The 60,948-nt window shown below is 39.8% G+C and overlaps 1 protein-coding gene across 3 annotated transcripts; it reads left to right on the forward strand.

Annotated features, from left to right (window-relative positions):
* Positions 1 to 23,182: 23,182 nt before the first annotated feature.
* Positions 23,183 to 60,281, forward strand: BOD1L1 (biorientation of chromosomes in cell division 1 like 1). Of its 3 annotated transcripts, XM_054202249.1 has the most exons (25): positions 23,187 to 23,626; positions 24,101 to 24,225; positions 25,501 to 25,691; positions 26,922 to 27,554; positions 28,049 to 28,198; positions 29,581 to 29,750; positions 30,809 to 30,932; positions 31,290 to 31,434; positions 32,157 to 32,232; positions 33,116 to 39,254; positions 40,930 to 40,997; positions 42,160 to 42,229; positions 44,588 to 44,631; positions 45,564 to 45,648; positions 46,736 to 46,809; positions 47,512 to 47,596; positions 48,619 to 48,704; positions 50,022 to 50,097; positions 50,179 to 50,213; positions 52,077 to 52,122; positions 55,034 to 55,068; positions 55,183 to 55,267; positions 55,714 to 55,867; positions 57,540 to 57,683; positions 58,878 to 60,281. In XM_054202249.1, the coding sequence occupies exons 1-25, from the start codon at positions 23,420 to 23,422 to the stop codon at positions 58,984 to 58,986; spliced, it is 9,156 nt and encodes a 3,051-aa protein (XP_054058224.1). In that variant the 5' UTR covers positions 23,187 to 23,419; the 3' UTR covers positions 58,987 to 60,281. The 3 variants fall into 3 exon arrangements, 1 of the variants encoding a protein (XP_054058224.1); XR_008466539.1 differs by lacking the exon at positions 58,878 to 60,281 and having other exon boundaries at positions 23,185 to 23,626; positions 55,668 to 55,867; positions 57,540 to 57,678; XR_008466540.1 differs by lacking the exons at positions 40,930 to 40,997; positions 46,736 to 46,809; positions 47,512 to 47,596; ... (7 more) ...; positions 57,540 to 57,683; positions 58,878 to 60,281 and having other exon boundaries at positions 23,183 to 23,626.
* The last annotated feature ends 667 nt before the right edge of the window (positions 60,282 to 60,948 follow it).

Below are 60,948 nucleotides of genomic sequence, written 5' to 3' on the forward strand. Positions count from 1 at the left end.
TGAGAGCACACCAAAGGTGCAGCCCTGTTTACGAGCCCTTTCACGGCACTTCGCGAATAAAAATTACAGTTAGATGGAAAGGAAAAAGAAAATAGAGATCACCCTGTGCCATATTAACAACAGCAGTGTGTTTTTTCAAGGATAAGCAGAATCTGAAATCTGCCGTGCTTTTTAAAGACAAGGAGAAAGAGCTAGGGCATCTGCACACATAAAACAGGTAGCTAATTTGGGAGTCCTTTTCCCTACCTGTATCTGGGAAAGACAAACATAAGTGTTCACAGTAGAAGCCCCATTTCGGAAGCTTTTCCCACCAGAAGGAAGGATGTCACAACACTATCTCATGGACACTAAACGCACATACGAGATGTGAAGAAGCTAGAGGAAATAGTTCAATTAGTTAGGAAAGCATACTGAGTTTAGCCACTCCCTGCATGACCCTGAATCCTCTTCAAAACATTAGGTAAGAGCACAAATAGTTAAACAATGGCACCTACTGACGCCTCAGGTGCTCAGCATGCTTGAGGGTGATATGGGAGAAACTATCTAGCCAACGGCCATTTATGCCTTCCTCCTGATCGACTGAACGTACTGAAATGTTTTTCCCCACTGATGAAGGCAGTTAGCCATGATTTTCCATGCACCTGCTTTGGGGACTTGCGCAGCTCTGTAACCAGTTCAGCTGCGCAGGGGGAAGGCTGTGAGAAACTTGGGTTTCATTGTTTAAAATTTTAAAGCATTCATCGGGGTAGGTGAGATCAGATCTCATCCTAAGAGAGAACGAGACCAAACAATGGTTGCTAAAAGATATGAGTATTTAGCAATAATAGACTTCTTCCTTACAAAGAGGAAAAGATACAGACAGAAACTGCTTTCTGCTGGAAAAAACGCACCACATATGCAAAATTGGAAGATGCCTAGGGGAAAAGACAAAGTTGATATCAGTGTGAGTGGCATCTTGGGGAAAACCCCAGCTGACAGAAGGAGGCTGCACAGAGGGAAGAGTGCTGGGAACTACTAGACGACTGACTGGCACATATGTGGTTTCTGGTGATTAAAATAAGCCATTTAAAAACAGACCTGCTTGAAAAGCAAAAAAAGTAAATGACATTATACTGGATGGAACAGCTACCAGATGGTCCGGTTACCAGCAGCTACTAGATTTTGGTTTTGGTTTTTTTAATACACACATGCACTCACACGAGCAAACGCTCATGGGCCAAACTGGACTGTAAAAAACCATCTGGCACTGCCTGTGTAAGTTTACTACACTGCAAAACCCCATTCTCTCTGACATTATTTGTGGTTAGAGGACTAATTCCAGTTTCAGCCAGGCAACTAGGCTGCAATCTGGAGCACGAGAATCAGAGGGCATGGAAACAAAGCAGGCAGCCATAGGGTGGATTCTCAGCTGTGAAGACACAACTTCCAAAAGGAAAATGAACTTTACTTTCTCTGTTCCTACCATGAGTAACGGGATAGTAAAAAGAAAATTCTTTGCTATAAATCAAGACCTATAAAAGCCTCCCCCCACCCTTTACACACAGCAGAGCTCCACCATCCTTTTCCAACTAGAACTTTGGTTTTTACAGTCATTCACTGCTTTCTTCTGTCTTCTACAACTCCTGTCCATTAGGACATCACAGCATTTGATGAGTTTCTATTCTCCATTCACTCATCGACTCCTAGTTCAATTCCAAGTCCCTGCTCAGGCACATTAAGGGGACTGTGATCATCTCCACCTGTATCCTAAAAATGAAGGAGACAGTATCAGCCACTATGCACAAATGACATTTGATATATCATCACAAAGCATTTATAAAATACTCTCATAGTACTCATCATATTATCATCTTCTGTATGTCTTTTTCTTAACTTTTAGGGAAGACAGTTAATATGTATTTCTCATTCTGGTAGATACTGGGAATTATTTCTATTGGAAAATTGGAAGCCTACATATCGTTGGACTAGAGACAATGCCCTTGCCCTGTGGTCTAATCTGGCGAGTGACTCAATACAGGCAGTATTCAGTTTAGTTTCATTAAATACTCTCCTTGGTTGCAAGGCAGAATTGGTTTTTGATATAAAGAACAAAGAAATGAAAGCAAACAACACCTTTCATACCTATAAACATGCATCAACGGTCAGGATAGAGCTAGTTTTCTAGCACATTAAAAGCTACATCTGCATCATACACATTAGGTACCTATTCCCTCCCAGCTGAGACCTGTATCTGAGGATGTTAAAACACCGTTGCTGGACCAAAGTCCAGGGCCCAAACGGAGGCTTAACACATGGTACAAACACAGCCCAGAGTAAATGGTTGGCCCATGTTTACCTTACAGTCCCTGAAATTCACTGGCAAAGCTTTGGATTGTGTGAACATGAACTAGCTCTGATCTACAGAGCGCCTTCACTAAGCTTAAAGCACTGCCATCAATGCCCAGGCTACTAACATTGCCATACAGCCCGCTTGTGAGGGCAGAGAGGCTCAGATTTACCGAATTTGTCTATATAGACTTGCCCTTGCTGTGCTTTGCCAAGAAAATTCAAGTCACTCAAATTGTGGCTGAGGGCATTTACACAGGGACTGGATACGGTTAGGTTTGTTTTCAATATTCTGAGATGGCAATTTAGAACTCTGAATTAGCAGGTTATAAAATTTATGAGTCTTCAATATAACAAGAAAAACACTTGTGAAGGAGATAGTGGAAGTTGCAAACTCCCCTCTGTAAGGCTGCTAACACTTTGTAACCAATTCAACCCAAAATGCTCCTAGGAGAGTGGCAAGTCAGGGAAAATGTTATAAAGGGCCAATTACTGCTATATAACCAATTCCAAAATTAATTCAAGTTACAAATAAAACCCAGAAATGCTCTGGTGACAGAAGATGACACGTGGAATGCTTCTTAGCCATTTTCCCCACAGAAACACTCAGGAAAAGTAAACCAAATAACTAATGTGAAGCTAGGATGGCTCACTATGATTTTCATAATCCCTTTGCCTCTCTCCCCCACCTTAAATGCATTGTTTTCGTGCTTGAAAACATCTGTTGAGGAGGCTGATGCACAGAGCTTCAGCCCAATTCTCTCCAGAGGTGAGGGACAATGGCTCAGCCCCACCTCTGATTATTGGCTATATATTTTAGACTAACTTTTAAAAGTAGATATCAGTATTTTGATGATAGTCATTTGACTGATTATAATCAGGCCGTCGGCTTTTCATTTTATGGTAGTGGAAACACGAAGCTTCTATTATGATAATTCTGTGGAATTTACAGAGAAAGATCCATCCCCCAAGGACCTGTGTAGAGAGCAGACATCTGAACTCTACAGGACAACCTGAAACCCACAAAGCCTTCACACTTACCTACAATGCCCTTAATGGAATTTCACTGATGGAAGATAGCTCTTCAAAACTTGTTGTTGGGCTAGAGAATGATAAACGTGTTTCTTTGCCTTAATTCCCAAGAAGCTGTTTACAAAAATGTTCATGAGTCAGACTGGAAATTCTCAGCCCTTTCCCAATCCCATTGCAAAAAAAAAAAAAAAAAATAGGCTGGAGGTCTCACTTCTTCAAGTTGTAATAACCATTCTACTTAAAAACAGTGGCACTAAAAAAAATACACCTTGTATCACATTTGGTATATTTTAATGATTTCTGGTTCATTTGAGCTCAGATGGAAAATGCAACTTTGCTGATGGTACTGGTCACAGTAACTAACCGACATTCTTTTGGATTTTTAACTAACCATTGGGCTGCATTACTAGACACGTCATTGGCAAACCCCACCAAAAGATGAGTTCTGTGAGGCTCTTCTCAAGGAGGACATAATCAAATGTGCCCTAGCACTGCGTGCTCTGTTCCTGTGCTCCGGGAATCCCGGGTTACTTGGTATATCACCTCCTATTTACAGGCAAGTGCTCCCACTAAAAGAAAACCCACACATGCACAGTTATCCCCACCCTTCTGTAGGCACCTGCCTTGCCTCTTCTGCTTGCAGTTACAGGGCATTTTCTGGAGGGGGAAGAAAGGGTTAAAAGAAAAACAGCCTAATCTCCATTCACACATTTGTCACCTTCCCCAAAATAGCTGCAGAATTTGAGCAGAGTATGCCATTTTCCTCCCTGACAGGTTAATCCATTTATTATTCATCCATTTAATGAAAATACTGTGTCTCCATGCTAAGAACAAAACAAAACCTCCAACAACACTGGTTCTCCTTAAATCATATTCATAATCTTGCACAATTTGATTTGTCTTTGAATTCAGCTTTATTTTTTAACTACAAGTTAGAAGCAGGAAATCTATTTCTTCGGATTTCGCATTGTTGCCTCTAGCCACATTTATGGAATGTTTTCTGGGTTTTGCAAAATTATCAGCATTTCATTACCTGCTTCTGCAACAGCCATGTATCTCCTGTGAAAAGGTCACCCAAAAGTTAATGAACCTCATGCTTAGCCAAACTGCTTTTCTCCTGTGGGACAGAAATTTTCATGAAATTCTGCAAGGCTCATCTTGCAAAGTTTCCTGAACTTGCTCCAAAAAAGGAATAGTTAGTAAGTCATGGAGCAAATCTGTTCCCTTTTCACAGGCAACTGGCTCTAATAAGCTTTCTGCAAAAACATGGGGCTTGAGTTCTCAATGGCATAATTTCTAAAGGAAAACTACAGCAATGTTTTGAACCAGTCACAGAAGTATTACAACCATGTAGCTATACAGAACAATCATAATCCCTTCCAGGCTTTAATTCTTCTAGAGAATTCCCTATCTCCACTGGAAGCACCTCTTTTGACGTACTACATACCATTTTTTCACAGATTCTTCATATTAGAAGACTGGAGTCTTCTAATTCAGGTTGTATGCCTAGATCTCTTCTTCAGGCATTTCCTCATGATAACTACCTTGAGTACAGAAGAATTACATAATATTGCATTTTGAACTACTGAATTTCATCCCACTCCTCTTACTCCAGTCCTCATTTCCATCTTATATCCCCTTTTATCTTTTTGGATGAACAGTGCCTCCCAACTCCAGTCAGCCAGCATGCTCCCCTATGTTCCAAAAAAAGTATTAATGAAGGTATGAAATAGGAAAAGCCTCATGAACAATATTTGATTCTCTCTCTGATACTTCCTTTCCCAGCACTGATGACTGTTGTCATATTCTCTACCTTCCGGTTCCCTCAGGGAGGCTCTACTCCAGCAGCTTCCACTTTGGGACCATACTAAATATTTGCTCTTACGAGGAGTGACATCAGAGAAGTCCAGCAGAATCTAGTCTGCCTGAGCCTGTTTTATTACCTCCCACTTCGCCTTTCTTAGGTCCAAATATCAGAGAAAAATCTGTGGCCATTTACTGCATATTTAGTTGGAGGTCACAACATCCTGAAACACCTTTGAGGAACCTGATGCTATCTCAAAAGTGAAACACTGCAGTTAAATAGATTTTGAATCTGATCTACTAGTTAGACAGAAAAACTGCATGAACAAACTGCTGGAAAAAAGATTACTAGATTATTATTGTTATTTTATTTAATGTTCTTGCACCAAGGAGTATATTCAAAAGGAAAATATATTAAAAAAAATGTGTATAAAACAAGGGCAGGTTTTTGGGATTGTTATGCTTTGCATTACAGGCAAATCGTTCCAACAAGAAAAGGGATGTTTTGTCTTTTTACTCTTAAAGGAAATGATTACAGCATTAAATGTCTGTAGGCGAACCAGAAATAGAGCAAGACTTGCATTTAAGGGATGTTAATTCAACTGAATGCAAAATCTGCTAGACTCTGTGGTGTCTGGATTCCATTCACTGATAACCAAAGTTGCTAGTTCAAGTGAACTGTGATATCCACCTACATCAGCCACACAGTTCAGACAATGCCATTCCCAAAAGAAAGAGACTATGTTGCCTAATGCTTTCAGCTCGTGATTAGGAGCTGGTGTTTTCCAACTAGATGAGGTTATGGCATGTTCTGATAAAAAAACAGATTAACAACAAGGAAAAGTTTTAATCGGACTATATTGTGTTGGGGGGAGAAACCCAAAGAAGTTGGTAGAAGCTGTTAAAACTTCTGGTAACCACTAGAAAAAGGCTAGGCAACTCTAGAATACCTAAAGGTCAGAAGATCTGTGGTGTGCGTCATTGGCCCAGAGTTGTTAACCTCGTCTCTTACATGTGCCACGATCACCCTTCCCAGCTGGTTATTCTTGATTCTGAAAAAAAGGTTTTTCTCTTTATCTTTCCTTTGAAATGTCCTGGTTTCACCCTAGTACAAAACAGGAAAGGAATGTGGGGTGGGAAAACAGGTCCTTCTCCAGCTGCATTAACAAATCCCGATCTCAGCCCTCCTGGAGGGCTTCCTGGGGCTTCACCCAGGGCCGCCTTTTCCATGGTTTCCCCAGCAGTAATATGAGATAACAGCTCACAGAACTACTGAAGGATAGCTGTTGTTTGAAGCACACCTTGGAAGTGAATAGTACTTGCAGAGGTGTAAGTCTTAGGGCCAGGACTTGTAGAGGCACAACAGGGCTTGACCAGGTTCAAGCCTTGAGGCAATGCAGCAGTCCATGTGCACGATCACAACCACGCAGGCTGGAGGGGACCTCCAGAGGGCTCAGGTCCGACCTCGTTATCAAAGCTGGGTCAGCTGTGAGATCAGACCAGGTTGCTCAGGGCTTTATCTAGTTGGGTCTTGAAAACCTCCGAGGATGGAGACTGCACAACCTCTCCAGCCAAAATGTGTATCTTAAAACATCTGTTGTTCAAGTGCTGCCTCAGAACAGCATGTTTTCCAGGCCTGAGTAGCTCACTGGTTTTAAGTCAGCAACCGTTCCTACTTATCTGTCTTGGCAGAAGTCGTCACCATGGCACCTAAGCACCTTGAACAATTACCTAAGGGATAATATGGAAATTGGAAGGCAGCTCCCATCACAGCTAAGAAGACTCAAGGGCAACGCAATGCCCAGTGCCTCTGCAGGCTGCCAGGGGATAATGGCACTCTTATTTCACCCTAAACCTGGGTGACTCTGCTCCGGCGTGAAACCTCCAGCTGCCTGCCTGTGGTGAAAGCAGATGGCCGCTACCCGGTGGATGCTCAGGTATCATCATGAGCAGCGCAGAAATACACCTGGGCATAGGCAGGTCATAAACAAAGTAGATGAGGGTCTTAAAAACAGCAACTCTCTTTGAAAGGTACGCTTGCAAATGTAATGACCTGCACTTTTGTCTTTACCTGTTACTGTAACTACCCCAATTCCACAAAACCATCACTGTACTTCTTAAACTGAACAAAAATAATGTTTCATACTCTGCTTTCGACCAACAGACATAATAAATCTGTGCAGGTTCATTTGTTCTGGTGGACTGCATGCCCTTAGCATAATTGTTTAACTTAGCTGTAACTTAACTTAATTTCCTAATAATACTGATCAAATTTCCTCAAGCTGTCAGAACACAGACCGTATTTAAATTGCAGATTCTAGGTATTATAGTCCAGAGCAAATGGCAGTTAGACAATTAAAAACTTATTTTTTTCTTGCCACTACCAATAGACAAGCAACCAACAAGGTATTTTAGCTTGCCTGTGTCTCTCAGGTAGCAAGGCTAAAACCAAAATACCTGTTGTGAAAAGACTTACATATGTATCTTTGATTTCAAAGAGATTTCAAATTTCCCACAAAGCTTAGGCAACCAAATCAGTATTCATTCCTTTTCATATGAAACCTTGCACTGCCATACATTTTGGTATGCAAAAGAGGTCTCGGAATGGGGCAGGGAGAGGGCATGTCAGTACTGAAATAGCCTTAGACACAGCTGCTTTGCAAGAGTGGCACTCACACAGCAGAGAGCCCAAGGACTTGCTGACCTTGGGTATGTTATTGGCCAATTGTTCCACAAGGAAAGGATGTTAGATTGCTTGGACCTAATAAGCGAGGCAAACACTTAACAACAGGCATGAAAATACCTGTATTTTTTTCTTATCCCATCATCTGTTTACAAGATTCATTTGAAATATTAATAAGTGACATTAAGTCCGGATGCAGGAACATGCAAGTTTATGAGGTCTGAGTACTGGCACGTTAATTAATGTGTATGGTTCACAGCAAAAGATATGATACACAACACTCCATTTATAGAGCTCAGTTTTGAGTTGTAGGAGTTTCTGTCTGTAATTGAGAGCTGGGGATGGGAAAGGAACCACTGTGACTTGTAAAGCAATAGGCTTTCTAAGTTCTGCTTTTAAAAATACTGTGATGACTAAGTAAGCGTTTAAACGTTAAGAGAGATTTGGAATGAGATCTCACCCAGCTCCCAGTCACAATAACCGATGCAAAGCAGAAACAGCCATTTGAATAAAAAGAAGAGTTTGTGCTGTGCACACAGAACTTTTCTGAAGTTCAGACGAAAAGTAGAGATTGCCACCTGCTGACAAAACGGAGGGTAGCAACGGGAATGGGAAAAAGAAGCACTTGCAGTGAAATCCAGGCTCTGCCGAAATCAACGGGGATTTTGCCACTGACTTCAGCAGAGTCCGGATCCCACCCTTGCTCTTAACTTGCCTCGCCAGCCAAACCAAGACTCATAAAACCCCAAAGCTGCCTACTTTATCTGCAGATGAAAGCAGCTGACTGATCAAGAAACCTACTCAGCCAGCAGGTCCCCTTTCTGTCGGCTTCAGCTGATGATGAGCTCATATTATCATAAAATCGTAGAATGGTTTGAGTTGGAAAGGATCTATAAATATCATCTAATTCCAACCCTCCTGCCATGGGCAGGGACACCTCCCACTAGACCAGGCTGCTCAAAGCCCCATCTAACCTGACTTAGAACACTTCCAGGGATGGGGCATCCACAGCTTTCCTGGACAACCTGTTCCAGTGTCTCACCACCCTGACAGTAAAGAATTTCTTCCTTATATCCAATCTAAACCTACCCTCTTTTAGTTTAAAATCATTGCCCCTTGTCCTGTCACTACACACCTTTGTAAAAAGTCTTTCTCCATCTTTCTTATAAGCCCCCTCTCTATATAGAAAAGCCACAATAAGATCTCAACCCCAACACACTCAGCCTGTCCTGACAGGAGAGATGCTCCAGCCCTCTGACCATTTTTGTGGGCCTCTTCTAGACCTCTCTTAACAGGCCCCTGTCTTTCTTGTGGTGGGGACCCCAAGCTGGACACAGTACTCCTGGTGGGGTCTTATGAGACAAGAGGGGGAGAATCACCTCCCTTGACCTGCTGGCCATGCTTCTTTCTGTGCAGCCCAGGATACAAGCGCACACTGCTGGCTCACAACCAATTTTTCATCCACTGATTGACCAAGTGAGATGGAATATCTGATCAATGAGGTCCCGCAGTGGTGTGAGGGCCTCATATGAGGTGGCTGGTGGAGACAGGAGGCAGTGCTGGACCACAGCCAGGGGCACACCACTGCTCCATCTCAGGCGAGAGTGGAGGCTCCTCACCACACCAGAGAGAGGGCTGCAAAGGCAGCCAGCGCAGCCATAGCCACCAGGAAACGCAAGGCCTGGGCTGCACCGCATTTCCCAATGAATAGAGGGACAGAGAGGGGAGAGGACCCGCTTTGTGCTCTAAGAGGAGTTGCAGCTTGTCACCCCTTATGAGCTACCAGATCTACATAGAATGGAGACCTTATAAATGCCTCAACCACAGAAGAAGCTTCACACCAGAGCTCACATCTTCTTAAACACCAAAGCTAACCATTTATGGGTAAATCTATAGGAAAGCAGACTATATCCAAGTAGTGCATGAGAACAATTTCTTACTTTACCAGGGGGAGCGGGCACCATTATGCTATATTGCTAATTCCTTTCCATATTGACAAGAGAGAATAAATAATCAAGGAAATACCTGCCTTGTTTTCTTTCTGAAACACGACAGTCTATTTCAACACGGCACGCATGGCACACACTACTAGATACATGTAAAAATATAAACGCTAAAATATAAATTTCAGCATGCTCTTCTTTTCAGATTTCGGAAATGTATTTTTCATTCAGGCTTGAATCAAAAGCAAAATGTAACAGTTTTCCACACAACTGAAAATCCAGCCTGATGTACTCAGGAGTTACTGCAAGAGGCCACTGGACACAGGACTGGGGCCATATGAGTTTCCCTGGCTCCTAGCACACCGCCAAAGCCACACAAAGAAAGTTAGAGCACATCTGGAGGGAAATTACTTTTGTACGGCCCCAAAAGACCTTGTGTGGGACTAGCACCGTGTCATTAGCACCTAACCTCTGCATTAAACCATGCTGCAGAAACTATGCCGAACTCCTAACTCTCCTAAGGAGTCCCTCCTTTTCTCCCACCTCTCAGCTGTATGTTCCCACTCCTGTGCCTGCAGCACCAACGCAGTTTTGCCTGGTGCAGATCCATACTGTAAATCGAATCAATAAACTGATCGAGGCTTCTTTCCTGCAGAAGGAGGGAAGACTTTTTTCACCTAGCTCAGTTCAGTAATTTGGCCTACACCAAAGACCCACTAATAGTTATGTGATGGCAGGTAAAACAGTGACGCCAATGTGGGAACGAGCAACCTGTGTTGGCAGGGATTCCTTAAATTGCTTAAGTCAGCATCAGTACCACAGTCAGAATATCATGGAATTACAGGATCAAAAAGTTGTGGCTGATGTCTGCTAATGTGGAGCAACACCAAGAGATTTGCCCCATACTTCGATCAGGAGTGCACGTAGGTAGAGGCTACTAACAAATTATTTCAGCAAAATGCTTTTAGGCTGCATATAAAGTAAATTGGATCAAGTTTGCATCAGTTACATGAACAAACACACCTCAAATCCAAAGGGATGTGAACTAGGCATTGCAATGCCATGAGCTTCACACACATTAAGCAAAAACAGGAGTTCCCAAATTGTCAGAAAACAATTTATTCTTGTAAAAAAAACATTGCTGCAATAATGCTACAAGTGAAAAGAACTTTTCTGTGCTGAAGGCACAAGTGTATGCACTGAATTATTCATTTACTCTCTTGCTTCCTCCTGCCCCACCAGCGAACAGACTTATCACCCACTAAACAAGCTGTTGATTCTTGTCTTGGGATTGCCATTTTGGAGCAAGTGGCAACCAAATCACAAATTGGCTATTATACATGGTTTTGAAGAGGGCCTAAAAATTCTGCCCGCTTCAGAGGCTAGCTAAAACGCGCAAGTCACACACCACTGCACAAACGGAGAGCTTTGTCGTGGAGGTGAATTTGGGCCTGAGGAAGGTTGGATGAGCTCTGTGGATTACTGCCTGCCTCTTGTCACAGGGAATGTGGGAACACTTCCCTCAACAACAAATTTCAGGTTTCTGGCTCAAAATATTCAGGCTACAGGAGGGAATGTGCCCCTTATATAAATACTGGAGAGCTTCTTCCTCTGAAGACCTAAGAAATTAGGTTCAAATATACATAGCTACTGAGTAGCATCAAGCATCCCCGTGGTAAGACTTTTTTGACACAGCATCTTGGAGAAGACATAAAGAGAAAAACCATAAAGGAACTGTTATCCTGGGGAAAAAAGTGATGACCACTGTTACAGACCAGAAGAAATGGAATTATGTGGTCCTTGTTTGGAAAATTTAGGTATTAGATTGAAACAAATATATATATATATATATCAGATCTAAGCCTGTATGTTGCCAGAAGAAATAAATAGACTTATAATAAATAGACATGTAAATACTATCAGGAGAGACACTAGTACATCTGAACTGTTTAAAGTTTGTTACTTTATGTCAAACTGAGGGAACTGTGAAAGGAGGGTTAAATGAGAAAGCACAAGGAAATAAACAATTGCAAAGTTTTAATGAGTTTTGCAGTCCTTTAAAAAACATGAAAGACCGCTGGAGATTTAACAACGAACAAAGGCAAGATAGAAAAGGAAATCAGGTGCATGTTAGCAGAGATAAGAGCAGCATGCAGCCAAATAGCACATACTTAACAAAAATTTTCACTTCATTATATTTAAACCTTGAAGAGAAACTTTGCTCTTTTACACTATCACAATATGAAGCCTAAAAGTAAAATTGTGCTTTGAGACTTTAAATAGATCATGTCTCCCTGGCAATTTTAATTAGCATGCTTCTGTTTATACAAATGTGTCTGCAGGGAGCTGGTTTGAAGAATGGAAGAATAAGCTTAGATGAGTATATAGAATAAATTTAGTATCCATAATTTAAGTTTCCTTTGTCTGCCCATGAGCAAAAGGATCCAAAAAAAGCATAAAATTAATATTTTTAAATTATCCAAAATCCCTGTTCATTTAATGTACTATTTACATTTTCCTAGCTTGCTCATATGCTAGTGCAAATAGCCATCCCAAATAGCATCAAAATTACACAGAGCAGTATTTCAATAAAATGCAATTGTGAGAAGTAAGTTCTAACTGCAGTTAAACCAGAGTTAAACAAGATGGAGGGAGGGAAGGAAGGAAGGAAGGAAGGAAGGAAGGAAGGGAGGGAGGGAGGGAGGGAGGGAGGGAGGAGGGAGGGAAGGAAGGAAGGAAGGAAGGAGGGAGGGAAGGAGGGAAGGAGGGAGGGAGGGAGGGAAGCAGGGAGGGAAGGAAGGAAGGAAGGAGGGAGGGAAGGAAGGAAGGAAGGAAGGAAGGAAGGAAGGAAGGAAGGAAGGAAGGAAGGAAGGAAGGAAGGAAGGAAGGAAGGAGGGAAGGAGGGAAGGAGGGAAGGAGGGAAGGAGGGAAGGAGGGAAGGAGGGAAGGAGGGAAGGAGGGAAGGAAGGAGGGAAGGATCTATCTTTGAAATTACAAGTCAGAAGACTTTTTGCTATTTTGTGAAAGGAAGAGAATCTGACAATAGCTCTGCAGAGGAAACAGATGTGGGAAGCCCCCCCCCCTCCCCGGCCCAGTTACTCTGACTGTTTTAATATCAGAGGAGTAATCTATAATATACATCCCAGGAGAATCTAGAAATACTTTCACCTGCCCCAGAGGTTTGGATTACTTGTCTAATAAATTATTTTAATCCGTCCCTCAGGCAAAGTGAGAAATTTGGCATATGGCAACTCTGTCCTTCCTTCTTCTGCTATATGGAAGGTAAAATCCCCCCCCGATTTACACGCAGTACTCTACCACTACAATTAATGGAACTGCGGCAGGGAAAGTCAAGGCATAATCTAGTGCTATAGATGTTTTTCGGGAATAGTAGATTTCACAGACTCACTATTACCAGCCTTTATTGAGTTCTGAAAGTTCATGTATCTCTCTCCTGATTCCCTTCCTCTCTTGAGATATTTTATTGCAGGCTTGTAAAGAAAGTTCTGTTATGCTGTATAGGATTTTAGTTTATGGGGAGTTTGCGTACATCGTATTTGCAATAATCTTGTCCCTTCAGACTCTTTTCTGTTGAAAAGCAGAGCAGTAAATCACAAATTTGGCTGAAACAAGCAAGTACAGAAGGATATTTTAAATGACAAAGGAACATTTCTAGATCTTGCCAGGGAGGTTTTCGTATTAGTTTTTAAATAAAGCTGATTTTAACAATCATTTAGTAATCAAAGATGAAAAAAATACCTCCCAAGTTCATGCCAGGAGAGAGCCACAGAGCAGGACACAGAGAGTTGTTCTGTTTGTATGCACAGACAGACTGTGGGACGATCTAACAGATTGGCTCGGAGGCAGGACTTTGTAGCACCAGCTCCTTTCCCCTTTAGCACTCTCAACAGCTACACAGCTTTATGGTCTCCCTCCTTGTTACTTTAGAAAGCAAGAAAAAAGAGACTACAGTATCCTTCTCCAGCGTGGGCAATTACTTATTCTGTCTCAGTGGAGGGAGAGTTGGAAGCCGGTGCTTTTTTCATTAATGGACAGAAGTAGATACAATCAAAACTCTGGAAAACTTCAGACTCTGCTTTCTCACAAGAGAAATCAAACAGTCCTGGGAAAGGACTTCAGACTTTAGGAGAGTCAAAGAAATAAATTTCCATCTGTACTCGACGTTCAGTCTGCGAAAACCGTAACCACTTTAGATCATTTCCTTTGATGCCAGCAGCCTTGGCAGGACTGGAATATTTTGTTATCAGTAACAAACACCGCAAAACATCCCACTGTGTGTATCACTTGAGGGCAGCAGTCTGAGGGCCACGGAGAGTTGTCCTCGTTTCTCAGGCGAGGCAACCCAGCTACCAGCCTCTGAACCTCAGACACATGCTTTCAGCAGGCCAAAAAACACCTTGACCCCTGCCACATGCAGAAGCACTTCCTTCCCTCTACAGAAACATCTACTGGCACTAGCTGGGAACAGGGGTGTTCCTGCAATGGTGAAAGACAGAGATGGAGAGCAGGTTCTTGCCCAAGAGTCCTCAGGAGAAGGAAGCAAGTAGAGCTCAGGCTGGGGAGGAGAGCAGAGGGTTACTGGCATACAGTTTGTATTTAATTCTCTAAACCTTTCATTGTCTTTCTAAACCTGCTTTCTTGAAGTTTCAACTGCTAAGACAGTTCGGAGAACCCTGAGCAAGCAGGTACTTTGGATGATGACGTTTCCTTTCATTGATCCACCACCACACAACGACCTACAGGAGAGAGGGTCATTGCCCAAAATTTTCCCAGCACCTTACTGATAAAAGTGAAGAATATGCCTTTTAACTCAGTGTATAATGAGAAAGAAATGAGAACTGCTTTTATGTAAAGCATACCATACAGCTGGTTAAAAGACCCTTCAGCAAATAGAGATAGCTTTAAGAAATTTCTAACTACAAAATAAATCCACCGAAGTGCAATGCTGCTCTCCTAAGAACTACTTTTAAAAAACAAGCTTCATGACATTAACAAAGCCAGTGAGGTGATGATCATTAACACACAGCAACAAAGACCACGGGATAAAATAAAAAAAGGACAGGTTTGTGATACCTGAGGCAATGTCTGGAGAAAAGGCTGCAGACAAAGCAGTCTTCCCCTCCATGCTCAGATGGGTCCAGCAGCTGTGTGACAGCAGCGCTGTGCTCTGGCCACTCGTCCTCCTTCCAGCCAGCCTAAAACAGGAGGAAAAGGCTCTTGCAAAGCTGTTTTCCTCCTTTACAGCCTCAATAGCTCCTTTTCACTGAGCACAAAAAATGTTCGATGTTTTTTTACAAATCCCATTGCTGGGGCAAACATCACACTTCTCCATTTCAGGAAGGTTTCAAACCTTGCTAGGAGCAAATAAAAGCTAAAAGTACCAATACATTCAGATTGCTTACTCTCGTACACATTTAAAAATGCTCTCTTCCTACTGTAGGATCAAACTCGGGATGCTTGAGTGTGTGGGACTGACATAGTTAATACTGTTAATACTTTTCCCTGACTTTCCATTTTCCTCCAGTTAAACAAATGAAATAGAAAACTCTGCATTTCTCACACTCCCTACCATGAGTGAGCGGGTGCACTAGTCTGGGATTGTTTCCCCTTGTCTGACTCCTACATCAGTTCCTATTCAGAGAGCAGCTGGTCTCCGAATATATTCAGAGCTGGTTATCTCCATATACAATTTATCCTAGCAGATCCAGGCTTCTATTCTTTTTTTTTTTTTTTTTGCCAGGAAACAATTATTTAGCCATTTGTCAGTCTTTCTCCAGCCCTTGCCCCATAACTGTTGAAACGGTTGGCCAATTTTAATGAAATCTGGCAGAAAAGCACAAATCTTAAAGACATTAAAATCCTATCATCTTTGTGCAAATCAATAGGTGAGGAGGAAAGATTTTGAAGGAGCATTATTATTTCTGCTGTTTCACTGAAGACTGTTTTCCCCATGTCCCACCTTCCGAAGGACCCCCAAGGGCTGCCCTTGGCCTTGAAGTGCAATAGTTTGGGGTAGGTAGGGAATCTCCGAGCTCCCTTTTAGGCATGCCACCTGGATTTACAGTGGGACCAGCCTCAGGTGTGGAATACTCTCCTCCTCTCTCCCTGCTCGATGAAGATCCAGGCAAGGATCCCAGGCACGCTGCTTGGGTATCCAGTGGGATCCGCAGTGGACTGGGAATGGGGGAACACCCTTGACTGCACCCAACCCACAGCCTCAATTCCCAGCCGGACCCAGCAGGGTGGTGCGTTCCACCTACACCTCCTTCAGACCAGCCCTTTCTCTGCACACTCATGCCTTACCAACGTCTTTGGGCAGCGTTCTGTAATTGCCCAGTGGTATGGGGAACCAAGCACAGAAAGTAGGTCAACAGCAACAAAATGACCCACCTTGCTCCCTCCCTCCACCCCACCTCTCCTAAAAGAATGCTGTTGGAAGGTGACTCAGCGTCCCTTTTCCTCTGAACGTGTGGCACCCTCAACACAAAAGCACAAGTCAAAAGCCCAAATTATCTTTTTCCTGGTTTTGATTTTATTTTCCTAAACCATGTTTTCAAAATTTTCCACAGAAAATACTACTTTTGTACTAGATACAATAACTCTAATTTTCACCTGAAGATTACAACCAAGGTTGCAAAAATCATGGCATGAGCAATTTTGAGCACCCTGTTATTTAGCAGCAAAGTCCTGCTTTGATCCATCTCCCTGCTGACTTCAATGGAACTACACTAGGTATAAATTAAAGCAAAATTCAGTCCATCAGCTCTACTTTAGGCTTCATGCATCCCATTTAAGCAATGCCTCCACCTTGATTTCACCTTGCTGCAGTCAGCAAAGAATGCTGATATAAAAGGTGTCGTGCTTTCGTGTATCCGCTCACTCTGCTTTCATGTTTAAGCTGTACCATTTTACCTTACCATTAAAACTACATTTAAGCAAAAGTGAAAGAGTGTATAATCTCTTGTGCTCTTTCTGGAAAACAAGCCTCCATTAAGTTTTCCTCTGTCTCCCTGTACACAAATAGCAAAAACATGTATTTTCCAGTCAAAAACAAACAGCAAAGTAAAAAGTCTATTACAGGGAGGACAGTCACTCATTCGGACATTTTTCATCTGAATGGAGAAATAAAGTGGTATTTCTCTAGCACGCAGGAACCTAACCTACATTTCAAAAAAGAAAAAAAAAAAAAAGGATATGCTGAGATCATCAATCACATTAGCGGGAATTACATGTCTGAACCCTTAGATGCCAATAACAATCCCAACCATATTGCATCAATTAGTCATTGATTGCTTGTGAAGAGGTAAAAAAGCTGTAGTGCCTCTCTCCCTTCCCTCATTACCATGGAAAAGGGACAAGATTGCAGCCCAAAGAGCTGTACCTGGAGTCACAGCCATGGCCACATGGATGGACTTTCCTCTCACAGGCAGGTCAAGGCTCCACCTGCCATTGAAAATTTCTTTCTGGTTACAGAAAAAAAAAAAAAATCAAGCCAGTCTATGGATTAAAGCTATTTGTGACAGTAATCTTTTTTTGCTCTCAAATGTCCTTCACTAAGCATGCTCTGCTCATCTTCTTGCAAAACTTGTCGATCCAGGAACTCATTCTTTGGCCTTGACAGAAATAAAAAATGAGAAAAAAGGGAAAAGAGGCATAGCTGTACCTTCAAAATAATGTACTTTAAAAGCATCATCTGCAAACGGGGTATCACATTGAAGTTCTGAAACTGCAAAAAATAATCCTAACCTTTCAGATAAAGTTACACTTTTACATGTAAAAGATAGATAAATAAAGATGAGTTCATTTCTCTGCACATCAATGAAAAATATTTAGAAAACGCAGTTTATTGAAAAGAGACTTAGAAGACTTTCCGAACTTTAACCAGTCAATCTTCCCAGCAAATACAACCAAAAGTATTGGCTGCTGAACATGAAAACTTTAGTGTTTTTAAAGAGCACTTCAGTGTATCTCTAACTAGCCACCCAATGGAGCTACCTACCATGTGCTGTCTCCGTTGTACTAAAGAAGGCATCACCCTGCTCAGCTCCGGTGGGAGAACCAGGATCTCACAGCACTTTCTAGTTTTGCTCCAGGAATCTCTTTTGAAGGGACCAAAAAATATTAGAGGTGTCAGCACAAGGTCACGACAGGCCAGTTTAAATAAAAGCTTTCCTTTCATCACTTTAAAACCTGTTGTCCAGTCACTGTTTTCATTTCTGCCAAGCCTTTTGCTTGCCAAAGGCTCGCCTGTGGAAAACACTTAGGACAGGCGGCCTCCTACTGAATGAAAATACATTTGCTGTTCCACCACTGGATAATACACTGAATCCATGAAGCATCACCTTTTACATAGGGCCTACTTGCCAGTGCCAAATGAAAAAAAAAATAATATATGTATGTATATACGTGCTTGAACAAATAAAAACACTAGTAACACCTGGAAAGAAACATGGTTGTAAAGCCAGGAAGAGCACTTCCTAAGCACTTATTAAGCAACAAACAGTTTAGCCAAATGTTCTTCATTTATTCAGAAAAGACGATAAAATCCTATCTTCCAGCCTTGGAAATCCAAGAGCATTTCACCCACCGCAACTGTTGCCACGTAAAGATATGGACATGGCTCCGATCCCATCCCAACTGAAGGTACAGCCACTCTCTCGGCTGCATTTTAGTCTTGCAACCAGAGCATTTCATGCCACAGCTCAGCTGAAGCCACATTTGCTGTTATCGACGAAGCATAAAACCTCAGCAATGCTGGCACCACTTCTCGGCTGTTTCAAAACAGGGTGGACTAGATTGTGATTACTGACATTTCTCCTAGGCATAATAATTTTGCCATTTTTGGAAAAAATCCGGTATCAGCAAACATCAGAAAATGTGAGACTTTCTTAAACTAGAGACAATCATAAAATACACTGTTTATGCACAGGGGCAAGCAAATGTGAAATACACATCAGGAGATGCACGTTTAGACAACAAACCAATTCACTGTTGATGGTTATGCGTTTTATTGTACCACAATAAACAATACATAAGCTACACACCAAAAGAACATAAGCCTTGGAGAGTGGAGCAACCGTGGTAAGACAGATGGTGCAAGGCACAGGATTTACCACATATGTAGAGGAAGAAACGAGCAATTCATTCAGGGCAGATCTCTAGCTGGTGTTGGGTAGCTTTAGAGCTTTTACTACGCAAGGATCTGCTCAGGCATTTCAATCAGTCCTGGTGAAGTCTTTGTTTTTTCCCAGAAAACTCAAATTGCTTCTAAACAGCTCCCCTTTCTGTTCACCCTCGTTTGTAAAAAACTACAGAGATTTAAGAGGAACGTTGTCTAAATAAAATTTTCAGCCCTGTAACTCAACACTGCCAGCAACACTTTGTCTTTAGAGAGGGCAGAACTTTGAACAGAGACCTCACCATGGAGAACGGGCGTCTCGTTTCAAAAACAAACTTGTTCAGATCAGTACTTCATGCCTATGCAGTGTGAAGAATTTTTACCTTCTTGCCTTCTTTTTACCTCCTTAATCCCGCAGTCACCTGGATTTCAGATACTTCATAAATTTAGACTCGTTATCAGCGTACACTGAATAAACAGGTTTTGGGATAGAGGGGAAAAAATGCACAAAAAAAGTGTTTTACTGGAAAAAACAGACAACATCAGCTAACCTGACAAGTTCTTTTATCAGCTACAGTATGAACTGACTTCAAGAGAATTTAATTTTATTAGCACCCATGAAATTAGTTGGGAGTGTTGGCCACTGGATTTGATGCTTGTGGTAAGCGCTCACAGAATAAGATTTCTGCAACACCGTCTGAAAAAGAAAGAGCTATTGCAGGTGCTTTATTTTGACTTACACTACTACCAGTATTTCCAAATTCAACATGTTATTTTATTACCATTTAGGAGCAGATTTTCTGCTTCGGAGGTGGCATAATTATTCCATTTATGACCCCAATTATTCAACCATAACCCAAGACAAAAAGATGTTAACCTGAAATCAGAAGTCACATGCCTAGCTGCCATAACAGCAGTGGCTGAAATGGGTCTGTCCAGCCCTACAGCCCTGTGTCTGATTCCAGGACCAAAAGCAAGCTAGGAAGCTAGACAGAGAATTAAATAGTCTCCCATGAAAGAGCTAGAAAGAGAATGAAATATTCTCCCAGCCCCAGCAGCACACAGTGCAGGTACATTTGCAGTGCAAGACATAAGCCAAACGGACACTATATGTAATTCAACTGTTTACATAAGTGAAAATGTAAGGAATTAGGTGAATATGGAAAAAGCAAAAGTTAAGGAGAAGTACTCTTAGGACTGTCTGGAAAAAGAACTGTTCCAAGCAAAAGGGAAGATATGAAACATGTGCAAATTCAAGTGATAAGAGAAATTTACGTTAGGAAAATTAACTGGGGCTATGAAGGTAAACAAGGAGATTACTCAACTCAGAAAGACAAAATACTGAAAAAAACAAACCTTTTGCATTCACACCAAGCTGTTTCTCTTAATTATCTGAGAAGTCTTTTTCAATCTATTATCTCACAAATAAAAAACATTTTACTAGCACTGGGTATCAGGCATCACTAAGTAACTACACCAAATGACAGCAATTACAGTAAACTGCAAGGATAAATAGTGAGTAAAAAATAAACAACTACAAGTACTGAATAGTTCTAGAACAACTGAAACAGTTACTTTTAAATACATAACTTCCTTTGTGAGTTCACTGAAAACAGCAAGATGGCTTAATACTCGGTCGTACATTCATAATACTTTGTATAGCTGTATATTATTTTTGAGGTTGGACTAGATGGTCTTTAAAGGTCCCTTCCAACAAAATGATTCTATGAGTATAGTGCAAACAACAGATAATGTATCTTTTTATTAGCATACAAGACTTCATGTAACCATATCTTAGCTAACATAAGACTGCAAAGCATCCTTAAACCAAACAGACAACAAAGGGCTGATATCATTCAAATTCATGTTTTGTTTATTTTCAGGAGGCTTCCAGTTTCCTTTAGAGCATCTCCCCATAAGACAATGTTCAGTTGGACCCGGATGACAAAAAAAGCCATTTTCTGTCAGTATTTAGGATAAAGATATTTTATTTGATAAATAAGATATCCAACGAGCCTGCAACACTCAGAAAGTTGCATGAAACATGGGATGGTACATAATTCAGAACACAGAACAACCTTTCACATTGAGCTGTTGAATCAATTATGCATGGACTGCTTCTTGCAATACTTTCAGACCACTGACCATAACTGATCCCTAGTAGCCCTTAAATTCCCAAATCTCATTAATGGATTCCTGCTCCCTAGTATGTTTCCTTCCCTGACACAGTCTGAGACAAAGGCCACAGTTATTCCAGGTTGTCCGTGACATCTTGTGTGTGAACAGTATATTATTCTGTGAGGCGACTACCTTGCTCATGCTGTTAAAATAAAGAAGAATTTTTTTCCTTATTTTCTGCACCACCCTTGATTGAGCAGGGGGAGACAAAAACAAAACAAAACAAAACCAAACCCTAACAAAAACCCCACGACACTGCAGTGTCTTTTCCTAACACAAAATTCTGAAAATGTTAACTTCCCAGTAAAGTCTGAAATTTTTGTTCGCTAGCACAGTAAGTCACGTACAATTTCCGAAAATCTAAAGATACATTTACCGACACCCTTCGCTTCTGCCGTTTCTTGCGTAGTGCTACATGATCTTTAGTCAGCAGTGAAGAAACTTTTCTGTATTGAGATGTCACAGAGTCTGCAGCCCCCACAGTAGTGGCTGTACCAGGCTCTGAGCAGCAGGTTCCCCACCCCTCTTAAACTTCGGTACTTTAATGCTTCTAGATATCCGTGTAGAAAATACTACACAAATAGAGGCCAGATTTTTAAAATTATTCTGATATCCAGAGATAAAAATCTCACAATACTTTTAAATACTTGTCATATTTGTTTCCTTCTGCAGAGCTCTAAATAGTCTAGGAGTAATTAACTTTACAGCAGGAAAACCAGGGGCAAGCTTAAGCTTTACACCTCTTTACGCTTCTAACCTGCTTTTAAGTCTGCAGTAACAATCCCGATGCTCTTGCCTTTATGATCAAACTGATTTTTAATGATTACTGCAGAGGGCAATTTCTAACATTTGTAGCTGGACAAGATCTCCACTCACAGTGCCAGAAAATTTGTGTGACCGAAACACTATTACTGCAAAGTCCCTTTTCTTTTGCCGTAAACCACTCATTCTTTCTATTTTTAAGTACATTTTTATACTTCCTTTCATCCTTACCCATCGTGTTTAGGACAGCAGCTCAAGTCACCTGGGCAAGGGACTGGAGAGCCAAACCATACCCAGTGACACAGCACTACCCCTCACTTATTGTCCCAACTATAATGAAATTAATTTATCTTTTTCCAGATTTTTTTTTGCTTACTGCCTCTGAGGTCCTGTTTTAGTCGTAACAGGTCAGCCTGGGAATGACCAGCCGGCAGGGAAGGTACTCAGAAGAGCTGCTGAGGAGACTTCAGGGTGGCATATTAAATAGTTGTGACAGTTAACACTGGGATAAATGAAGGAAGGGATTAATCTACTAAGAGCCAAACAAGACACGGCCTGAAAACACTTGTATTAGAAAAGCACGTGGGAATACATTGAAATCTAAAGGAAACACGCTTAAAACTCAAGTTATTTTCAGCATCATCACCCCGCTGCTTCAACCCAGGCCTCTCACGGAGAGCCCGAGGCAACACACAGGACCCCACGTAACGACCTAGGCCTTCCGCCAGCCTTGGGGTGGCGGCAGGCACCTCCCCCGAAGCAGAGGAGGGAGGGCCGGGGGGACGCGGCCTTCAGCGGCCGGTAACAGCGACCAGCGACCGGTAACAGCGACCGGCCGCCCTGAGGGGAGTCACCCCCCGCCCCCGGCTCCCTCACCCCCGCCCCGCGCGCTGCCGCCCCGCCCCGCCCCGCGCGGAGACCCCGCCCTCCCGCCGCCCCAGGGAGGAAGCGCGCGGCGCTGCCCCCACCATGATGGCGGCCAGCGCAGGAAGGGGCGGGGCGGGGCGCGAGGGCGGGGCGGCGGGGGCACCGCCGGGCAGTGCGGCGGCGGCGGCAGCAGCGCGGCGCCGGGCGGACGGCGCGGCGGGGCACCCCCCACACCGCCCTGCCCGCAGCGCACCGCCCCGCACCGCCGCCGACCGATGCGGGGGCCGGTTGGGGGGGGAAACCGGCGAGGCGGGCGGGGGCTGAGGGCCGCCGCGGCCGCCGCCTTCCCCGCTCCCCGCCGCCCCCCTCCCCGCCGCCGCCGGTTCGGGGCCCCACAGGCGCGGGCCGCGAGCGGCCCCGCCCCCCGCCGTCTCCTTAAAGGGCCCGCGGCGGCTGCGCGCCGCGCCGCCAGTGCTCGCCTCGCGCCGATGGCGCCGCTCTCGGCAGCGGCGGCGTCCCCCCTGCTTCCTTTCCCTTCCCGTCGCCCGCCGCTTCCTCCCTCCGTTCCCTTTCGCTTCCGGGGTCAGGTCTGCCGCCACCGCCGCTGCTCGGTAACCAGCCCCGTCGCGGGCTCCGGCCGGCAGAGCCGGCAGCCGCGCCCCGCGCAGGCCGCCCCGCGCCGCCCCCATGGCCAGCAACCCCCAGCCGCAGCCCCCGCCGCCGCCGCCCCCGCCGCCGCCCCCTCAGCAGCCACCGCCGCTGCCGGGGGCCGGGGCGGCCGTGGGGGGCGGCGCGGCCGAGCCCGAGCTGGTCTCCATGATCGTCAACCACCTCAAGAGCCAGGGGCTCTTCGACCAGTTCCGCCGCGACTGCCTGGCCGACGTGGACACCAAGGTGGGGGCGGACGGGCCCGGCGCCCCGGCGGTTGAGGGGGGAGTCCGGGCGCCCCGCCGGCGGGTTCCTCCTGGTGCTCCGGCAGGTCGGGGGCAGGCCGGGCCGGGCCCGGCCCGGGGGTGGCGGCGGAGTGCGCCCGGCGCTCGGCGCTGGGGGAGCGGCCGCCTGGGCCCGTGCGGGGCTGCGGCCGGGCCCGCGGAAGCCGGGCTGCGCTCGGCGGCCCCGGGGGCGAAGCTGGAGTGCCCGTCTGCAGGGGGGAGCGTGGGCCGGCCGGCGGTGGAGACACGGCGGGTTTGGGGGAGTGCTCCCAGCTATACGGGCGTGTTGAACACGCTGCCGTCGCCGCCAGGGAGCGGCGGCGCCTTCCCTGGGTTGGTGGGGTCCGACGGGCTCCCGGTGCCTCCAGCCCGGCCTCCGGGAGGCTGACGGCTTATCCAAACCCTCCCGTCCAACCTCTCTGTTGTTGCTTTCTAGCCCGCCTACCAGAATTTGAGGCAGCGCGTTGACAACTTTGTTTCCAATCATTTGGCAACTCATACCTGGAGTCCTCATCTCAACAAGAACCAGCTGAGAAATAACATTAGGCAGCAGGTTCTCAAGTAAGTGACAGCGAACGTGCTCACGTACCCTGAGAGGTGACAGGGGCTCTAGGTCAGTTGTCAAGTGTGTGCTTTCTTCACAGAAATTTCTGAAGAAGCTTTTTTTTTTTTTTTTTTACCATTTAAAATGTGATATTATTTCAGATAGCAACTCAACATCAGTATTAGTCAGAATTAGACTGCATATATTATTTCTTCTGATCCAAGTTGATGCAGGGGTAGAAAGCTTGTTTCTGGCTTGGGATGTAAAACTGTAGCTAAAGTCTATCTTTGCTATTATCATCAAGTTTTCAATTAAGTAAAATTAAAAGGGTTTGACAAACTAGGCTCGGTGAAGTACAAAGCTAAGCTCACAAAACAAAAAGCTGGATGTAAATCTAGCTAGACAGAGAAGAGGTTTTTCAGAGCTGCTGTTATGTTGAAATGATGTCAGACGCTTACCCGATGTTATGTTATTTCATGAGGGTTCCTCTAGTTTTTCTTCTAAAAAATTAGAGTCATAAGAAACATTAGGAAATTTCTTCAAAGTAGCATGAGTTTGGTCACTGATTTGATTCAAACAAGGGATTTGGGAACAAACTTACTCAGTTATGCTGTAGTGATGCCATTGATAACTGGTACTGAGGAGCTGTTTTGTTTGGGGGGGAGGGGAACGATTGTTGTTTGGGGGGTTTTGGTTCTTTTTAAAGAAACAATGAAGACAAGAGGCAATATATGTTCCACAAAAGATTACAGGAATCTAGAGAGAACCCAGAGGTACGAAGCTCTCTCTTACTTTTTTTTTTTATTTTACTGAAGATTAGGTGTGTTCTATAAAGCTGCAGAACTTTGAGGTGTCACACTGTATTGGGGAACTTTGAGTGATAATAACTGGTCTAGTAGTTTTCCCTCGTGCCATCTATAATTTGTCTGTTTTATGCCATGGGAATTGATAACATCAGGTTACTTCTTAATTCTTTTCCACAAATGTCGCTTTGACAGTTAGATAACATTTCTAAGCTGACCAGTAGTGATATAACAGGCTGTTTGTTCTGCTGATTCCATGCAGTTGGATTGCTTTTTTTCTCTATTTTTTTTTCTGAGTTCATAAGGTGTTCGGAGCTGTTGAAATACAGGCAGCTGGCTAAACACATACCTGAAGTGATGCTCAGAAAATGTTAATGCTTCCTTGGAGGCTCTTAAGAGTGTTTACGTGACATCTAAATGAGCATATTTCATTAAGATATTCTTGAAAAGTAATTTTTCTTATTACGTATTCATGTAACTTTGTTTCAGGTCTGGAATGTTGGAATCTGGAATTGACAGAATTATTTCTCAGGTTGTGGACCCAAAGATCAACCACACATTCAGACCTCAGGTGGAAAAAGCTGTCCATGAATTTTTAGCCACATTGAATCACAAAGAGGAGGCAGGCCCCAGTACAGCTCCAAGTGAGGAGAAAACAGATGCTTCTGTTACAGTGCAAGGTACTCTGCCATTTCTCTGAGCAGTCTGTTAACAAAAGTTTGTTTATCAAGAGAGAGGAAACACTCACTAGGTTTGCTGCCAGCACAAGATTGTTAGCATCAGTATTAACAAGCTGAGCGCCAGGCAGCATACCATAATACGTGTCTCTTACTGTATGTATAAAGGTAGAAGGCAAGAGCGATGTCTTCATGTACCACCATGTCACTTGGTCACTTCCACTTGAGATTAGAAGGGATCAGTTTACTACAGGGGAAAAAAGTTGGTCTCGGGGTTTGGCTATCTACGTATTATAGGATCAGATAAGACATAGCTGTAAGAGAATGATCCATGTTTTTTTTATGCGTTGGTAGATCGGGGAAAAAATTATCTATGAGACAGCTGACTTCATGCAGTTGCTGTGTGCCATAAAATGTGAATGGCTAAGGTCCTCTCAGGAACTTAAGTTCTGCTGTAAATCAGCCAATCTTTAGTTTGTTTATAAACACAGCTCTTTTGCTTTATGATTTTCATTTATGTTGCCTGGTATCAGCTTGTAAACACTCCTACAGGTAATTGTCCATTCTTTCCCTTTCTAAGAGACTCCACAGCAGTCCATCTATTTGTAACCAGACCCTTTATTTAAATCCTAGCCCTTTTCCTGTGAGGCCCACTTCCTTTAAAGTACATGGGTTAACAAGCCAGCTGCAGTTCTTAGTGCTAGTCCAGTTAACTCTTTCCCATCCATCTTCAAAGTTGCTTCTAAGGAGATGGAAAAGTGACAGGGTATTTCTTATAGTCTTGTTGTTACACAATTAATATGCTGAGTCCATTTTCTGTGTCATTTATGGAGATACCAGAGGTACAAAATACAGACTTTCAACTACAGTGTTTTATATTGTGCTTTGCCAGAGTCATCATCCAAATGGTAAAGTTGCTCAAGGATTGTGTTGAGAACATCCTTCCCATAGACAACCCCTGGGGTTTTTTTAGCTGATTTCAGGAACAGTAGTATGTCACAGTAAAATGAATCTCTGGTAATCTGATTACAATCACTGCAGGAATGCAACTTCTTGTTCCTTTTTTTTTTTTTTTTCTCTCTTTAAACCAAAATCTCTAGATGCTAAATCAATCAAACCTTTCAGTTTTTACTTATTTTAAATAATTATTCTTTTTCCTTTCACTTGCTTAAAATTCTGTCTGAACAGAATTACGGAAACTAAGGTGAACTATTTTCTTTCTTACTGTTCAAGGTGTCTCTGCTACAGCTCCTAGTGGCAATGTAGCTAGTGATGCAATGTCCATTTTGGAAACAATAACTTCTCTTAATCAAGAAGCAAGTGCTGCCAGGGCTTCAACAGAGAACTCAAATCCCAAAAACAATGACAGAGTTGCAAAAAGACTCTCATCTCAGCAGAGTGTGGATGGTAGCACAGAGAGAGAGAGAAACGTGGAGGACTTGCCAGACAGAGAGAGAGCAGTTTGTGATCTTCCTGGAGAAGGGTCTGAAACATTTGCAAAGTGTGAAGATTTAAATGAGCTTCCCTGCCAAAGTGAAGAAATAAAAAATTCAGCAAAGGATACAAATAATTTGACTTTTACAAGTAAAGAAACAAGTAAAGAAATTCAACAGGAAAGTGAAGATCAAAAGAATAAATTATTAGATAAATGTGACAAGAAACCAGACAGCAGTGAAAAAGGTGAAAGAAGAAAAGAAAAGAAGGAAAAACTTGACAAAAAGTCTGACCATTCAAAGAAAAGTGATGATTCTACAAAGTCAAAAGAAGAAAAACAAGCAAGAGAGTCGGAACCAGTGAAACAGTTAGTTCCAGAAAAAAATAGCAATAAACACAGACCAACTGAAAGCACTAAAGAAACTAAAGAAGGTATGGTGTGGACAACGCTCTTCCTTAAAATATGGATATGGGGTAGTGGGGGGCGGTTAAGCATATTTAAGAGGTGAATTTGAATTGTATTTGGAATGTAGCTTCTTTGCTAGTTCTGGTAAATTTGTCTAGCTAGCCACCGCTAGGTCTTGGTTCATCTCCCTTAATTGAGGTACTCACATTAGGAATCGGATGAGCTTTGACTCCTCAAGTGTGTGATTGGTCATCTGCCTTACTCTGGCAAGTTCTCTCAACGATTCCAGTGTTCGTTTAAAGTTTCTAAGTTTCTATTTGTACCCCAGGGTGAATTTTGTTTTGAATAAACCACAGTCAGCCTAAGAACGTTTCTTTAAGGCGTTATGATTTTTTTTCCCTATTTCTTGTTCTTAAGATAATTTTGTTTTCAGTGGAAAAATCATCATTTTGATAAGAAAAGTTTCTCAAATACAGTGTGCTGCATTACAGCCCTTTCTTTCTGTTTTTTCCTTTGCAAGAAAATACGTCAGTAGATTCAGATATGGATGTACTCAGTGACATCACTGTCAGCTCTGTCCACACCAGTGACCTTTCTTCCTTTGAAGAGGAGAGTGAAGAGGAGCCTGTAATTTCTGACAGTACTGAAGAGGGGGAGATCACATCAGATGGTAAAATAATTAGATTGTTAAGTAGAAAGAAAGAATGTGCAATGCTTTCGTTGAGTGCATCATATTATAAATTGGAGGCTTTGAGGTGTGTTTTATTGTACTTAGTTACGAGAAGGAGTCTGAATGTGGAATGGATAGTATTTGTGCAATTACAAAAGACAAGTAGTGGACATACTTTGAATATTGTTTTTAATAGCTTCATACACTCTAAACATTGTAAATCTTATTTGTACTACCGTATTTCGTAGCCGACAAAAAACTTAATGGTGATGAATGTGTCACTTTCCTATGGGTTTTTTGCCCCTCCCTTCTGCAATGAATTTGGTTTAACACTGGAGTGCTTTATTTGTGACCCCATGGTAGTGGTTGTAGCTGACTCTGCAGATCAGGTCAGTCTTAGAGCTTTAGGATTGCAGGGATTTCCCAATTCTACCTGGCCACAGTAGGAGGAACAGGAATGGATGCAGCTTTAAGGGTTTGCAAACACCAAATCTTTTCACTGACTGGGTTACCTATTTGTGCTCTCCTTGTCCAGAGCAGACCTCAGACTCTGTTTTCTGCGGATATGTGGCTTTTGCAGTTAATAAGACTTTCCACTTCATAATACGGAGTGCCTTAGTACCTGAATATGTTGTCTCTAATATGCTGTGAACTTAATCTTTTCTGCTCTAGGCATATTATTTAGAAGCACTGAATTACTTGCATATTCTCTGGCTTTGGTTTTACCTTTACACATGACAGATTGCATTCAGTTCTGACTAAATATTTGTGAAATGAAAACAAGCCTTAAGTATATTTCAGGGTTACAAATTATTTGTACAGTATGGAGCACAAATGTTTTTGCTGTATTTCTAATAACCCTCCTAAAATTGAAATAGGTTTATTTAATTTTACTTGAATAATACTTACATGAGTATAAACAACGTGTTTTGTGTGTATATTTCAGTAAGCCTATCTAGTTTTTACATTCTCAAATACTGTACAAATTTTTCTGATCTAGGGAAGAAGCTTAATTTAATACATAACATAAATTATATTCTGACTTCTTATCTGGTATTAACTACTTAACAGTATATGTAAATAAGGCAACGTGATTACAGGCAAGGGGGTAAGCCCAGTTGTTGTATCCCAGCTTATTTTGGGGTTTGTATATTGCAGTTTTTTGGCTGAATGGTGTGCACAAACATATGAATATACCTTTCAGGTTTTCATAATCTAGTGATTTTTTTTGTTGTTAAAGGATCTAATTTTTTTAACTGTTTTTGTTTTTAGAATAAGTGATTGTTAATACATTTTGAGTGTCTTTCACTCCTCAAAAGTTACTTTGAAAGCACTGCCCTAATTTATCAATATATCTCTACGCTTCATTAACCTTTCTTCAGATGAAGAGGAGAAAAGCAGTCAAAGTAAGACAAAGCCTCATGCTAATGAGCTGAGTGATGGGAAAGCCAAGCCTGTTCGTCACGCTTATGTTCGTAAGCCTTTCCTGTACTCCAAATATTTCAGTGATTCTGATGATGAACGAACTGTAGAACAACGCCGCCAGTCTATTGTAAGTGTGAATTTTGTTAATGCTCACATTCTAGCTCCTTAAACTTTTCAGCACAGAGATTCTACCTCTTGTTTGGTGGTGGTTTGTGAGGGGGAGTCTTCTGTTTCTTCTCACTTCATTTTTCTTCCCCGCCCCCCTTGTGTTACAACTGCCCCTCCTTCAAACTTCCACCAATATTTCATGATCTGCGCTCCAGGGAAGCACTCTGGTGGTTATAGTTTGAAGTCTTCTGGTGGTGAAAGCAATGACACGCTTTGCCACCTTTTTCCCCCCGCTCTAGAATGAATAGTCTTTTGGTGTTGACAGAGGATTTACTAATTACATGCCGTTTCTTCGCAGAATCGCAGCAATAGGTGGATTCTCTCTCAACTGAGTGATTTGATATGGAGAGTGAGGACTGCTGCACATATGAAAAAACTGTTCTTCAGTAGATTTAAAGTATATAATGACAATTTGGGTAGAAAAATTAGCCCATGTCTACCCGCAGCCTGCCTTCAGTGTGGTTTTGTGTAGTTTGGGCTTGTGTTGACTACTGCAGGCTACTTCATTACATCATCTCTTTGCAAATGTAGTTATTGCTGTCCATGAAATTGGTAGTTCGTAGCATGTCTGTGGCCAATGAGAATAGACTATATTCTATTGAAGAAGGATCAGCACACACGAGAGAGAACAGCAGTGCTTTTAGATCCTTTTCTTTTGGCTAAATATATTTATTTTTTTAATTTTATATATCTAATATATATACACTATTTATATGTTATATATACATATTATATATAAATAAAATAAAAAGAAGATATATTCTTTGAGAAGTTCTCATAGTCTCAGTCTGCAGTGTTAAGCAACAATGGAACTCTTTGGAACTCACCTAGTTTCGCTTCACAGAAGTATTAGAGGATTCCATTAACTCTCGTATAATGATTTCTAAGGACTGTGTGTTTTATAGTTTGCCTCAAGCTACAATGTTCTGTTTTCTCTGTGTTTTAGACATACATTTGTAGTCAAAGAATACTCTTTGACCTAATGTTAAATTGTTTTCCTTGTTTTTGTATCTCCAGGCCAAAGAAAAAGAAGAGAGACTCCTAAGAAGACAAATTAACAGAGAGAGACTTGAAGAAAAACGTAAACAGAAGGCTGCAGAAAAAACAAAATCCCTGAAAACTGGAAATCAAAATGCTAAAGGTATGAGAAGTATAACATTACCCCCCACCTCTCTCACTTTCTCTCTCTGGAAAAAAAACATTCAAGATAAAATATTGGTAATAAGTCCCTAGTCATTTCCCTCAAAAATGCAACATTTCAACAGTGATGTAACAGGAAAAACTTGTAATGCAAGTTATTTATACAAAATTCGATGTGTTCATTTTTTCATATAGTCTTTCATGTATCATTACATTGCTTTAACACAATAAATACCTATATAAACTAATACTCTCTGCTAAACTGTAGTACTCTCTGTACTGCTTTCAGTCACGTTAATAGCTGAAACAGTAATATGATGACATGCTTATGTGTTTCACCATTTGTGTATTATTTTAGGAAAAAGTGGCTTGAACTTAGAAGAACCTTCATCAAGAAGTCTTGAGTCAAAAGCTACTGGTACCAGCATTAAGGATGTGCTTAAAGAACAGAAATTTTTAGAAAAAAAAGTAGCCTTGAGCAGAAAAAGAAAAAGAGATTCAAGGTATTCATGTATTTGGTCAAAAGAAATAAAGCTTTTGAATATTCAGTTTTGCAAATTGAAAAGGTTTGCTTCCCTTTGCAGTTAGCCTTACCCACTTTAACAATTTCCTCTTAAAATATTCTCATAATTCTATTACTAAGAAGCATGAAGTTCAGGCAGAAAATGAAATTACAGCTGCTTAAATATACAGCAGCTCAGACTGAAGTAGCAGCTTTTATGTGGCTTTTCACATGACGAACGGTAATACAGGCATGAGGATGGACAGCTTTTAGATGTTTGTGCATCTAATATGTCAGTCAGCTTGGCTTGGTCTTTAAATTGATGTTTTACATAGGTATGTATACGTGTAGATACCTGTCTACGTACGGGTTAAATGAGACAAGTTTCTGTAAGATAAAACCAGTATCTTTAAAGTTCTCTTCCCCTAAGTAAGGGGAGAGTGGATTTTTCTCTATGGCAAGGAGATTTCTTATCCATTTTACAGGGACGACTGTAGTAAAGCAGGGATGTCCAGAGGATATCTGTGAAGTTGGTGTATGTAATTTTCCAAGAGAAAAAAGCTTGGACAAATTGACTAGTCAAAACTTGTGTGACTGTGTTCTGTTTCAATATTTGTAATGTGCATTTCTCTCTCTCCTTCAGCTTTAAAAGCAGAAAGTTTACAAACTAATGTTAGACTGATACTGATTTTCCTTTTTCAATTGTCCAAATACCTGTTTCAGGCATGCTGAAGATGGATGCAAAAAGAAGTATGAGCCATCTGAAGAAGATTCTAAAGAAATGCAAAAGACAAATGAGGTATGTGTCTCTTAAATAAAAACCTCATTATCTTCCTTTTTAATTGTAATAGTACTTGTTCATATGTCCATACCAAACTGCATAATGTTGCATTTGTTCTCATGAATTAGTTTTTTACTGCTAGTTTGGTTGGGTTAGTGGTCTGAGATGGCTGTAGTAATTTTTTCTGAATTCTAGTGGCTGCTAGAATATACAGTCTATATGTTTGGTGCCCGTGCATGTTGTAGTAGAACACACCATATAATTAAAGCCTGACTCTGTGAGGCGTGTCGAGTTTTTAAAAAGAGCAAAGTGTGTTTTATATGCAGAGTTGAGGAACTTGATTTATTTAAGCTTCTCACTGGGAAGTTAAATGAAAACTGAATGTAGTCAAACAGTAAAGGAAAGAGAATTTTTATGGTGAGACTTTTTACTAACAACATTAGTAACAAAAAAGAAAAGTGGTAGCTGGAAGTTCAATTGGAAGTTTAGATTTATCTTTTGTGGATTTTGTTTTTTTGGCTGTTTTTTTTTTTTTTAAACAGCGTGATGGCTGTTTAAAATAACTTGTGGAGTATTTGAAATTGTGATTGTCCATTTAAAAATCCATTTAAATCATTTTAGAAAGAAAAATCACTTATAAAGAAAAGATGCTCAAGTTCAAATGGACTGCTTAAGGTTAACTTCTGTTTCTTTGGATTTTTCCACAATGGCAGATAGTTGCAATGAAAATGGCAAGTTTCATTTTCTTGCTAACTATATTTTAGGTGAATCTTTATTACAATGTTAAGTGTTCTCTGGTGTATTGTTTTTATGGAGAGTTTGCCTTTAACAATTCTGTTTGGTCACGTAGTGAAGGAACTGTGTAACATTTGCTTATATGTATAAAAACTTTCTTTTGTAGACCTGTGAAAAAAATTCTTCCAAAGAATTGAAGCATAATCATGGGAAAAATGAAATCTCCAAACAGCTTAGGAGACTTTCAGAATCAGTGCATTCAACAGAGGAAAGCAAAAGTGATTCTAAACCAGAAAAAGAACATAAAAGAAGAACCTCCACCTCCCTTCAGGCTGAAGGAGCCCAGCAGGACAGTGAAACCAGGGACCCAAAAAGACAACTGGATAGAGCAGAAGTCAATACTGAAGAACTACAGAAGCAGAAATTTAAAAATGAAAAACAGGCCAAAAAAGATAGTGACACAGAAATTCAACACATGAGAAATGCTGCCAAAAAAGAAGCCAAGTCTTACCGAGATAAAAGTGAAAAGGAAAGAACAACTTTAGAAGAAAAACTTTCTTTAAAACACAAATATAAAGGAGATGGTATTCACAAGTCAAGTGAAGATGCTGAACTCCATTCATTTGAGAGGAGTTTGAAAGGAGAGGATGGTGGTCAGAAACATAATCAACAAATAAAGGTTTCCTCAGATGACAAATCTGAAAGAAAAAGTAAACACCGAAGTGAACGGAAAATATCAATAACAGGAAAAGAGGGAAAAAGTATTTCTGAATCTACCTTAAAAGCCGAAGAATTGCTGCGTAAGGAAAATAAAAAAGAGAGGCATCTCTCGACAGAAAAATCAAGAGCAGAATACAAGTCCAAAAGGTCCCTGAGTGATTCTAGGCCACAAAAGGATTCACTAAGTGCCTCAAAGCAACTTTCTTCTGCATCACACAAAAGGAGTGAAAGCTACTCAGAAGATAAACATGAAATAGAATCAGCTAACTCCGATTGTAATTTGAAACAAGAAGATGGTGTTCATAAAGACAGACGAAGATCTAAGAGCCTTGTAGAAGACAAGATTTTGTTAAAGTCTAAGTCAAAGGGTCATAGTAAACAATTCAAAGCATCCGAAACAGAATTACAGGATAATTTAACAAAGCAAGAGACTGGTCAGAAACTAGACAAAGATAAGAGCATGGAAGAGAATGATTCAGATAAGCAACGCAAATCCAAGAATGAAGACAAAGTTTTTGAGGAGAGTGGTGCTGAGTTTGAGCTTGTGAGTGGCACACAATCAACTCAGGGATCACAAAAAGACTTCAGTCACAGAGTTAAGTTACATTCTGGAGAAAAAGGATCCGTAAAAGAGAAACATAGAGGTGATAAAGATTTAAGCAATTCCAAACTAGAAAGAAGGTTCTCTGCTGAAGGTCACAAAAGCAGAAACTTAAAGCACAGCAACAAGGAAATAAAGAAGAAGGAAGAGAGTACCAAATTGGAAGATAAAGATATTAAAGAAATAGATAGTGGGCATGAAAAAGTATTGAGCAACACAGTGGCAATGGATAAAAAACAAAGTAAGAAGATCTCCTGTGAAAATAGAAAAGGCAGTGCATCAAACCAGGATTTACTTGGAGGGGAAAAGCAATCAGTTAACACAACTGAAAGCAGCCATGCTCCAGCTCCTCAAAAGTCAAGTATGAATAATGATGACTCGCGTTGTGGTCATGAGGAAGAGCTGATGGAACTTGATTTGGAACAAACAAAAGTACAGGAAGCATCTAACATCGAAGGAAAAAGCATTCAAAACTTACTCCAAGTCACAAATGCCAAGTACGCAGCAAAACAAAAAATATCTCCCTCTATTTCAAATAAGGAATTAAAACACAACTCGTCAGATCCTGAAGCTTGTGAATTGCAGTTTCTGCCTGCAGCTGAAAAAACTGTTAAACAAGAAGATATCCCTAATAAACAAGTCGGTGCCTTAGACGCTTTGTCCGAACAAGTTTCCATGGATCAAAGACCCAATAAACAAGGGACCTATAAGATGAGCGTTGTATATGAAACAAGTGGTAGAATCTTACTGAATGTTCCCAGTAAGGATCAAGCTTCAGAAGATAGCAGAAGACCAAAGAATTTAAAAACTGTGATAAATTCTAATTCAGATGATGTTCCTTTAGCAATCAATTCTTCCAGGGAAGATGCTGCTGATACAAAGTCCATGGATATGGATATCTCTGATTTCACAGATTCCTTGGGTAGTATGTCTAAAGAATGCCATAATTCAGATGGTACTTTGTTATTTGAAGAGACTTTCATTTTGAGGAATGATGCGGCACAGGTTGTATACGCAGAACAAGATAACGCAGTGCTCAGTTCTGTCAAGAAAGATGATGATGACAGCACCACTACGACAAACAGTGTAGAAAAAGATAATGAAGTGCCCCGGCCTGATGAACAGGCAGTGGAAGACAGTACAGCTGGGTTACCTAGGGAAGAAGATTGTGATGAAGCAGCAAAGTCAGAAAGCACTCGGGGAAGTGAGTTGAAAATAAAAAAGGAAAACTTGATGACTGACCTAATGGAAGATTGTGGAGATGTAGCAACAAAAGAACTTCTCCTAAAAAGAAAAGAGAGAGAGTGCTTGAATACAGATCCTTCCACAAAGGGAGAAAGAAGCACAATGATGGATAATGTCGAAAAGCATGAAGTGCATGATATTGATGATATGATACAGTCTTCCTCTGTGTTAGTGCCTGAAAGGGTTCCTGAGGAAATAGTCAAAGGCTCTGGTGTAGCCAGTGGGCAAGAAGGGAATAGTGTGATAGGCATGGAAGATAAAAATGAAAGCAATGCCGTAGGTACCAGTGCAGAAAGTAGTAAACTTAGTTTGTTGTACAGCAGCCTACAAACAACTCCAGCCACTGTGATAGGAACTAGCACAGAAAAGATCATTGAGAGCACTGTCATGGCTACTAGTACAGGAGAAGAAAGAGCTGAGGGTGCATCACATTCTGAAAAGGACAGCGATGCTACAACAACTTGCTCAGAAGAAGAAAGCGAGGTGACATTAATCTGCACAAGCATAGAAGCTGATGAAGGTTTCACAACAGGCATATGGGTAAAAAGTAGTGAGGGCGGCAGTTTCATCACAGGAGCAGATATTGGTGAGTGTACTGTTGCAGCAGCTGAAGAAGGTGGCGTCAGTGTTGTCACTGAAGGACTAGCAGAAAGTGAAAGTTTCCTAACAAGTACAGAAGGAGAAGAAAATGGTGACTGTACCATGGTTGATGCAGAAGAAAGTGGTAAGGATTCCGTCAATGCAAGCGGAGTAGAAATTGAAGACAGTGTGAATAGTGCCGGGGCAGAAGAAAAAGATGATGCTGTGACTAGTGCAGGCTCTGAAGAAAAGCGAAAGACTTCAATTTGTGTAGATACAGGCAAATTGGAAAGTTCTGTGTCCTGCGTAGGTGAAGTGGAGAGTGATGGTGCTGTAACTAGTGCAGGGACAGAAACAGGTGAAGGGTCGACAAGTGGTGACAATTCAGGTGAATTCAGGGGCAGTGTGAGAGCTGGCCAAGTAAAAGAACATGAAGGCACCGTGACTTGCACAGGTGCAGAAGAAAGAGGTCATAACTTCATCATCTGCTCAGTGACTGGCACAGATGCCCAAGGAGAAAGCACTGTAACTGGTGCATCTATTACAGTGGTCACAAACAACAGTGCCACAACTGGAACCAGTGGTGACAAATCTGAGGATACTGTAAACGGTGAAAGCACAGTGACCAGCACAGGCATAACCCCAGAAGATGATGCTGAAATTTCAGTAGTCTGCACAGGGCTAGAAGACAGCAATGAAGGGTTTGCAGTTTGTTTAGAAGCTGAAAAATGTGAAAGTCTAATGGACAGTACAAGGGCAAAGGAAGAAGCTGGTATCACTACGGTCAGTGTAGGTCCATGTGATGATGAAGGTTTTGTGACTAGTACAGGCTCAAAAGAAGAGGATGAAGAAGGTGAGGGCATTGTGACCAGTACAGGAAGAGGAAACGAAGAAAATGAGCATGCTTCTACTTGTACAGGAATGGAAAGTGAAAATGCACTTATTTGTATAGGTGCAGAAGAAGGTGAAAGTTCCGTTATCTGCATAGTTGCTGAACAAATGGAAGCTGAGTCAGGAGTGGCTGGCACAAATATAAATACGCTTACTGTTGACAGCATGACGAGTGCAGAGAAAGAAAGTAATTGTGGCACAAACTGCAAAAATGCAAAAGGGATTGTTGAAAGCAGTGTAACCAGCGCAAGTGCTGCAGATGAGGGTGCCTTGAATGTGCTTATAGGAAAGCACGAAGGTGCCTTGATTCCCTTAGATGCCGAGGAATGTGAGGGTCCCATGACTAGTGCTATGGCAGTGGAAGATAAGGGTCAGTCTGACACTGAAGACGAACATGAGAATGCCATGACTTCCTTTGACAGCAGAGAATTTGATGCCTCTATAAGTAGTGCAGTTCCAACAGAAGAGAATTCTCTTATTCCTGCTGATGGAGAAGAAAAAGTAAAAGGTGATGTCATCTCTACCAGTACAGTGGAAGAAAGTGATGCTCCCTTACATTCAGCCATGGATGCTGAGGAAGGTCCACTTGCTGTTGCAAGGGCAAATGAAAGTGGGGAAAGCTCTGTGATCTTAATAGATACTGAAGACACGGAGGTGCCTATGCCCAGTACAGCTACAGAGTTTAAAGACTGTGTGCATACTTTTAGCAGTAAGCAGGAGAAAGATGAGTGCACCATGATTTCTACCAGTATTGTGGAAGAATTTGAGGCTCCTATGTCAAGTGCAGCTATTGAATATGATGGTCAGCTCCCCTCTGTGAAAACAGAAGAATTAAATGAGAATGCTATGGTTTCTATAGATATGGAAATATATGAGGTTCCCATGCCTAGTGAATCCAGTGCAGGAGGAGATGATAACAATGATGATGAAAGTCACCCAACTGCTAGCAGTAAGGAAGAAAAAGATGAGTGTGCTATGATTTCCACAAGTGTCGTGGAAGAACAAGTAATCCTAATGTCAGGTGAAGTCACAGAGGAGGCAATTCAACATATGTCAGACATAGAGTCAAAAAATGAAACGGTAATGATCTCTACCAGTACAGCAGAATGTTTTGAAGCTCCTATGTCTAGTGTAGCTATGCAAGATGAAAATAAACTCCCTGCTTCAGAAACAGAAGGAAGATACGAAGCTGCTATGATCACTACAAGCATGACAGAAGAATGTGAGATAGTCCTGATCAGCGCAGCACCGCAAGCTGAAAGTCAGCTCATTGTAGCAGAAGGAGATGAAGAAGCCATTATCTCTCCAAATGCATCAGAAGAATGTAAGATTGTGGAGACCACTGCAGATGAACAGTTTGGACTAGCTGCTTTCAATGCAGATGCAAAAAGCAAAGGTTCTGTGATTTTTGTGGGAGAATGTGGAGCGCCTGTGCTGAGGGTTGCCACCAACAGTGAAGACCAACATGCCGCTTCAAGTATAGGAGATAAGGAGGAGGGGGCAGTGATCACTTTGAGCACAATGGAAGAATGTGATAGCCTCTTCACCTTTACAGTCATAGAAGAAAGTCAACTTGCAGCTGAGAGTACAGAAGTAAAAGACAAAAGTGAGGAAATTTTTAATACTGCTAACCAGATTGAATGCATCCTATCGACTACAGACCCAGAAAAAAGCAGTAATTCTTTGCTTGTTATTGGTAGAGAGAACGAGACCCATGAGAGTGGTGTAAGGGAAGAATCATCAGCATCTCAGACCACAGTAGACAGTGAAATCACAGAAACAGATGAAAATTCAGTGAACCTCATGAGCGTAGATGAAGCCCTTTGCGTGGAGATCAGTACAGAGACTGCCGCGAGTCCAAGTCCTTCCTCAGAGGCAAGTGAGGATGATGAGCAAGCAGAAGATGTTTTGCATGAGGATGTTACATCAGAACTGTCTTGTATGATTTCAGAAGCAGCAGTAGAGAGTGAAAACCTAAGGAACGTAAACTATAAATTTAACTCCAACTTACTTGTAGAAAATGACTTTTCTGAAATAAGGACTCCCCTGCCTAGGGCGCAGGCTCTTTCCTTAGTTTCTGCAAATGAAGTGACTGTAAATACCAACCATGGTGAAGTGACAATAGAAACAGAATTGGGGGAAAAAAGTGACTTCCCTGTGTTGCATGTAGAGGAGCTATGCAGCAGTGATGACAAAACAAACTTGGTCAAAATAGATGATATTGGAATTGCAGTTACTTTTCAAAAAAGTAACTCAACCTTTAATTCAGGTGAGGATTTCTTGTTTGTTTGTTTTAACACTTCAGTTTGTAAGCTGTCAAAAATAGATGCATTTTACCATGATTGTAATTAGAAATAACTTAACGCTGTTCAAATATACCTGATTTCTGTGTTGGTTGAAAAATAACTATTAATAATATATTTAAGAATTGGTGACACATTTAAATAGGCATGTGATTCTGAGAGTATAGGAGTGACTGAACAGATTTATCTGAGGTATGTTGGAAAAAAATGTTATTAGAGTGCAAAAAAGTTATTAAAATACATTGGTTTGAAATTATGAGCTAATATATGAAGTAGTTTGCAAGGGGTAATTATCGTGGAGCTGCAGATGGGTTTTGTTATGAAAGTGTTTTGAAATTGAACGTCCTGCTATTTTTCAGCCATTCTCCTCTTTGACCCTTCAGAGTAGTTGAAGCACCAAGTTTATGAAAATGAATAAATTCTGTGGATGGCATAATCAAGTCAAGATTATTACTTAATTTTAAATTTTGGAGAAATTAAACTGTAGAAAAATGGTAAAGAAATCTGCTTATCTATCTGTATACCAAAGGAAGCAGAATGAATGATGCCGATCAAGTACTGCTTTTAAAACTTTTTCCTTCTCATATCTGTTTTTGCTATTATTTCAAAAAAATACGCTAACATTTTATAACGTGAGCATAGGTCCAGTTTCTCAGAGGTTGGCTTTGTTCTCTAGTTGTATCGATATTTGGGGTGAGAAAGCTTACTCTGCAGGTTTTGGGATCTAGTTATATAAATACTATATAAACTATATAACTATGTAGTTATATAAATATTCAGTATTTATAGAACAGAAGCAAACATGAGCCATGAAAATGTAAACTGCTGCACTTGAGTATTCCTGTCTTGGTCCTTTGCTCGATCCCTGTTGTCCATTACGTAGCCTCTGTAAGTACCAGTAGTAATGGTGGTCTTGTTCTGTGGACCACAACCACAATTTAATCACTTCACGTGCATCATCGATGAATTATCGTAACTATTTCTTTTTGTTTAGGAAAAGCTGTATAAACAGCCTTTGGAAATAGGTGCCCCAAAAGGCTGTAGAAGTCATATGAAGATGCTATCTGCGTGGCGTGTTTTTCAGATGTTACAAGCATACAGTTGTTCCTGTGGGGAATGAAATGGGCGGGGGTTGACACAAGAGGGGCTCCTGTGCTTTCAGTCTGTATGAAAATGGGATAATTTCAGTGGTTACAGTTTTAGAACTTACGGATTTATGTCTTATTGTCGCTTTAAGAAAAATATTATCCATAGTATTAACTCTTCGCTCTGTGTTAATTAATACAGAGGTTTGCTGTTTGGAATTTGGTTTGAAAATCTGATATTTTTTTAAAGGGAAAAAAAAAAAGCTGAAGTCAGAATTTGTAAATAAGCTATGGTAAATCCTGGTAGCCCATATTTTCCAATCCTTTCGTACTTAAGGAAAGCGTAGAATTACTTGTATTCTTGCAGATGCCAAGCTATTTTTTTTGATCTGGTTTGCTGCAGACAGACTTGCTGTTGTTTCCGTTGCCTACAAGAAGGGATTAAATTCCTGTGCTGTGTTCATGAGGTGGTACTGAGAAATAGCATCCTGCTGTAGCATGAGATAAATACAGCATAATGTAATCTAATAATCTTAACATATTTGTATTTCATTAGGCAATAATGCAGCTTTACCAAAGTTGGCAGAAGAACTAGAATTTGAAACTAACTTGAGAACTGAAGAGGTATTTATGTTATTTTGAAAATTTTGACTATACTATTTCTTGTATAATTATATCTTGCTAGGGTTTCTTACTATACCTTTTTATTTTTGTGCAGAAAAATGGCATTTGAACTTGAAAACTTTCAAAGGGTCATTTTTCAGATTATTCGGCTGTGCTTTTCTAAGCAGCTGGCATTTAAATTGTGGGCTGTCCGTGTTATTCTGTGGTAAAACCAATCCCTGCCCCTTCCTCCCCGCCCAGCCGTGTTCCTCCCGTGACCATAACATCCAAGTTTGCTTTTTTTAGAAGTGGTCATACTGTATGCATGTTTCTTGTGATAGTACTCGTAAAATAGTCATACATGCCTTAGCACTTACAGTTGGCAATTGTTAATTTACTGTGTTTTGAGATTATGAAGGTACGCTGCTGTTTGTTTCATTCTGTCACTTCTGTGCCAGTCTTTAGACTATGTGTTTGAGGAACACTTGCTGCCGTTCTGTGCTGTGCTAACTACAGCACGTTATCTGCTGTAACAGAAGAGTAGCACATCCTGGATAATCCAGGATATTGGGGCTCATGGTCCCTTATAGCTTGTCTAAGACCAAAGTTGAGCCTCTCTGTATGTCTGTGCTGTGGCCCATCCTAGCCAGGATTCCAGATGGGTTAATTCTTCATTGAAACGCAGGACTGAATCTATGTATTCGCATCTTGCCAAACTCTGATGATAAGCATTTTGAGCGAGAACATGGTTCAGAGGCTCCCAAACATCTCTGAAAGGATGGATCTGCACAGGGTTACTGGTTTCAGCTCCAGGGCAGACCAGTTGAGTATTTCTGAACCATGGTTTGGATGCCTGGGATGCACTTCAGGAAAATCCAAGTCAGCTTCAGTGTGTAGTGGGTTTTATTGATTTGAGTTCCACCTGCAAACAGCTGTACTGTTTGCCAGCATACGATGGTCCTAGAGTCAGTGTAGCCATGTTCACATGGCAGTGTATCTGAGTGTACTTATCTATGCATTGGTAACATATAGCTGATCTGCAACTTAAATTAAAAAAAAAAAGAAAAAACCGTGAGTTTATAGATCATAAGACGATGTTCATCATGACATGAGGGGGAGGAAAATGAAACATACTTTTTCTGGATGTCTGCGATATTTTTGTTTCCTTTGATTTTGTGTTTAGCCACAGCAGCCTGAAACTCCAAGAAGCGAAGAGGGATGTGCGGATGTTCCTACTAAAGAGTTTCAAAAAGGTGACTTTTATACTGACAGCAGTTTACTTTTCATACTGATGTGACTATTATTTACAATGTGGGGGTTGTAGATTTGATACGTGCAAAGAGGTTGAAGCAAAGCCTGCAGAAATCTTCTTGAAATGTTTCTAGGAGCTCATGTGGCTTTGCATTTGGTCTGTGGGAAAGGGCAGGGGGTGGGGGGGGCATCAGCTTTCTCCTCCAATATGTTATGCTGAAAGCAAGGTGGAAAGCATTTAGAATTTCAAAGTAGCAAACTGCTAACGTTCTGTTTAAAAGCAATAAATACAGAAAAAAGTTTGCTTGGGAAAGATACAGAAACTTCGCCAAAGAATGGCTTTCTTCCCTCTAAACTTAGAACATCCTTATTTCGGATGTTGTGACAGGCCCTTTGAGGACATGACAACAGTAAATAGTGCATGACTTGAAGTCACAGAGGCTTTACAGAAAGATTTTTAATTTTCTTTTTTGTTCACCACTGAAATTTGAAGAGCACTTATAAGTAGGTAATCACATAGCTAGAAATCTCAATTAGTCAACTTATATCTGTGCTTAGTAATTCCTTTTCCAAGTATTAAACTGATCTTAAACAGAAGAAAAAAAAATATCTGTTTCCCAAAACCACATTATTTTTAAAAATGTTGTAATTGTTTGGCTTTCCTATTAAAGCAGAAACAAACCCCTGCTTTGTTCCCATTTTGCTGGATTTTGTGCTCCAGATGCATTACAAAGATGTTTATAATACTACCAGCTGAGAGTTAATCCTCAGTTAATGGAGTAACAAGCAAAGCCAAAGTGAATTGCAAGAGGTACCAGTGATACTGCTGTATATAGAGTCCAAAGAGGTTAAAGATGCATTTCCTCTTACGGAAAGTTGCAGATAAAAACCTAAATGCTATAAAAGGACGCACTGTAAAGCTCACCTGCAAATTTTTAGACATGCATACCAAAATAACTGTTTACTAAATAGAAGGCAAAACTAGGAGTAAGGTGAGATATGAGCATTGGTATAAAAGTTCGGATTCCTTTTTATTCTTGTGCTAGGTCAAATTCACATACCTGGTTTAATGGTGATGTGTATTCATCTAAGTAATAAGAGGAATGCTTTGCTCATAAGAAAGAAAATGTAAACCCTCAGAATGGGTTAGAAAAATGCGGTCTTCAGGACAGCAGATCCAAAACTGTAACCAGTTTTTTTTTATTGTGAGGTTTCTTTGAAGTGCCTGAAAAACTGTGCCACTTCACAACACTCAGTCACCCAGACAGACAGTACTTAAAATTTAAAATGTGCAGATTGAACTAGCTGTGATAATCTTGTTCCATGTAAAATGTTTAACAAAAATCCATTTGTTGTGTAAATCATGTTGGATATGACGCACACTGAAGAATAATGCTTTATAGCTCTTGGTAGAGGGTTTTTTTTCTTTTTCTCCCCCACCACACAATAATTTCTCTTTATATATATATATATATTCATGCATATATACATATAGCTCAACGTACGTAAAAGGAAGTTGTTTAAAAGACAAATGTCTGTCCTGTCATGAGTATGAACAACAGACACAGTAGTTTAGTAGTCCAAGATTCCTTGGAATGTAAACAAATCATTGCTGTTTGAGTGGGTAGGATCTAGCTCTTCATTTGACACTGCTTTAAAAATTGAAAGATGTTGTGCAACTAAACAGTATAGCTGTGGAAGAATTGTTGCTAAAACGTGTATATTTAAGAAATGAGCTACAAATTATGTAAAATTCTATGTAGAATAAAGTGGTTTTATTGGATCGTAGGTTTATGTTCTTATTGTAGCTGAAAGGAAAACTGCTTGGAATGTTTTGGCAGCTTTTTTTTTTAATTAAAATATTAATCCAGTGCCTTTATGAATCAGACTTTAAGGGTTTTGTAGAACGCTCCATGGAGCAGCTTCTTTATGATTCTCTTCATGTATCTATATGAAATGGCTTTGAAAGTTAGGGAATTTTTTTCAAAAGTGCAGAGCACTCATCAGCTCCTATAGTTCATAATTATTTTCCCCATTTTTGTGATAAACTAGAGCCTTAGCGTTCCATATCAGAGACAGAATTAGAGTACAGTAGAGTCTAGCAATTGGGCAATTTCCGTATGTGCACTGTGTGAGCTACAGGTCCCACTAGTACAATTAGGCGAACTTTAGGTCTGTGGAAGCATAATGTTACACTATAGTTTTCATGACAGTTTACTTCATCCTATGATCCAGCGTGAAAGTAAGTTCTATAGAGTCTCAGGCAGTCTGGAGTCCTTTCAGAGAGGTGAAGTAGAGGATACTATGATACTTTGCTCTTGCTTAGCTTTTCTGATTATTTCTGTAATTATTTTTAATAGATTTGCTGCAGAGGAAAATTGCTTTGGAAAGAGAAACTTTACATGTAAGTTCTTGGGTTTTAAATTTACTCTCCAAGTCTGTGCTGCCTCTTTTTTTTTTTTCCTTACTTGCATTTACTTCTATTTACATTAAATATTCTCTAAAGGAAAATATTGTTTTTGTATATGCAGAGCCTATGTATATTGAGACTGTGCAGCTGTGTAGGTTGATGTCTAATTATTCTTTCAAATTTGCCAGTAAATAAATCTCCTTGTATTGTTGTTCCACAGTCTATGACTATTTCAAGACTGTTGCTAACTGGCAGAAGAGAGAAGCTTAATTGTCCTCCTTGAGGACAAAAATAGGGATTATTCTTGGGGCTTTTGATCAGGACTAGAAACCTGCTTTTTTTAATGCAGGCTACTGTGATTTCACAAGAACTTGGAGCTTATAAGTATAAAAGCAATGACTGGGAAAGTTGCAAATGTAAAATGTTTCTTATGGAGCAGAAACAAGACATTTAATACAGATGACAAGCTAAAAATGTGTTTGTGGTTCTTAAACTTGAGTAGTAAGCTTGTTTATTGCTATGTTGTAACGCTGGTTGGCCACATTTCTAGTGCTAATGAGATACTTCTGTTTCTCTATGTAGGAGAGTATCCTTTTAAATCCAAAATATTTTGTGTGAATTGCCATGATAAACTGCTTTTAAAGCACGTAAGTGCTTCATTAAAACTGAGACTTTTTTTTCATTGAAAACATCAATTAGAAATTCTGAAAATACTACGAGTCAGAAGTTCCTTCATGGTGCTATCCTACAGTAGTAGCATTGCTTGAGCTCTAGGAATACATTGCTTTTGTAATACTGCTGCTTTCCATTTTCATGCATGTTCTACTTGAAAGTAGCAGGTAGGAAAAGCTGTCTCCCTTCTGTGTTTATAAAGTTTATGGAAAAAAGAAGGTAAGGAGTTATCTTTCTTTGTGTTTGTTGTGTAGGTGGAAAACTCAGATACAGTAACTGAAGAACATAGACCTAGAGGAATACAATGTAAATCTTCAGGAACAATGGATAAAGAAAAATGTAAGTGATACAGAACGACACAAACCGGTGTAAAGCTTTGCTGCTGCAAAACAAAGTTCTACTGCAATTAGGCCGTAAAATGGTATTTTGGAGGACAGAATGGAACATGGGGAATTCCGAACTCCAAAGCAATTGTTCTTCTCAAAACAACTTTTAATACTAATGTTATAAAAACATGGTAAGAAATTTAATACTGCGTGGAAGTGTATTATAATAATCTTTTTGATCGTAAGTGAACAAACTTTTTTGTTTAGTCTCCAAAATAATTATAAATTTTGTCCTTTTTAAATAAAACAGAAGGAAGGAATATAAAGCTGAGGAAAGCTATCATCAGAGGAAAATCTAGCCATTCAGTAGTGAGGCTGGATTCTTCCTTCTATTAGATTGGAAAGAACCAAGTTCTAGTGTAACCTTTTATCTGTTTAGAAGCAAAAAGTGAGAAGGAAGTCAGTCCATTGAATGGTATAGACATTTCTAAGTTAAAGTATAGATAAAATTAACTTAGAAAAGTTAGACATTTTGTTGACATAATGAGACTTGACTACGTAATATCCAAGCTCTGCTGTCAACTGCTTTTGTCTTTTCAGCATCAGAACAATTAAAAAAGAACCATTAGGATAATTAATAATGTCATTTTTTTAATAGCAGTTTTTATTCTGCTTGTTAAAATTTTGATTTGATGAAGTGGGTAATTAGAAGCCATGCTGTATTCATTATAGTGTCCCACTCTAGCATTAACTGCTTTCTCTGTCTCTGGGTAAGTTAAAGTTAAGGTTGATGTTCTGTTTCTTGGTGTGGTACCTGTCAAATTTCAATGTTTAGCTTATCTTTAAAAACAAACACCAAAAAAACCCTAAACCCCATCTATAACATAACAAGTAACATGGAATTCTTTTTTGTAATTGTTTTGTCTTCCCTTTTCAAAGCGGGGTTAGCATAATTTTCGTTTCATATTTTTGTAAAGAAGATGCTGCTTGTCAGAATCTTTTGAATCACACTAATGATGAGCTGATATAAAAGTCGCATCAAAATCTGATGAATGCAGAAGGCTCTTCTGTAGCACTTGAACTGTTGTTTGTTTTTGCAGGCAGCCAGCTGATTGCTCAGGATGTGAGGAAAGATGAGGAACAAAATTCCAAAACAAAACCTGATAACATCAAGGTATTTTCAAGAACATTCTTTTTAATGTTCTACGATTGTAATGTAAATAAGATGGAAGTCTTAAGTTATTATTTCTGTAGCAGTTTATTTTGGGAGGTATTTTTATTATTGACTGTAAACTACTTTTGCATTGTCTTGAATGCAAAGTAACCAACTATCGAATGCTACCCACTTTTCAAGGGGGAGACAATTAAAAAAAAAAAAAAATGAAAAGGCGGGGATCTGTGGTGTTGGGCACAGCACCTGAATCCCTTTGAGCTGTGGCGGACCTATTTGTGTAATAGTTAAGGAGCCTGGGATTGCACGGAGCATTGCTGGAGCCCAGCTGTCCAGTCAGTTGAGCATCTTCATGGTCATACTGGTCTGAGATCTGCAAGAGGGTATCAGACTTTATCCGAGTTCTGGGTTTGCACTGAGCCCTTCTAAGTCAAAACCGAAATTCAGGACAAAATAGATGTTCCTTTTAACAGCACACACAGAATATTTGGTACTATCTCACCCATTGATTTTGATGAAACTTCTCAGCATCAAATTTTTTAAGATTTTTACAAAATCTTGATGAATAAAATAACTACTCATGTATTGGGGTGTGGGTTTTTTGTTTGTGGTTTTGTTTTGGTTTTTTTTTCAGTGTAAGTAACTGACAATGATCTTTAATTTGTAGTAAGATGCTCTTTTCTTCATTGTTTCAAAATAATTTAGGAAGTTAGCTTGAGTGATACAGCAGAAGCATCCAAAGAAATTGATGTAAAGCATACACCTCCTAAAAGGACTATGGAAGAAAAAGGTAATGAAACTGCCCATTCTGGGCAATTTTCTGAACCCATACTGAATGCTTATGTGTTTCCATTTGAATGATTCTGAGAGAAATTAGGAACTTGATTCCAGTTTGGTCCCAGCAACTTTGATCCCAGTAAATACTTGCATATATTCTCTAGTGGCTGTCTGTTCTATTGCTGCTATCAAATAATGCGTTAATCCTCGTTCCTTTAAAAGTGAGAGCAGATTTGATGTTTCTGCTGTGCTGTCACCCATCTGCTCCATTATTGCTTCAGTATGTATCTTGGGTAGGAAAGCTAATTGCAAATAAATGGGTGGATAGGGAAATAGCTCAATCTGGGTATGTGACAAGAACTTTTCCCAACTCTGGCCACTAATAAGAGGTGTCCTTCCATGAAAGAAATCATTATGTACTTGCCATCAAAATCAGTCCTGTTTGTTTCGGTAGAGAAACCAACCAGGAAAGAGTATGCAAGTTGCACTGTCATAGTTGACTTATTAATTGTGCTAAAATAAATAATAAAAAATGATGTGTTCACAGTGCTAATGTTGTCTTTGATGTAACTTCAGTCTGTCTTTGTGTGAACAGTGTGAGTATCTTCCCCAATGGTAGTTTGACCTATTAATAGTTTTGTCTCTGCAATGAGCATGTTGGCAAGTCTGAAACCGTTCTTCAGTGAGCTTGTCTCCTCAGCTTCCTGTTTCATGGAACGTGGGAGAAAATTCAACAGTGGCTTGTATTTGTCTTGCCATTTTACAGTGGGTCACACTCCTGAGCTTTTGTTTTTACCTTAAATTAGAAGATCTGTCTAACTCATCTTGTGTTAGGGAAGCATTCTGACAGACCAATATATTGTCGCTACAAGGCAAATAGCACTAATTTCTGATGGATGTTTTTAGGGAATTTTGAGCTACGGAATTAAATAATGCTTTCAGTGCAGAGATTGGGGCTTGTACCTTTTTCTTTGCCTAATAAAATAAAGGTGTACAGTTTTTCTCTTCTTGCTTTTTTTTTTTGTATGTATGAAGATGAATTTACCATCGAACAGGAAATATCTCTGGACATTCCTGAAAAGGAAAAGCACGGTCTAGAATCAAATGAAAATTCTCCAGAGGTGAGTGGTCTTATTCATGTTAACTAACTGAGATAATGCAGGTTCAGACTGAAAATAAGTACTAAAGCTTTGACTTCACCAACACAGAATTGGGTGTGAAAATTTATTTGGTACTGTAAAGTGCCAAAGACTCGTGTAGTTCTGTGTCACAAAGTATATACTCGTAGACCAGAAGACATCAATGGCTAATTATTGAATTAGAAATAATTCCCCTTCCTGCATTTAATAGAACTTATAAATTGTATAGAAAGCAATTCTATGGAGTTGCATTGTATAGAAATCATGTTTTCTGAAAACCTGGTAATTAAGATGTGGGCAGTTTAGTCACTAGCAAGTATGACTCGGCTTTAGAAAAATATTATCACTCAACGATTTTAAAACTCTCTATGTTATCTCTTAGGCATATACTTGTGATATTCTGCAGTGGTGGCTGTAAACAGATGTCTGAACAATAGAGATTAAAATTGTTGCTGATCCCTAGAAATGGACACAGTTCTCATAATGATGTTAGGTTTTGTTGTTTGCTTTTTTTGTCTCTAATTTGGAAGTGGAAGAAAGCTTAAAGAACAAATTGTTACATTTGTTCACTCAAGGCTTGAGTCACCAAGAACCATTGCAGGGGGGGAGACGTCGCTAGACGTCAGTAAATGCTGAATGAGACCTTGTTCCCTTGTAAATAGGAGAAAGTCTATTAGTGGGGATTTTGTGGTCTGAGATTGGGGATCTTTGTGATCCGAACCTCTGACCATATTCATTACTTAAAGTTGTCTTTCAAAGTAAGGGGCCTTTCTTACTAAAGGCCCTGTTTATATAGAGAATGTCACCGATCTGTATATCGGGATAACTGGAATATCAACTGTTTAATAGCACTTGCTCAACTGTTTTAAGATGTAGCCCGTGCTGTATGGCATTGGGAGAAGGGGCTCACGAGATACAAAGTTTGGAGTTTTCCTAAGGCTAAAAAGATGTGTTGGGATATATAGGGTAAGCCAGCAGCATTTGTGAGACCAACTGAGAGTTGTTGCGGGGAAGGGGACAGAAGGTACTGTGGTCTCAGGCATGCTTTGTGCCTGAGGCCAGCCGTGGACAACTTTGTATAATTGGGAGTTGTCTTGTTTCTTTTCAGCTTTATCAATGGATTTCATAACAGGCAGTGTCTCTTCCTATGAAACCTGCCTCATCTCTGTTTTTAAACTGACAAGCACTACCTCTGCTACTATCTCATTATAAAGACAGCAGCAGTCTTTGTATTATACTGCTCAAATGCTAAATGTCAGTTACAGTAACAAAAGTATATTTGTCCTGTATTTCTAATAGGAAAATCAGCCTGTAATAGTGAAACGGAAAAGAGGAAGGCCTCGTAAATACCCTCTTGAAGCTGTACAGCCTGGTGGTAAGTAGTTCATAATAACCTGTGTGGAAAAACAAGGAAAATAGTGACATTCAAGTTCTGAATTCGTATTTCTTCCCTCAGGTGGGGAGTCAAAAGCTGATATGAGCACTGGGAATGTAAGTGCCTTTATTTTGTTTGGGTGCGTTTAAACACAGTGATTCAAGAGCCATTTATCTGTTTAACAGTTAGCAGTATGTCAGAAACATCTTATGGAAAACTTGATAATTGACTTCAGTCTAAGCAAATCAAAATTATTAATGGTATTAATAGTATTAATAATACAACTGAACTTTGTAAGCAAATTATACTATTAATTCTATATTATTAACACTGCAAATAACCGAACAGAATCAATCTTAGTACAACATACTTAATTCAAATCTAAGTGTTACACTGGCTAGCAATATACTTGTATGCAGGGTGCAATTCTGATCATGTGCACACGTGTCTTTAATTTGTGCTGAGAGTCATTTTGGCCTGAAGATTGAGTGTGACTTTGCTTTGAAAACTTGAGATTATTATTTTTTCTCTACTGAACCTATCTTAATAATAGCTCATAGTAACTCTTAATATCTGTAAAATAAAGTATTGTGTAATGCAGTTGTATTATCTATATTACAATGTGTACGGTTCCTTCAAAAGATTAGACACATGCTGGTTAATAACTTAAGAGCTCATGAAACATACCTCTGTCTTTTAAAACTCAACAATATCTTAATTTCTTAACCCACATGAAGTACATGGACCGCGAAGAAAGTATCCTGTTGGGAGTGTTTCTGTAATCCAGTTGGATTACAGCACAGGGTAGTAATGGATCAGGCATACTTGTGGAGTACAACTAGTTGGATTTCTTCTGGTGGAAGGCTCCTCTCTTTGGAATTCCTGTATGTCAGAATCAGAGTTATTGCATAGAAAAGTGGTGATTTTAAAAATGAAGTTGTATTGAAACTCATGTTTTCTGTCGGCTTGCCTGGTGCTGTGCCAGCTGGCGTGGGTGTCAGAAGTCTTGGGAATTTCCCAGGGCTACAGATAGCAGGAGTTCTCCTCCCTGCTTGTTCTGTCCCTGCAGCTTTTCAGGCAGCCATTTGAGTCCTGTCCCTTCTACAGATCTGCTGGAGTTTTGTTTCAGAATTCCTAATCTTTCCTAATCGATTTTTTTCTTTCTACAATATTAATTTAATGAAATCTAATTTGAACTGGTGTGTTTCTTAGTGTTTGGTTTTTTTGTTTTGTTTTGATTTTTTTGTGGGGTGGTGGTTGGTTTTTTTTTAAGTAAGAATTAAATCTAATTTAATTCTAAATCTAAAATCCCCCTCAAAATAAATATACCTTGACACCCTTAGTACTGGAACAGAATCATCTTGTTCTAGTTTGACTATTTTAAAGGTCCTGTACCTCTTAGTGCTGACTGATTGGTGTGTCAGTCAGTTATAGGCTGGCTCCAGGAGGAGCAATATCTCCCCTCCATCTGAGATAAGGGTTCTGTAAGGTGAGCTGTTATCTTTGCATGACAGTTTCCCCTAGGCTGCTTGGAGAACATGTTGCTAGTTCAAAGGAAGCGTAGACGTCCTAGTGGTGGTGTTCAGTGATGAAAGCAACGGGATTTTTTTTGGACGGTCATCATAGGAGATTATGTAATTATACATAGCTCTTTCTACATTCAGAGTAAATCCAAGATTCTCACGATTTATAATTCTGCAAATCTGTATGTGTGATGATTACATAAAGTGACTGCACTGAACTTTTTTTGTATTGTTGATAATTAAGTTTTAAGAAGTGTGGTTGAGTGAAACTGCTTTTACCTTCGTGTCTTTTATTGCAATGACTTTAGTGTCAATTAGGTTACTGGAACTGATATGATTTCTAAATTTGCAGATAAGTTCTACTATGAATGAGAGCAAGCTTCAGTGTTTATGTACTACAATCCTGGATTTTTCTGACTTTCTTTAAATTAAAAAAACAACTTTTTTTTTTTTCAGCTGCAGTTTCCCATCTTTGCAAGTAGAGGAAAAACACCTCAAACAGGTAAGCAAATGATACCTACTTTAACAAATAAAACAAAAGATGGAAGAAATAGAAGACGGTTTTCAAGAAAATCACATGGGTCCTTCCTAAACATCATCTCTGGCAGTCAGTATTATCAACGTGTGAAAACGTAGGAGTAAACAGAACAGTGAAGACTTGTCCATAATTCCTACTGAGTTTTACTTTAAAAAAGAGCAGAACTTATTTCAAAGATGCAGCAGCACTGTGAAGTGCTGAATAATGCATTGCAAAATATACTAAATAATTTGTTTGTATACATAGGCACATGGCAGAGCTTCAGAGGTAGGTAGGTGCCCCACGAAACTCGTTCTTAGTGACTGTTTTCCATTTCTGCTTATTTTCTTTCATACGTATTACATTAACTGTTTTAAAATTTCAAACTTTGTTAAGTTAATTGGATTATCTGTGGATATGTGTCCAAAGAGCTTAGTTGGGGGGTATTTCTTTCCCCTTTCACAAGTGCCGTAAGATGACCGCTTCACTTTACTCAGAAATGTACTTCTAGTGCTTCAAACTATTCAAAAAATAAAGTGAGATACTTTCCTATTTCTCTCTCCCATTCAAGCATCTGTGATTTGTAAGAGGTCAAACCTTGGTGAATTTTAGGTGACATAGCTAATTTTTCGCATGCATGGAGTCTAAACTGCACTGGTTGTTTCAATGTTTCTTTTTAATTATGGGCATTCATAAAATATACTTTAAAGGAAGTGGACGAACCTGAAAGGCAGGTTAAAAAATGCTTTGTAAACAAATACAAACATTCATGCAACAAATCTGAGAAAACAAGTCTTCAAAACAAATCTTCTGGAGTTTCCAAAAGCTCAGGTTTCTGCAGAGATACTAATCTGGCTGCACTGCACATATGGACTGTTTCCTATTTTCTCCGCATTTGTTAAGATGTCAGCTTTAATCCGTATGCTCCAAAATTCCTGCTGGAGGGTTAGCTGGCTGTGTGGTACTTGGTTTCTATCAGCTGCAAAGAGAACAGACAAGAACGTGAGAAAGATGTAAAAGTGCATTCTGGCTTGCTTTTTATTCAAAAGGACAGACACCTGCCTGTGTACTTAAAGCTTGATTTAGTCTGTTAAGTAACACTTTGGTTTTCAGGTAAAAGGCTGTTGATGTCATAGTGATATTAAGGAGAGTGTATAAAGTGGATGAAATACACTGTTAAGCTTTTCATCCTATGTTAGCATTCATATGAGAAAAGGGGTTGAAAACCCCTGCAATGAAAAGAAAACAAAGTGGAATCCCTCTGTGCAGTTCACTTATTCTGGTAATTTCTGGGTGTTCCACGCAAGGGTTTGCAACAGGGACAGACTCGCATATAGAGTGGGCAGCAGAGAGTTTCTTTTCAGTCAGTACAACTCATGCACTTAAGATCTATCTGGTTTCTGAAGGCAGCATTCTCTTGTAATACTGACACTGAACTTGAAACTAAAGTTATTTTGTGCTAATCAGTGGTTGCTGCTGTAAAGTTAGTAAGATATTTAAATACTATAGCTTGTTATTTTTATACTTGTCTTGAGGCATTTTCATATTCTAAAGAGGGTTGTGTCTGTTAAGAAAGGCATGTCTTGTACTTACATGGAGTATTCCTCTATCAAAAGCCATTTTGCTACAAATTTGCCAAAAAGTACCAGAATTTTAAAGTATCTGTCTTTTGAACACAACAGAAATAGTAAATATTGGTTGTATGTTAGATGTATTTTGTGTAAAATACTTAATACACTTAATGTCCACTTAATACAGTGGACAGTCCAGTGTTTGATTGCGTTTCTTTATTGAATAGTTAGACATCTTTGCGTTTTATTTCATTTGCTTTTGTGTAAAAGGTTTTTCGCCATAACCTTGACAGAGAAACTCCAAAAAACTTGTGTGTGAATTTTAGTATGTTTCTGCTCTTTGAGGTCTATTTTTGAGCCGTTGCATTGACATTCTTCTGTTTGTTCTATCAGTCTGATTGGTGATGGGTTTAGTTTGTGTTGTCTCTTGTGTAGCTTTCAGAAAACAAAAATAGGCAACAATTTTATGGCAGGGGAAAAAAGGTATAAAAACTTGCTTTTGTTTAAGTTGCTTCGCTCCTTCTGTTCCTAAGGATTTTTATCCTTGCAGTGTTGCAGATAATTCCGTTTGACAAAGCTCAAGCTTTGTAAAATAATCTTTCTTATCATAGAGTTAGTCAGGGTAGAAGTGGTAAGCATCCACCACTGAGAGAGGCCAGAGACATGTGTTGTAGGTTTATAAATGCGTTTTAACATGCACAGGGCAGTCTGTAAGAAGTACTGAATTGGAAATAAGAAGTACTTCAACAGAGAAGGTTGCGTAATTTGTGTACCAGGTATTAGGTGGGTTTTAACTATTGTCTTTTTGAGCTACAGCCATGTTGGTGCTTCACCACGGGCATAGTTAAGCGCTAGAACAGATTGCCTGGAGAGACCGTGTTCTCACAGATTTTCAAAATTGGATTGAACGTGATCTTCATCAGTATGATCAGATTCATTAATTTAGCCATGCTTTGAACAGGAGGTTGGACTAGATGACCTTCAGAGGCCCTTTCTAAGCTAAATTTTTCTGTCATTCTGTAATTGGTTAACAGTAGTTAAAAGGGGTAAGTAACTTTTGCTTTTCCATTAAAACAGCATATGCAACAAAGCAATAATTAATGTCAGTCATATAAAGCCTTACTACTTTAAAAAAAAATTAATCATTGTCCCAGTCTCTGTATATAACAAAATACAACAAAGCCATATTCTAAATTAGATAGACTTTAAATGTTTTCTGAACTTCTGTGATGTTTATGCAAAGTTGGCAGTTTGAAAGAACTCCTTTTTAAACTGATTGGCAAAAGATTTGAAGTTCAGGATTAAGTTTTGTTCTTTCTTTTTAGGTGCAGACATATCTAATAAGAAAGACACAACAAATGTAAGTGCAACGATTTTCATTTGTAAGTTTGTAAGCAGTATGTAATGAAAAATGACTGTCTTCTATTTAAATGAAATTGTTCTTGTCTTATTTGCTTCCATTTTATTTTGTCAGGAAGATGAAGCTGAGAAAGCAGAAATGATTGTGCGTAAAAGAGGAAGAAAGCCCAGGCGTTCTCTGGTTCAGTCAGAGGAAACTGGTAAAAACATGAAACTGTGCTATTGCTGACAGAATGAGAAGATACTACTGTGCCTTTCGGTTTACTAATAGCAACAAGATAAGCTTTATTCAATTTTCCTTTCTTGAGGAAAAATCATTGAGTTACAGCTAGTATAAATATTATGTAAATATGTGTAAATTGCTGTAATCTCATGTCAGAATTGCTACATCCCAGATGCTTCTATAAAACCTCATGAATTTTCTATGAATTCTGGCTATGAGCTGCATAAGTAAACCATGGTGAATGTGTTAGCAAGATTAAGTCAAACAAGTGTGAATTAAAAATGTTGAAGGATAAAGGAAATGGAAAATTACTTACTTAAAATGGGATTTGTGAATAGAATACTTTTTCTAAACTAAGTGTCCATATCCTTTTGGAGGGCTTTTGGAAAATTATAGCACATGTGTAAAATTTTACATGGACAGAAACACTGGAGCCAGAAAGAAAACGTCGGAAATTAACGTCTTCTGAAGATGAACTAAAAGAGCAGGAGGAAGGTGAGGAAGAAGATGGTGAGGAAGACGATGAAGCACATTCTGGGGCCACAACTAGATCAGCCACAAGATTAGAGGCTCAAAGGTAACTGCGTGTAGAGACACCAATAGCAGGGGGGTTTCTACATTGTTCTCAGTTGTTGTGGGGTTTGTTTGGGGTTTTTTGTTTCTTGTGGGGGTTTTGATGTGTGTTTTTGGGTTGTTCTTTTTATTTTATTTTTAAATTGATGAGAGCTTCCCAAATAATTTTGGTTCTAGTACCATTCTTCTAGAGATATAGAGACAAAAGGGGAGGCAGGAAACTGTTAGGGTCTCAAAAGATGTACTTGAATATGTCAGAAGGTAAGAATTGGTCCTGTTCGCAGTCTTCATCCTAGTGATTTCTCAGAAGTTGTGTCTAAGGGCACTCGGTTCTGTTAGATAAAAAGGGACCTCTGACTTGACTGTGCAGTTGACCATTTGATATTTGGAGTTGGAACAAGGTGAAAGTGTAATTTTCAATGACCGTTTCTTTTTCCAAATATTATCCAAGTTAATATCTGAATCTGCAGCACTGGAGGATTTCGTTTCCAGTATGGTGATCTGCAAGCCCAGAAGGCAATCTTGCTGCAAAAGACTAGTGTGATAGCGAGAGTTCTGTTTTCAAGAAGCCGTTCGTCTCCCTTAGCCTAGGTCTGCCTTTTTGTAGGCAAACTGAATTGTAATAGAGCTCATCCTCTTGACTCTGTTATGGAAAGAAAGAAAGATAGCAGCTTTGGGAAGTTTTAATTTATGTTGCTGCCTTTCATAACAGATTTGGAGTCCGGGCTTTGGTTTTTATGTTCGTCGTGAGATTTCTGTGAAATCACTGGATTTACTTCGTTCCTAAGGATATAATATTATATGTTAGCCTTTGGGGCTTATTGGAAGCACTATTCACAGTATGCTCTTGAATTCATAATTTCAGAGCTGAATCAGAAAATAGTTACGTAGTCTTTATTTAAATAAAAATTGTGAAGGTTTACCACTAAATTGTAATGAAATTTTAGAAACTAGTGTTTTCATTCTAATTGCTTGTGGAAGCATCTGCTTTTTGACTTACAGATGTGTGCGTTTATTTTGTGTCTCAGCTTTCCAGTGCTATCTTTTAGCTCTGACTGTAACAAAGCATCTCTATCTTAAGGTGCTGCAAACAGTCTGCATTTTATAAGTATCATTTGGGAATAATTCTGTGGAAGAGGCTGCTTCTTCATCTGCAGTATTGTTGGATTATCAGTTTTTCTGACTTAAGTAACCTGTTTTCCAAACTATGAAGCTGATCACCAGTAACCAGTTTTTCATGTTTCTGAACTGGTGGATACTGAAGCTAAGACGAGTTCTTTATGCTGGATAAGCAAATTCTCTTTTCTTCTGCAGCCTGTTTGCCTTTGCTTCTTTTGTTCTGCTGCTGCTGCTACAAGCTATTCTTTTCAAACATGGGCACTTATGTACCAGAATTATTGCAGATTTGGAGCTAAGATTTTTATTTAGTTAAAGACTGACTGTAGTCAGTAAAGTAGCCTTTTGATTCTGCATTTGATTTGAAAATACACAGCTTGGCATTGCAGTTTGTGTCTCGAAGCATGCAAATTTTTTTCTTCACTGTTTCTTTTGGCAACTTTGATTTACGTGTTGCAAATACTGTGCAGTCTTAATTTTCTGCACTTGGAATGCAAGAAGAAAGTGACTTGGTAAAAGCATTTTGTTATATATACATTCATCATTCTTTTGTATTACAGAAAGCAGCCCAGCAAGCCAACCACACGTGCAACTTCTAAAGGCAGCAGTCCAAGTTCAGTTTCTCCTAGAAAACGACAGAACCTAGCAGCAAAAAAAAGATCACCAAGTGATACAAAAATTAATAAATCTCCTCCATTGACACAGTAAGTATTAAAGTTGAATCCACTTCTGTTATTTGTTTTGGAAACCACTACATTGATCCTTTCCTTATATGTGATATACTGCCTCAGAATCTGAACAGCAGTCTAGCTTCGCGCTGTTCTCTCCTCTTGTGATATATAAAAGCTTTTAAAGGATTTTCTTCTGTTTACGTTTTTTCTTTTTCTTCACTTCCTAACATTTTGAAGACTAGAATTTTTTTCTCTCAGTCCTCAAAAACCTCTTGGGAGAATCTGAAAATGCTGTTATACAGTATTTTAACTTGAGCTGTGACTCTTTCCTGAATGGCAGGAAGAGCAGCTGTAATTCAGGTTAAAGCAACATACGATGACATGATTCTAATGTGTCAGATCTTTCTAAGATCAGCTGATAAAAGAGGAGAAGCTCTGAAAGTCCCTATATCGAGTTTTGAAAATATTTCCCTTTCCGTCCTTCCCTTGTACACTTTCTAAAGTTGAGATCCCAGTATAAAATGCCAAGGGAGTAATAAATGTGAGGCACGGTTGCTGTTCATCTTGTAGTTTACCTGTAAAATAGGCTATGTGCCAAGTACGTTTAGTTGTCATCCACTCTGGAAAGTGGCAGTGTCTTCAAACTGAACCTCAGGAACATGTGTATCATGCACTGATCAGCTGTCACAGTTCCCCTCATGTTAATTTCTTCACATGGTTATGAATGGCCAAGAGTTGAAGCCACACTTCTAATTGATTGCAGCTGAAACATGGTGGGTTTATATACGGATGCTTAGAGATAAGGGTACATGATGGCTGCCCTTTACTCCCTCTTGTGTATGTGAGACAAGCCACTGTTGCTGCTGTTCTGTCTTTGTGAGACAGAGTACAAGATAATGTAGTTCATTATATTCTGTTAACAATCCACAAGTCTTTCCAAGAGAAAGAGGAGGAAGGAGGAGAGCTCTAGCCTCAGAGTCTACATCTGGAGCACTCTCCAACATACAGAATTAGGATGTGGTACCCTGCTAAGACATGATGGGAGAGTGCAGGGTCTCCCTATGGTCTCTGCTGGTATATAATGTTTTAGTATAAGCTTTTAGATAATATATCCAGGTAATTCATCAGAGATGGACAATTGCATCCTCTGACCAGGGTTGTGACTGACCACCCTTTTTGTTTTACAGGTCCTACCATTGTTAAATAATTATTAATAATGTTTTTCAGGTTAAAGGTGCAGTGTACCAAGCGTAAAAGGGAAGACAGCCCGACAGTGGTACGGAGGAAAGGCCAGCAGAAAACAGAGGAGACACCAGTGAAGAAAGCAAAACGATAATCTTTACCAGCTAGTACTGTTCATGGAAGAGTCAAAAGAAAAAAAAGAAAAAAAAACATCTGTGCTTCTATTTTTTTTAAAGCAAAGGGATTTGCACGTGCTTGTTTCAGAGGTCTAAGTTAAACAATGCAGTACTTTTAAGTTACATTTTAAACAGCTTTATAAACTATTGTTTATACAGAATATTATGTACATTTATTTCAGATGAAATATAAGTTTACTTTGTATCTGAATGAAAAACAAAGTAGTTATATATTTTATCACTGACTTGGAAAGTTGGGGTTTCCCAATGTGACATGCTAATGCAGATGCTTCCAACCCATGAGGCACCCCTGGGCCTGCTAATACACTTTGTATATAAACTTGTAAAAATAGGTTGTATTTTACTCTGTGTATGAATCTAATCAATGATGGACATTTTATTTATTATATGGAAAGCATTGTTCTGTAAACTTTAGTATATACCTTAGGTTTTTTTAATTATATATTTTACATTCTATGCAGATGTCAGTAGGAAACTTCCCCTCCGCTCCCCCAGGGCTGTCTTAAAACCTGAAGTTCTCTAAAATATGCTCAGACAGTTGGTAAAGTATATTTTCTCGCATGCGTTAAAGTAGTTTAGCATAGTGAAAGGGACTTGGCTCCTTTCTGTTCACATTTGTGACAAAGTATAAAATTTAAAATGTAATCTTCCTAGATTATATTTTCACTTGTGAATTTACTACCAACCTCAAGAAATAAATAGTATTAGGTTAGATTTATTCACAGTCCGCCAACACTACCCTGAAATGAGACAGTTTCATTTTGCAACTAAACACCTGTTCTTTCAGTATTTGTCTTTTTCAGCAGAGGGACCCATTGAAAGCAAATGTCACTTCTCCTAACTATAGGGCTTCAGCATTTTATGTTACATTTTATACGCAGGTATTAAAAATAGAACCTGGTATTGTTGCCAGAATCTTTTTTTAATGTATATTAACTCTGGTAAGAGCAAATGTTCAAGTGAAGTTGTATATAAAGTTAAACTTTTCTTATGATCAAATGTGTCTCTTGTTATGATGTGATGAGTTGCCAAACAATCTGAGATTATTTTAAGTGTTTTGTTGATATTCTGCTTTATAATTAAAAAAGATTTGGGGGGGATTTTACTTTTTTTTTCTTTTTTTTTCACTTTTTCTTTTGTGAGGTTTTTTTGAACTTGTTGTAAGGCAGATGTTTCCGTCAGATATTCTGCTTGGTTTCTTACTGAGATTTTTATATAAAAATTATAAAATGTTTGCCAAAAATCTGAGTTGCAATATTTTATTATCCTTTAATTTTGCTGTGTATTGCTGTGGAACTGGTTTTTACAAATGTATTTGGTTGGAGCTGTATCTATAAGCTTTACCTGATTAGTGTCTTTAAATGGTTACAGGTGCTTATATTTTAGGTATATAAACAGTAGGGAAAGGACCTAACCATTTACCAGGCTTAGTATACTATAGAAGCAGATGCACGCATAATTTTTTTTCCTAAGCAAACTTGAGTCTAAAAAACAGAAACCTCTTTTGCTCTGAAAACTAACTCCTTTTGATTTCTACCTTAACTCTGCTGCAATACCTTGCTAACACACTGATGATATGTGCCTAGATATTACTAACACTAGTGTTTACGCATTTCTTCATACCCAGTTGTAGGATAAGTTGAATCTTTTCCTTTTATTTCCTTGTTTTCCCCTTTGCCCCCTGCAGTGTGCATAGACCAAAATTGTAGATTTCTTTTCAGCCTTCGTTCTGTAAGGCTAACCAAGCCCAAGTGTTTGTTTTTTCAATAGGTGCTTTCTAGACTTTTGATCATATTTGGAGTCCTTCCCTGCATCTTCTCCAGTTGTGTTTCCTTACACCTGAATTCAAGAGTGAGATTGCTCGGGAGGTTCTGAAGGACGCTGTACCTTGTTATCATTTATTATTCTCTCTCTCTCCG

Source organism: Rissa tridactyla, chromosome 5 (genome assembly GCF_028500815.1).
Source record: "Rissa tridactyla isolate bRisTri1 chromosome 5, bRisTri1.patW.cur.20221130, whole genome shotgun sequence".
NCBI lineage: Eukaryota > Metazoa > Chordata > Aves > Charadriiformes > Laridae > Rissa > Rissa tridactyla.

Excerpts from the sequence above, each read along its gene's own strand:
- BOD1L1 (XM_054202249.1), top strand. The coding sequence starts at position 23,420 with ATGGCCAGCAACCCCCAGCCGCAGCCCCCGCCGCCGCCGCCCCCGCCG. Across the intron at positions 24,226-25,500 it reads ATTAGGCAGCAGGTTCTCAA|GTCTGGAATGTTGGAATCTG; the intron begins GTAAGTGACAGC and ends ACTTTGTTTCAG. Across the intron at positions 55,868-57,539 it reads ACAAGATTAGAGGCTCAAAG|AAAGCAGCCCAGCAAGCCAA; the intron begins GTAACTGCGTGT and ends TTTGTATTACAG.